This window comes from Microchirus variegatus (genome assembly GCF_963457635.1).
Source record: "Microchirus variegatus genome assembly, chromosome: 18".
NCBI classification, from domain to species: domain Eukaryota; kingdom Metazoa; phylum Chordata; class Actinopteri; order Pleuronectiformes; family Soleidae; genus Microchirus; species Microchirus variegatus.
In genome coordinates this window covers 5,422,266-5,483,213 of record NC_139819.1, presented here as the reverse complement: position 1 = coordinate 5,483,213, position 60,948 = coordinate 5,422,266, and the positions used below count along the sequence as shown (strand labels likewise).

The window sequence follows — 60,948 nt, the reverse complement described above, 5'->3', positions numbered from 1 at the left end:
AGGGCAGTGTTCTCCACAGCAGTAGTCAACAAAACCAGACAAAGAGCTCACACAGTCAGACTCATAATTGGCACACAGTAAATCATCACATTGATATTCATTAAAAAAGGAGATAATAGCAGCAGCAGGAGATCTGCAACATAATTGACCAAATAGATAATAGATAATAATAGAAACATCTATGACTAAAATGCTTTTTTTTAATCTTATAAGTCATATTTTTCTGTTCTACATTCATTAATGTTAAAATACACTTTTATTATGATATATAACCTTTAATTTTGACTGTCTTTGCTGCTCTAACACTGGAAATTACCACATTGTGGGACGAATAAAGGACACTCGTCTTATCTTGCAGTTGAAGTGTGATATTAAATGGTACGAATAACTGTAAGAAACTTAAAATTAAAGTGGATTTACACGAGGACATGAGATTAGACCGAGTTCGAGGGCAGAAGGGGATTATGTTCACCCTGAGGAGCTGAAACATTCATTTTACGTGCACGGTAAACACTGTTTTTTCTGAAATTCTGAAGCTGTGGTGGTTATACAGACTATAATTTGTATCTGCTGTATTTTTAAGACCTAATTAAGAATTGAACAAGATTAACCTCCATCCTGAAGCTGGAGGATACGGAGTCAGAAACATTAGAGTGACATTTAGAGATGTGCCTAAAAAGAGCCAATCCAGCAAATCATGACAAAAGAGAGAACATTTAAGTGTGTAGCTTATACAACACTTGTTTTTTCTCTGTTATGGTTTGAAGATCTTGCATAACATTTGTGAGAATGTCACGGCTGCAAATGGGAGGCGTACGCTCCGATGTTTGTATCCTAACTGTCAGTCACAGCCCGCGAGAATCCGATCCACGTGCTGCCGCGACGCTGCTGAGTGTGCACTCCCAACCTGGCTACGGACTGATGCTGGGTTTCCATGGTAACACAGGAATCTGCCAGACAGCACTGTTGTCTACCAGGACTACGCTCAGCTGTATGTCCCCTGAGCACATGGACTTCTTGTGTGCTTTTGTGTGTGTGAGGCTAAAGTCTGAGGTGGTGTGTGTGTGTGTTACTCCACCACCTGTGCTGAGAGACGTTGAGAAGGGTGACTCGGTGGCGGTGACACGACAGACGACTCGTCTCACACAAGACACGGGGTCTTGTAAGCATCACCCACCTCCCCGTCTGTCTCCATCTTAGCATCCTCCTCTCCACCTCCTCTCTCTCTCTCTCTCCCTTCTACCCATCCTGTAACCATAGAGACCACTGTTGCGTGAAGAGGTTTTCTGGCCGACAGACGAGGTGGAAGTCAAACGAGGATACAGGATGCATGTGTACCATCACACTGCTGTCCCCCTCCCCCCCTCCCTCCCCTGCTGAACAGTCTTTGTCAAAACTTCCCTCAGACACAGACCTGCTGTACCGTGGTCTCTCAGATGCAGAGAACAACACGACAATCAAACTATTTATATCCCTGTCATTGTTCATTTATCCTTGTCACAGCTGGATTCTCACACAAGGAGCCTTTAAAGCCAACCTGCAGCGCTATGTGTGGAGAATGCAGATAAGCCATCATCAGCACTTTGGCGTCTCCTCATGTGACCCCGTCCTAGCATCGGTGTCCCTCCTCTAAGCATCTTAACACGTCTAACATTTGGTCCAACATCACAGAACTGCGTTCCCTTCACTGTCTCTTTTGTGCAACTCCCCCCCCATGCAGCAGCAGTATTAGCATTAGCAGCAGCCCAACAGACCCATTCCTGCTCACTGACTCATAAAAAGAAACACATTTGACATTAACAGTCATCAAATAGCAGGCAATAAGAAGAAGAGCTTCAGGTCACAGAGGTGCAACAGAGGAGGGAAACATGACGGACAAGACATAATTCCAATGTGAAATCTGTCCATTTGAATCACACATTATTCTTAAATGTCACCATGTACGAAGGTTATAGCTCACTCTTTCCCAGACTTTCTAAATAGGGACCCACTTTTATCATTTCTAAGAGATTTTTATATTAACCCTTAAGAGTTCCTATAGGCACATTTTCTGCCACAAGGAACAAATTAGTCAGTTTTTTTTAAAAGGGACTCTTAAGGGTTAAACATATAGACATAAACTGTTACTCAGAGGTTGGAACAATTCTGCAAATCCAATTCCAAAAAAAACCTTCTCCCACGACCCATCTGTGGGTCTCGACTAGGGCTGCAGCTAATGGTTATTTACATAATATTTGGTCCAGAAAATGTCAGATAATGTTGTTCAGTGTTTCCCAAAACTGGAAATGATGATGATTGATGATTCACAAATGTCTTGTTTTTGTCCACGAACCAAAATGATTAGATTATAATGATTTCTTTGTCAAATGGAGCAAAAAAAACAAAACAGAAAACATTCACATTTAAGAAGCTGAAAATTCTGAACACCAATGAATAGATAGTTAGATAGAAACCCTAGTTTTGGGGAATCACTAAAAGCATTACGTCCCTGATGATTAAGTAACACATCCAGACAATAATAATCTATAATAGAGAGCACATGTTACTTTATAATAAAGGAGAGGCGATGTGGCCCATTGTAAATATTTAGTGCAGCTTCTGCTGTTTTATTTTCAGACGGAGGTTTGTGTAGCAAACAGACACAGATTAAGAGGGAAAATTCTAATCTTCATCCACCTGTACCTGATTAAATACTGATAAATTCATAGAACTAGCTTTAAAGTTAAAGAAACACACAGTTAATGTTGTTCCTAAACTCTCATTGAAGTGGGAGGATGATTAGACGCCGAGACCATGCTCTGTTCAAGGTCGTCTCCACAGAAACCAATACTGAGTATTTCTTGTCCAGTAAAGAGAGCTCATCATCGTCAAACTTTAGATTCAGATGAAACAAAGACCAGATTACTGCAAATAATCATCTACTCCCCTATATTATAGAAGTGTCAGTCACACTGTGTATAATCCAGAGACGTCTTAACTGATCTCCAACACACGACACAACCAGAAGGTCATGGTCAAAATGGTTTACGTAGCCGAGCATAAGAAAATAACATCTTTTTTTGGCAAAAACAAACAAACAAGCAAAGCACGATTGGTTGGGCACAAACATAATACTGGCACAATCATGATCACTTTGTCGAGGCAGCCGTTGTGTTCGTCCGTTTACATACAGTACCAAAGGTCTCTGAGACATTTCAGATCATAAACCAAAGCCTGGTGTTGGAATTAACAGCAAATCTCAGGATCAGACGTTAAACCCAAAAGGTTTTTGGCGCTATATCGCTCCCCATTTAAAGATGGCACGACTTAAGTCATCAGTCTATGAGATGTGTCCTTCAAGGGTGTGGTGACTGAGTCCTGATTAATGGATTCTGCTTCAGAAAAATAGGCGCATTACTGAAATCGAGTAGAGACCTTAAATAAAAAGGCAACAAAGCAAAAAAACAGCAGCTAAGAAAAGGTCACAGCTTAGCACGCAACATTTCTTATCATCCTACTGATTCTTAGTTGTGTCAGTTTCAGTCCCACAAAGTCCTTGCTGACAAGACACGAAGCTTCTACTGATATAATAGTAAAAGTAATTCAGCACCAGTGCAACTACTCGGAAATCTTTGTGCTCCAGTTTTTCGATTTTGTCTGCAAATGTCCTCTCAGTCTCCAGCAGGAGTGTCAAAAGTTACGTCAGTCTTAGCGGATAATGTGCAGGTATCTGAGGTCAGGGTACAGGAGGTTGGCTAGCAGGGACAAAAGTCGAGGTGCGTCTTTGAGACAGTGTCCCGGGTAGCGAATGAACTGGACAGCCTTATTCACGGAGTCCTCAAACTCGGCGTATTGCTTATTGCTCGGCATGGCCTCCAACATCCCTAGTGCCTGCAGTCACGGAGAAAAAAACAAAATCGGGGAAAACAATTTATTTTAAGAAGATACTACAGAAGAGAGCACAAACTAATACAAATAGTTTGCAGTTTTTGTTGCATACTTGCTGGGCTTTCGCAGAGAGCTGCAAATCACTGGTGGGTTGAAGTCGAAGCTCGGTGTCCGACGGTAACTGGACTGAGAGGAAGGCTGCCAGACTTCGTACCACCACCCTAAACCTAGATAAGACAGGTGATGTTGAGCTTGGAGGAGCAGCTTATGAGATGCATTCAAGAAACCTCGTAAATGTCGTCTACAAACATGTTACACTAACTGCTGCTGCCAGCAGCTTTAAAATTAAGACTCTATTCTGGCCTCTTTGCTGATAAAATACATGCGAGCATACCTATTAGAGACAGGAGACTTTTTTCCAAGGCCTATAGCGCCCAGCAGCCCCGAGTTTTGCCTTTCTTCTCCCAGCTGAAGCAGCCTGGTTTGCAGCTTCAGCAGATTCATGACGACTCCCGACACTTCAGTCAGACCTGCCTGCGGCTGGATCTGCTCCGCCGACAGGTACAGTGCTTTGTGCCACCAGAGAAACAGCTTGGCTTCATCACCTGGACCACTGCACAGGCAAAAACACATCACAGAACATGCAGTTGTTTGTTAGCTCACTTTGAAACGATATCAAATCCAATCTAGGGGATGAGACGATGAGTGGGGGAGGGCGAACCTGGGGAAGACCTGACCGGTCCACGTGTTGATTAGCGCCAGAGTCCTCCTCTCGTTAGCTGCTGTGAATTCAGTGTTGAGACGCTGCAGGATGAAGGCGTAGAGCGTCAGGAAGCTTCCTCCCGAGTGGCTTTCAGAGAGGAAGTCGTCCACTGTGAGCTCGGGCACTTGCAGCGACGCTAACACTGGACCCCAACCAACAGACTCCTCCTCAGCTGAGCAGAGAGAAGAGAGAGAGGCATGTGAACACCTGATATCACATTTACTATCAATGGAGAAGTCAAACAGTCTGATTCACTTCTAGGCTGGATATTTTCAACTTAAATGTTTAAGTTTGTACTTTCCCAGAACATATAGGTATCTGATTTTGCAATAAAAAGTGAAACTGGCTCTGTACAGAAGGATAATATTTGCTATAAGTGCATTATAGCCGGCACACACAATAACAATATATTCAACTGTACAGATATTGTGTAATTGTGTTATATATTTAGCTGATTCTTTGTTTCAGTAACTGATTCGTCAATTAACCTTAGGAATAGTTGGTCACGTCTGGATTTAGACCACCTGTGTCATCAAGAGAGCCTGCACAATCATTCGGGGCAGTTCCCACTCCCACAACATCAATCAAGGACAAAGAAAACCTGACAAATAGCTTTTACCCAGAGGCTATTAGACTCTTGAACAATACATTCAATGCTGCCTCCCACTCTAATTATACTTTTTCTTCTCCTACACCTTCATTACGTCTAATTTTCACTCTATATTTTTATAATTTATGCTAAATTTTCGTCTTTTGTGTAAACGGAGATTGGCAAATAAAGGATTTTATTGCAAGGGCTAAAGCACTGAGTTACTGACTTACTGTGCAAATGCTAATAAAACTCTGGTATCTATTGCATTTTCTGACTTTGAACTAATGATTAATACATCTTTCTTACATAAAACAATACTAGCCAAAGTACAGAAATATCTGCCATATGGAGACACGTAAACACTTTCCTCTTCATGCAACACTCTTTAAGGCGACAACGCTACAACCTGGCTTACCGTGGTTGAAGTACGCCGTGATGCACGCCTCCATGATGCGCGTCATGTGCCGCACCGACGCCAGACAGCGGGTGCAAGCTGTGAGAAGAGGCAGGATAGGAAAGCCCCTCCCCTTCCTGTCCAGCCAGGTAATGACGCGAGCCGCGAGCGCCTCGCCGGACGAGACGCCGACACTGTTCAGCAACGCCAGAGCGTCGCTAAAGAGGCTGCAAAATGCCATGTGCCTCTGCTCCAAACCCGTCTCTGTGAAGGAAACGGGGATAAAAAAGAATGATAATGAAGACATGTTTATTCAGGGGCTGTCGAGGCAGAACACAGCGGGGAGACAGGTGTTGAGCGGAGGACTTGCTGCACCCTGCAGACTAACCGTTTAAGCTATCGAGTCCCCCCCGCCCCCCCCACTCCCCACGGGTGGTACCTGCTGTTACAGACGAGTGCTGGATCTCACCTGGAGGGTTGAATGTGACAATACTCTCTAAAAGCGTCTCCAGCTGAGCCTCCAGGCTGCCGAGGCTGATGCCGCCGCCCTGCTCGAGATTCACCAGAGACTGCACACACCAGCACACGTACGCTCCGGCCTTCAGCGTCTCCTCCTGACAAACGGGAAAGAGATTACGTTTCAGTTTATGTGAAATAAATGCTGAGTTATCAACACTTCATTTCATCATCCACGGTCATCTAACAGAATGTTTGACATATTTTTTTTACAGCTTTTTCCACAGATGCTGCCCCATTCAGATCTGGGATTATCATTTATACCAAGTGATCTAATCTCAGGACAGCCCTGAAGCATGACTGTACAGTTCTGGGTGCATCTGCTGTGTCCACATGAGTTTGGATCAGACTCTTGTTTGTGTGTGATGGTGAGTATGTGTGTACATCCGTGTCACAGTATGTGTTGAGGAGCTGATTCAGAGCTCTACTCACGCTGCTGTAACATGAAATAAGACTTTATGCTACAATCAAAGTTAATATTGTGGTGGTGGCTTAATATTAAACAAAGTATGGGCACTAAGAACGAGTAAAATCTCTTCTGGTAATGCATCGTGAGGACAGATATCACTCATGCATGCTCAGGAATGTGGAATGTGACCGCAAACCACCTCAGAATGTGTTTTTTTGCGATTGGACTTAAGGTCTGAAGTCATGGATGTTAATATCAGGGCTGAAAGGGCCCACACGCTGTATTGTCTTACTATGTGTGGAGCTTCATTAGTGCGGCAGTGGAGTCCAGCAGCACCGCGCAGCGATTTCAGCAGCAGCTGAGGGGCAGAGTCGATGCTCAGCAGCAAAGTGGGAGGGTAGTGGGTGCTGACATATCCCAGAATGCCTTGGTATGAGGACAGGTCCAGCTGACGCCAGGGCAGAGAGGTGGACTGAACCAACAGACTGAGCAGAGGGGAGTCCTGCGGGTCGTAGGAGGAAAGATGATGAGACACAATCATCCTTTGGCGTTACTCTTTGCTTTTATAAGGCACTTTGGCTCGACTTTAGCGCTACACAAATAAATAACTCGACTCACCTGTTGAGTCAGGAGCTGATCCTCCTTTGCCAGAAACACCAGCATGTACAGCAGATACACTAGCATGGTGTGCGACTCCTTCTGAGTCCACGTCTGCGGTAAAGTGGGATACGCGGCAGAGGCAGAAGGTGTTTGTAAGGTGTGGTCACTCAGGACGCTGATCCAGTTCACTTCACACAACACTTCTCCCATGAACAGGAAGCAGCTCTTGGGACTTCCTCTCTCCACCTGAAATGACAGCAAAGCAGTGAATAGGCAAAAAAGTAATTTGAACGCAAACAGACTAATCAAATCTCTTAAATTTCAACAGGAGAGTCATATTTTGTTAATACCATCTTATTAATATAATAATAATAATCAAATAATAGCGTGGTAAGATCTATGGAAAAGTGTCAGGATCATAAGGGAGTATTAATTTAATTTTTACATGTTTACGTGCATTTTGGATTTCCACGTAAAAACACCCTGCAGTGACCAAGGCTCGAGTCCAACTGCAGTCATTTTCTGTCATCTGTTTAATGCTTGAGGGAGATGTGGCGTAATGATAAAGGTAATTATAAATAAATGCAGTGGAAACAGATTTAGTAAATAAATCACATCTGTCTCTCAGATACTAAGACCTCTCCTCCTTTATGTAAAACCACTGTGTAGTTGTAGTGCAATGACTACCCGCAGTCCGCGGGAAAGATCCATAAGGGAGTATTAATTTAAACAAATGTAAAAGCATTGCACTGATAGTAGCCTATAGTAATCCTCATTACTTTGGAAATTACATGTTACTTCTGTAATTTTACCGTCTTATGACCACACTATGATCATGGTTATTACCAGGAAATTGCATTAGAAATAAGACCATTTCCATAATACTACCTCCATGATTATTACAACACAATATGTTTAAGTTTATAAATATAGCAGATGGTTTTCCTTCCACATACCCTTTCCTACATACTTTTATACCTTTTCTGGTACTGCATGTTTTACCATTCATGCATTATATTATAATGATTTTATTTGACGTAGTATGTTACATTGGTAAATTATCTCTCTAACTTTACCTAATGTGTTAGTTTGTTAAATTGTGTCTTCTTGTTCTGTTTTACGTGTAATAAGTGTAATTACACAGTCAAATTCCTTGCATGTGCACTCATACTTGGCCAATAAAGCTGATTCGGATCTAAAGTAGCCTCTGTAGAGCCTCTTGGTTCTGGAGAGATGGACCCATGTGGCCCTAGTTTCTAGGAACATGTTGATGAGGCTCTGATTACGTAAAGCAAATCTAATATTAGAACTTGGGGCCAAGGACCCAGGTCTCACATTAACAAGCTCCCCTGAGTGCTGCATGTTTGGATCAGTGTGCAGTGCTGTGTGTGGGGGGGGGGGGGGGACCACTCGGCTAAGTGTCTTACATTGAAGAGCTGCTCCATGAGCTGAGTGTCGGGGTGAAGGCTTTTCCAGGGCAAGCTGCGCAGGTGTGTGTGGTACAGGTAGAGCAGGTACTCGGGCGTGCGGGGCGACGTGCAGCTCTCGCAATACTGCATCATACACAGCCACAGAGCTCCTCTCTGACCAGGGAGCATGCGATCTGCAACGCAGCAGCAGCAACACACACAGACACGTTAAAAATAACAACACGAGGGAAAAAAACATGCTCATGTGTGAACACTGCAGACCCCGACCTCTGAATCTGTGATGCAGCGTGTCAGTGAGCTGAGCGTACAGCCCCAACAGGCGCTCTGCGGCGCTCGCATCCGTCTCCAGCCAGGGGTAGCACTTGAGGTTTCTGAGACAAAAGAGAAGCCTTTATTATAAATATTGTTAAAATGAGCTCTTGTTTGCACTCTCTTTTTGTTGAAATCATTGTTCGTATTCGTTTGTTCGTATGCTGCGTTGTCATGTGGAGAACAACAACAAACATGTGGGACAATAAAGTAATCAAACCATTAAGTGGGTTTCCATCAGTCTGTGTTTATGTGCGTTTTGGATTTCCACGTAAAAAAACACCCCTGTAGCGAACAAGGTTCAATTCCAACTGCAGTATTTTGCTTTTTGTGCTTGAGGGAGATGTGGCGTAACGATAAAGGTAAATATAAATAAATGCAATGGAAATGGATTTTGCAAATAAAAGAGGATTTGAGATTTTGAGATCATGTCATTGAAAAGTCCCACGTACTTCTTTGTATTTCGCTGCAGTGGATCAAAGCAGCAACAAAATGCTACCATATGAATTTATTCCTCGCACTCATGATTGGTTGGCTGCCGATGACATCTATAGATGTCAATTCAAATACAACCTGATGAAAGAAGAGAGTCTACTCTTTCTTTTGGTAGTTTCGGTGTTTACATAGTCATAGAACACACTATTTTGTGGGTCTTGGAAAATCAGTCAAAATGCTGTAAAACACTTGGCGGTATGGGGCTCGCTGCGCTGAAAATGGCTGGCAGCCACTGAGTTTTAAGTGATGATGTTTCATGCATTTCTCTCACAGTTTGTACAACTACAACGTACATAACATCTGCTCTTCACCTGTACAAAAAACAATGATTCCATCTTGTGGAACACCTCTCCTCCTCTATGTAAAACTGATAGCTGTGTGGTTGTAGTGCAATGATTACCCGCCGTCTTCGCAGTCCGCGGGAAAGATCCAAGGCGTAAATAACTTCACAATCTTACAGTGGAGGTCCTGCAGAGCTGCGAGAGAGAGACATTTCTCCTTCATTACGACAACTTAAGAACGTGCACGCAAACGTGAAAACATGATTTGATAGTTTTATACCTTTTGTTATTTTGCTGCTGCCCACCGACTCTCTGGCACAGCTGCCGAGCTGGACGTTGATTAAATGATTGATCAAATGCTCCCAGAAGGAGACGACCTCACTGATGTAAGGAGTCCACGCAGAGTAGAGGCCGAAGCTGCGGAGGTCTTGTTTACCGAGACGACTCCGCAGGAAGTAATCGCTCAGCCACTCAACCGTCTCATCCACCTGTTACCGATAAAAACAACCACAGCCATGATGCATTAGTAACGAAATGTTAAAGTATCCTGATCAATATCAATATCAACAACGTGAGTAACCTGCTGGGGCGAGAGGCTGATGGGGGATCTGTAGTAAGAGGGAGAGGCTTGTGCAGCGACAGCACGACCGGAGACGTCTGTGGAGGCGAGGGTTTGTTCAGCTTTGATCTTTGTGCTGCGGGACGGAGGTAAGCAGCCCAACACTCGCAGAGTCACCTTCCAGCACTCTGGACTCAGTAACTGGTTTGAAGAGCCTGGGGAGATTCAACATGACATTAGTTTGATTTTGTTGCCTATTTAAAAATTATTTTTGGGCATTTTTAGCCTTTAATAAATATCATGAATCATAATATGGGAGATGAAATAGGAGAGAGACGAAGGCAAACACCCTACAAGCCACATTTTCCCTGATTTCTTTAGCTATTTTGTAGCTACAGTTTGTTTTTACTGTTTCTACATCACACTTTTTCTCTTTCTATTGTGTTTTAATTACAATGTTTTTAAGGTAACGTTTAATTTAAAATGCCTTTGCATTGTATTTCCTGCCTCCTTCAAGCACTTTTTTTTTTTTTTACCGTGCCTTGTGTGCGAACGGTGCTATTTAAATAAACTCGCCCTTGCCTGTTGATTGGAGGAATGACTCAGCTAACAATAACGGAATTAAATTATTTATTCCCCTCCTTTGTTGTTGGGGAGATGAGTAGGAGGGCTTGTGTGAGGAGGATGGATGTGTTTTTCTCTGAATCACAGGGATTATGAGACGATTTTCAGAGCCTTCCCTGCTCATGAGCGCTTTAACAAGGCAACACGTGACACGAAAAGACAATAGAGATGTGCTTTTCAATGTGACAGCAATGTCCCTGCAAGTATTTTTCTTTTGTAGCCTGATGTCTTCTAACTTCTAATTATGTGGTTGAGACATGAATCCAAAGTGCACACTTACTGGTCATGAGCAGACGCAGGCAGTCACTGTAGTGATCGGGGAAGTGGTGGCGCAGCAGCCACGTCCAGTGTTTGGCAAACAGGTGAAAAGGTATGAGAAGCTCAGGCTCCGGGTCTCGGCCGCAGACACAGAGAGCGCCGTGGATCAACTCCAGCAAACGAGTTCTCTCCGAAAACACAGGGTGGGATTCGGTCAGCCACAGCGGCAAGTCAAACTGCAGAGGGGAGACGGTGTTAGAGGACTGTGACAGCAACAACATGTTATATATTTAACTTCTTAAAAACCGACCTTCGTGAGCAGCATGAAGACGACGTCGGCGCTGTCGAAGTGCAGTGACGTCACCACGTCCTGGTAGAGGAAGACGAGCTGTTTGGGCGCAGCGTTGGGAGTGAAGAACGGGGAAATGAGAGGGCAAAGACGCCGCTGCTCCAGGATGGTCTTCAGGAGACGGCCACACTCCTCTGGATTGTGCTGGATAAACACCTGGATACACATTTAAATTGATTAAGAGCAGGTTTTATTATCAGTTCTGTCTTTTTCACATCTGTGAGTTCTCTTTCTGATCCTGTCCGTTTGGTAAAGTTAATTTAGGAGTGGTCTATAGTGATGCAACCAAAGATTCTCTTCTTCTTTAGCTGTTGTCATCCGTGATGGTACATTACTGCCCCCTACTGAGTGAACAGTGACATCACAGTCGCCTCCTAACTGTACCAACAGTTAAAAATGAAACCCTGCAGATACTGTTTGTAAATCTATAATTCTATATCAATAAGACAAGGGTTTTCCCACAGTTTCGTCATATTGTCTGTGTTCAGCTCCTAGAGACACAGTTTAAGTGGTCGATAAGTGCATTGGTGCTCACAAGTATAATGTTTGATTCCTTGCAGGTTAACTTTGTTGTTTTGTTAATTAAAACACTTAACATTAATGATGTTAACAGTGTATTGGGGTGTGCGCATACACACCTGTCCCAGTATCTCGACACACGAGGAGAGATACTGCCGTGTTGGCGGATGCCGCAGTGTGTCCTCGCACACAAAGGAGACCACCTGGTAAAAGGCTGACACGCCAACATGCTGCACTGCAGGAGATTTCTGCACCTTGTACATATTCACCAGGGCCCTGAGCACAATAAAAACGTGGTTCATGCTGCAGTTAAAAAAAAATTAATTTTAATCGAAAAATGCAAAAATCTATGTATACTAACGTGATAAAGTTCTCCGTGTGGACTGCAGCCTGGGCCAGGCTCTGAGGTGGAGGGGCCATAGCGTCTGTTTGGAGTTTCTTGACGTCTCGGCGCAGCGACGTTATCTGAGTCTGAATGGCCTCCTGTCTCTGGACACGCTCACACTACATGGTTATAAACAGACACACACATGGATTAACAAACCATGGCAAATACCTCACTGTTATATCTCACAATTTGAAATATCTGCAGTTTTTAGGGAACGTACGGTGACAGTGATGTTTGCCGGTCCCTGACACGGCTGTCCTCCCTTCCCTTTACACTCCAGGGCCATGGTGACCTGCTCTGACCGGTTCTTATACAGCAGAGGAAGGCTCTCCAGCAGTTCCTGCTCCATCGCAACCTGCTGGGCTTCACGTGCCACTGCAATCCTGGCAACAAAGCAACGTGTTTCGGTATCAGTATTTAATCTACAAAGCTGCACATATGCAGTACACTTCGTTTCTGGGGTAATCTGTGTATACTAATGTGCTTAAAAACATTTATCACATGACCGTTCACATACGCTGGGCATGCACATACTAGTATAAACAGGACGTTGATTGATTCTCTTCTAAAAAGCAAGATAAAAAGCAATAACAAGGATTTCTGTTATTAGACTGATTGATAACTGACCTTTACAGCCGATTGTCAAGTCATGGCTGATAAGAATGAATCAGGAAATATATTTAACTGAATTGGCAAAGTTCTGTGTTTGCCTGTTTGTACTAAAACACAGCCCCAGTTTTTAAACTTCTCCAATTTTGGTACTTTAGCGTGGATGTAGAGCATGTACCTGGCCTGGTCTTGCAGAACGCAGAGGTCCTGCTGCAGCAGCTCAGCAGCAGCTTTAGAGTCAGTGAAGCAGCCGGGGAGAATCTCATCCACGGGCGCCTTGAGCTGCTGCAGCTCTGGAGCTGCACGGGGAACGGGATGCTTCTGCAGGTTGGACAGGATGCGCTCCTTTGCTGCACACAGAGAACAATGTCAAATAACTAAAAACTAAATAAAAAATATATATGGCAGTGATAAAAACAAGTGAGATATCATCAATACTGTAATATAATTCTTGCAAAAAGCGTTCTTTTGGTTCAAAAATTTGAATTTTGTACCATTATTCGGGCTGGTGCAGTCAATAAAGCCAGGATTCTGGGCCTGCAGGAAGGTTGGCTCACTCTTCACCTTCTCCCACAGAGCCAAAACCTCCCTCTCGTCATACTGCAGACGCTCCTGGTCCACAAACTCGAGCCACAGTTCCTACAACATCATAACAGACATGACAATGAAAGAAAAATATCCTGTAACACACGAGAGCTCTGACTTATCTGCAGTAACAGATAAATGGTCTATATTTATATAGCACTTTTCTACACAAAGCTCCTTTACACTACCGTTTTGCCATTCACCCACCCACCTGATGCCGCTGCATGACCTGTGCCAGTCTGTGTGGTTCGTACTGTGGAGGAAGAGAGGGAAGATACACTTCCTGCTTCTGCAGCGTCTCATCATCCAACCACAAAGCAAACACACCAAACAACCTGTAAACAAACAATCCAATGAGACTTGGGATCCCAGCAAAAACCTACAGTATGTCTGATACCATCTGCCAAACAGTAACAAATGATGTTTTAATCACACCAGAGACTAACCTGACCAGCTCCGTGTGTAGCTGTGGAGACGTGAGGTACGAGGGACAGGGATTATCAGGAGTTTCATCACTGCGACCGTCTGATGAGGGCGTTTGTGGAGGGGGCACCCTGAGGGCCTGGCTGGCAGCGTGGTGGAAGTCGGACACTTCCTGGATTCTAAGCCTCAGATCTCCGAGTAAAGCTGCCTGAGATGAAGCCTGGAAGAACCTGCGCCCGATACAACCGCCGGCAGCAAGTCTGGAGGAAAACATAATGTAAACGTGATATTTGGGTTCTGCATATTTCAAGATCTCGCTAGGCTGGGAATAGTGACAGCTGTGTGTGTGCATCATACCCATACTCTGGCCCCGGCTGTCTGAGGTAAAGCTGTAGGAACTTCTGCCAGACCAGAGGAAGGAGCGGGTGGTCAGGGGGCGTGGCTACAGCCTGACACGCCCAGCGGTACACCTGTAACCGCTGCAGGGACGGAGCTACTGGCAACTTTATCCTCTGCTGCGCCTTCTGGCTCAGACACAGACACAGATACAGCGTTAACAGTCTTTAGTCAACATTTAGGAGAATGAATAGATAGATAAATAAATAAATAAATAAATAGATAGACAGACAGATGACACGATAAGATTGTATGTCACAATAATTTAAGGAATATCTTGTTATAACACAAAATTTCAGATTCATTCATATTTTTCTGGCAGCAATACGCTTCTGTACTTTATAACAACAAAACGTGATCAAGAAATGTATAATTATGTTTGTTTGTACACCTTTAAAGCTTGTTCTGGGGAGACATTGGGCTCTGACAGGAGCTCCAGTTCAACGCAGCGTCTCAGCTGAGAATCTTCCTCAACCAAACCCTCCATGTTCAGCACCAGCCAAGCAAACCAAACCTACACACAAAAACACACACAGAGAAAGAAAACACAGAGTCTATCAAGATTGAGTGCTTTACTGATAACAGCAGAAAGACTTGCACATACTCTGGGGTGCTTACCTCTACACTCAGCGATTGACCCTCGATAAAGGAGGGCGTGGCATTCCCAGCAATCCAGCCAAAGAGAGAGGTGAGCAGACCCCGATCACCATGGTAACCCAAGGCATCCTGCATGGTATGAAAATGGAGAAAATCATTACATTAGTGGTGTCACTGTAACCTTTCTCAACCGTTCTCAAGCAATTATGAGAAAAAGGTTTGACAAGTAACCAGATGCTATGAAATCAAAGCTTAATTTAGGTTCCAGTTTAAATTCGAGTTTCCCTCAAAACCTTCCTCTTTCTATACTGAGTCACACATTGAATATTCCTTCCTTATGGCAATTTACAGCCAAACTCTGAAACCGACGAGGTTCCTGAAATGTTAATCTTACCTTATGCAGCTGGTAGAGGAGTTTCTGCACACATTCCTCCTGGTGGTGAGTGAACGCAGCACAGCACAATTGATCCATGAGGAACAGGACCGTTTTGTCTCTGTACCACAGGTTCTGCTGCGTCAGAATTCCCACCCAAAACTCGAGCACTGCTGCAGCTCCGACGCGACCGGGCTGCGAACTCTCCACCACGTGGCTCTGAGGAATAAAATATGTACAGATGATGATGATAAGGATGTCGGAAAAGTGACATAAACCTAATGTACATCACTAGTTCAAATTGCAAATAAAGCCCACGAGAGTATTGTTTATTTTGCCAACACCGACGTCTTATGAACATTGAGATTTCTTCCATATCTAAATATCTAAATAATAAGTCACCATCCATCCAAACATTACACAATTATGAAGTCATAATCAAAGCTCCTCAGTGACAAACCTGTATAACGCTGTTCAGCAGTCGGACATTGTCCCCGTACGTGGTTCCTGTGAGGAGCGGAGCTACCCGATGAGTGACCTGCTGCGTCACACCCTGAGGACACACGCTGTCGTACTGCAAGAACAGCTGCACGCAACTGACAAACCTGGACAGTAGAGACAAAAATAATGAATATTTAAGTGTTGGACATACAGTAGCAGTAGTAGGTTTTAAAGGCTGTGGGTGAACGATGCATCATTTCTTACTGAGAGTTATTGAGCAGGTAGAAGCTGAGAGGGTAAGTGGGCGGCAGTATGTTGTCCAGCAGATGCACGGCAGCTTTCAAGTGACGAGACTGAATCAGACTCTTCAACAAAACAACTCCGTCGGTACAGAAGTTTTCCAGGCTAAACAAACACAGAGATGACATTAATTTGACTGACAAAACAAGCACATGACGTGGGAATGAATACTCAGCTTGGACATGAAAGTACAAACCTGTGTCCTACTGATGTCATGGCAATGGAGAGGTAGCATCCGATTGGGATGCCTGCTTTTACAGCCCTGAGGACAGAGTGCATGCTGGGAGTGTGTGTGAGCTCCGGAGGTGGGTTGGACGCAGGAACCGACCAGGCTCCTTTAGGGTTTTGACTGTTACTGTGGAGCTTCAGCCTTAACAACAGCTGCCACGCCCACTGACTGAAAGATGCTTCCGGAGACACGCCCAGACGAAGCACACTGGCAAGGTACGACACCTGAGGTGAGGAAACAGGGAGTTGACTTTGTTGAAAGCAGCCATAGAGAGTCAGATTGTTTGTGTGTGGTTAAACGGGGCAGATGTGTGTCACCTGTTTGATTCCCTCTGATATGAGGCCACTGTACGGTTTGTCAGTTAGATACTTCTGGTAAGCCTCGGCCACCAGCAGAGCAACTTCACTGTGGAGAGATGAAGGCAGCGCCAGGGAGCCGTCCTGCAAGAGCGAACACATTTAGTCTTTTCATTACAAACTCATCACTGCACATCCAATGCTCCAATGGTTACCTGTGAATAGCCCCAGTTCAGCCCCTCCAGGATGACACAGGCCAGCCGGTTCTCCACGGCAGACAGAGGGTTTTGGAGCAGCCAGGCTCCGATCACACAGATTTCCTCTGGTCGTGGCAGCCACAGACTCAGAGGGAGCTCTTTACACAGGTATAGAGCCATCTAACATACACACACAAAAACACAGGTCAGTTTTACATCTACCAAATGACGTAGCCTTCTTCTAGCAGTTAAAATCACAATACTTACCATTCCTACAGTCTGTATCGTCTCTCTCAGTTTTTCCAGGAGCACAGAAATAACATAGGGATGGGCTGTTGCTATGGCAGCCAGCAACTCCCTCCCCACCTTAGAGTATATTTCTCTGGTCGACATGCTCACATAAGACACCTGACGTGGAGTAAAGGAAAAGATGTCAAAGAAGACGTGGGTAGTAAATGTCTTCTAAAAAAAAAGGGGATCAATGAGATGCAGTGTTAGTTGTGTATAATACTTTTTCCTCCAGTCTTCTGGGTTTAGTTGATTTCATCTGCTTTGTTTAAAATCCACATCACACTTTTATCAACCCTCCCTACCTGGTAAATCAGCAGAGTTATAGTCGTGACGAAAACAGGGTCAGTGTGCTGAGTCGGCGTCGCCATGTGTGCCAGCGCAGTGAGGAGGGAGATGCCGTCGGAGCTGTTCACCTCACACAGCCATTGTTCAAATCGCACCTGGTGCTCTGGGTCTGTGAGAGAGAGAGACAACATTATTGTCTTAAATTGGTTTTAAAACCTGTTAATATTTCAATATGAGCATGACATCGTTAGCTTAGCATTGCAAAGATAGTAGATTGAATTTACTGGTACCTCTGAGAGACTGAATGCAGGACTGAGTGTCTCTTGCAGCGCTGAGTGTTTCTACTCCTGCCGTGTCTGCGCTCTGCATAACATACAGGACTTTCCACAGCATACAGCTCGACAATGTCCCATAAGGCATCTCGGACATGAACAACCAAATACCCAACCTGTGAAGAGAGGAGAAGAAGGAGAGAAAATAAAATACCCAAGTACATGAAGCAAATCACCTCCAGTTGAGATGGAAACCTGAAGCCAAGGATTAAAGTTGCCTCACCGCTTGTTTCTGAGCACATGTAAAACAGCTCTGAGGAAGAGATGATCGTACTCCAGCTGCAGTTTGTCCAACGGCAGAGTGTGCACATGAGAGCTGGACCCACCAGCACTGGTCACTGTAACATACTGAGCCCAGTGATCACTCACATAACACACGGTCATTCTGAGGGACAGAAAATGACATATATTAACGCATTTTTCTGATTTTAATAGCGTTGTAACCTGGCTTGTGAAGTGTGTGTAATCGAGGACCGACCGTATGATGTGTCCTATTCGTTTGACCAGTTGTCTGTATCGCGCTCTGTTGTAGGTTTGCAGGCCAAGGGCGAGAATTTCAATGAGAGACGACGCGAAAGCAAACAAACGCATCATCTTCTGACTGGAGTAGGCCTGAGGCTCATACACACCTGGACACAGAGCAGTGTGTCAGTTCATACTATGAATGATTCAAATCAACAGACAGATGGATGAGCAGACAGACAGACGGACTGTCTTACCCTGCTTACTCATGCCCAGCATGTGCGAATAGAGCTGCTGGAAGGGGAACTGGTTGAGTAAGGAGATCAGATCCTCCTCACAGAGGAGCAGCCAGCTGCTCTCTGGGTCTTCATCCTAAACACAGAGAACAGCAGGTTAAGTTAAAGTTAAGTTAAAATGCAAAGTGGAAGCTCCATCTTTTCAGATGAAATAACAATGACCAAACCTGCTGTTTGTTTCTTCAAAACAAAGTGGTTCCTAAGCAACAAGTTAGTGATGGCAGCGGCCGTGGGTTTAAACCAGCACACTGATATTTAAATGATAATTAGTGGCTTAACTGTGTCTCAGCAGATTAGAACAAAGACTAGAACATTCTGTTTCAAAATGTACAAAAAGGGCATCATCATTGTCATCATCATCTTTTTTTTTTTTTTATTTAAGATATTGTGTGAAGCTGGAAAACACAATTTTCAATTTTTCAGTTTAGTTATTTTCTTACATCTTATAACTGTATACAGCTTAATTTTTTCTACATTTTACCCTTTTGTGTCAAACTGATTATGGAAGTTTTGTAACTTAACTCAAAGGGACTCATGGTCTACTACACTTACCTCCTCTCCACCTTCATCCACGAGGGTCCAGTTTCCAGACTCGGGTCCAGAACCTGAAGAGCTTTGGTTATCACTTGGCTTCATATGGCCCAGAAACTCTGCACGATGTCTGAGTAAAGACAGAGAGGCCACTAGTTAGAGATGTGGGGTTGTGAGAATCTGGATTGACAATTAAAACCACACACTGCAGTGGAAAGACAGTAGGTTAAAATTGGCTCCTTTACACACCTGGTAGGTGACATCAGGATTGCCAGAGCTTGCATGAAGTGCTGCACTCCACAGGTGCTTCCTAAAACTTGAATCTGCAACATTTAGAAGAAAACTTCAGCCATTTTTATACCACAGATAAAACATCATCAAACATTTTTTAATATTGTGTCCATAATTAACCTGAAGGAAAGGTGCAGACCACTTTCCAACCCCTGCAGGGCAACAGAGGAGATGGCACAGCAAGTACAGATGTTCTCCTGACCCTCCGACATGTAGCAGGACAGCCACCTGGAGATTGGACAACTTAACAAAATACCTCAACCAAAGGAAGAGTTAAAATGTACTTTGTGTATATATATATACCAATCTTTCCAGCCAGTGATGGATGTCTGTTTGGAACTGTGTGTCATCGAGGACTCTGCGTGTGAAGCTGAACAGGACGCTGATGGCTTCCTTCAGTGGTTGGAGAGAACAAGGCTGCTTTTGGCTGCCGGACCAATCTGAAAAGGAGAAGGAAACAAAACAGTGTACTGTGTGCACAAGGACGTGTTTGGAACACGCGATGAGTTTTGGCTACAGCTTTCTCTTACCTTTCAGTAGACGATGCAGGTACGACTCGACCTGCAGTCGTGACAACAGAGCGGTGTATGCATGAAGCGCCACCTTTTGATGGAGCAGCTCACTGCGGGCTTCAAAGAGCCTCCTCAGCTCAGCGAGCACACTCTGACTGAAATCTGCCTGCTGGAAGCGATGGTAACCACACACTTTGGACTGGTCTGCACACACACCCTGTGGTGAGTGACATGATGTCAAAGGTGGTATCATTACGATTGGAGCGGTATAATTATAGTTCTGGATCCAAACACTCACCTGAAGCGTGAGCTGTTCGTCTCTGAAGCTCCAGAGGCGGTTCTGTGTGCTCTTGCAGTCAGAGGATTGTGTGTGTAGCTGCGTGTGCGACTGCGTGAGCTGTCTGCGGCAGCGCCAGTAATTCTGCAGCAGCTCAGTCAGCTCGTGGTTCTCTTGCCGGGCCAGAGCGCAGAACTGAACGGCATGCATTTCGACACCTTCTAACCAGGCTCGCAAACCTCCGCCCGGCTCCCAGACGCTCAGCTGCTCCAGGCAGAACGGCTGCAAAGGGGAAAGTGTGAGGTAATTGCGGTTATATACTGTATCTAACACTCTAATGCATCCTGAGTTATGAAATCCTCATGGTTTCACTGATGTTGATACAATGTCAGAGGTAAAAAAACGCATTTTTATACTTCTGGCTTCTGAATGAAAGGTTACTTTTCATCTTAGTGGATGACCTTGTTTGAAATGCTGTATAAAACTTTATAAAAACCAATGTAATCAAAGCCATTCTGTCTTTTTCCCTACAAATGTATAAATCTGTGTCATCTCTGTGTGTATGAGAGCGGTGTACCTGTATTTCTGGAGCCGTCATGGGTATCTCTGGATAGAGTTTGCTCCTGGAAAGTTCAGCTACACACTCCAGAGGCTGCAAACTCGGGGGAGAAGACTCCTGCTCAGGAAGCGCCAACACCGCAGGACCTTTTGCACTACTTTTTATAGTTTGCATGGCGAGCTGTATCACAGGACCCTCCTCCAGTGCAGGGAGAGACGGGTAGAGCGCAGGGGCACTCGGGACATTTGGGATCTCAAACTGAGTTGAAGTGCAAGACTGATTCCACGATTGTGTCTCTTTTTCCACCTCAGTGCTGAGTGGTGCAGCTTTAAGTTCAGTCCCCTGATCTGCCACTGTGTCATCGTCCTCTTGCACCAGATGCTTTGTACCCTGCGACGTCTCTGTTGACACACTGAGAGTCGATTGTGAAGTCTTGCTCGACACAGATGAGGATAAAGTCTGTGATGATGATGATGATGAAGTCTTCTGTTTCTCAGAGGACAGGTCTGACAGCTGTGCAGGGGTCTGAGGGGGCTGAGCATGGTCCTGTTGCTCCTCCTCTGGCTCCTGATAGGGCAGACTGAGGGGGATGTCAGTGAAGCCAGAAGCAGAGGCGTCATCGCTGACTGCTGAGGGAGCTGTGGCTCGTTTTTCTTCCACTGCCTGCTTCTGTTTTCTTGCCGACTGAAAAGATTAGACAATAAACACAAATGAAAACTACAGAAAGGCTGTTAATTTCCCCAAGTGTCAACACATTCTCCAATCTCACAATTTTAGCAAATTGTTCAAAACTAAAAACACAATTTTATTTATTATAACACATTATTAGTAAGTTAGTAACAAGTGAGTACTGTACAGATTTGAAAGACTAATATATCGACTGGATATCCATGTTCTTTATTAGACTATTCTTGAAGGAACTCGTTATTCACCTGAGACTTTCCGACGGTTTTGGCCTTGGTCCTCTTTGGTCTTACGGCCTCCATCTTCACCGCTTACCCCAGCTGTTTCCCCCCTTAGCTCAGATCACACACAGTGGACCGAGGTGTTTCCTATAGGAAACAATCAACTGGCTACGTACAGCCCTCATTTGTGTTGTAGCTAAATTGAGGCTGAACAAATTGGGGAATACATCTAATTCCGAGAGGTATTATTATGACTGTTGTTTGCAACGTCAGTATTTAATATTCACAATTTAACCAATTCGGAAAGTTAAGGAGCATTATTACCATGTTACACCATCAAAACATCAAAGGACCACTGTTTATAATTAAGTGACATCTAGGATTACAGTTGCCTATTGCAACCAACTGTGTCCAGTTACACACTTTTTGTGATTTTTAGGTAGTAAATAAATAAATTAAAGCACAATTTTGAACGTGAATTTCTCTTGAAATTCTACTCATAGGACCTTCAACAACAAACAATAAAACAAAGAACGATAATTTGTCAATTTCACTGCTTCAAAAGTAGGATTTCGACTTAAAAACAGATTCATTATTCGGCCCAACTATAAAAACAAACAACCACCATGAGCTATGACATAAGTCTTTGCTGCGATAAGCAGAGGAAGCTGGCTGTGCTGTCGAGATACTGCCAGTGCTCGTGGACTAAACACTCGTGGACAGCCCGTAAAAAAAGAGTCGCTGACAGGAGACAGAGAGACAACAGCTAGCCTGAATGTCAGCGTCAACGAAGGGTCCACATTCACGAAAAACGAACGCAGCCTCTGCGCATCAAAACACAACACTGAAGACGCCCAGCCAAAGCTAAGCTAAGCTAACGCGAAGCTATTAATGTATTACGTTGCTTGTTTTTCCCCCCCTCCCAGAGAAATACATCCAGCGGCGGCTCTACGCTGTTTCCGGGCTAATTCCCCATGTTGTCAGCGTCAGATTTGAACAGTCAGAGGCGAGTGACACGCAGCGTGAAGCCTCTCCGCTGCTCAGCTGTCGTTTGTTATGTTTGTTGTTCCAGGAACTCCGCTATCGCAGTCTGTGGTCACGTGACTACTCCTCCTCTCTACGGGAAGCGCGAGAGGACAAACTGTACAGTGTTGTTGAATAGAGGAGATATTTCGAAATGTTCAGTTAATGGTTAACGAACAAATCCTTTTGTTTGATTTTGTTGTTGTTGTTTTTAAGAATTACTGAATTTATGAGCAGAACTTTAGTGAGACATTTAGAACAGTAAGTGTTTCATAACTCATTAGGTATCCCGGTAAATTCCACATCCTTTTCGGGATTTTAACATCTTTTTTCTTTATTTTCTTTTTCCCAAATATGATTCTTCTCCTCATTCACTTGCTGTTTGTTTACATTCGCGAAGCCATTAACATGGCCGCCACGTCCCAGAATGCAACGCGGTGCCCGAGCCCTATTAAAATGATTAAGTTAAGATTCAAGTTATGGCTAAATGTGATTTGGAGACTATTTAACAAATTAGTTTATAGAACTATTTAGAGGAAAATGGGATATTTCTTGCTCAAAGGTCAGTATTTAATATTATTATTATTTAAGTTGTGAAAACAACAAAGTAAATATTTGTTAATCGCCTTAAAAATAGAAGTAAAGTAAGAACCAGGGTAAAAAAAAACCATCAACAACAAAAACAACAAAAAGAGTGCGTTTAAGTTTTGATTGGCGGATTGCACCTTTAACGCATCGAGTTTGCGTTTCCATGGAAACGAGAGGGAGGGACGACGCGTGCTCGCGCGCACAGAAAGTTTCAGGACGAACTTCAATGAACGAAAGAGAAGGAAAAGTTTGGAAAGTTAATGGAATAATAACAACCTGAAAGAGTCATGAGTGTGTCTGTGATGAGCAGCGAGCAGCAGCTTTCACGGTGAGTTACAGAGGAGCAGAGATAATAATCAGCGTGTGATCGAGTCATCAGGGCTAATAATAACTCTGCTGTGTGTGTGTGTGTGTGTGTGTGTTCTTGTACTTGTGGCATACTGAGGACCAGTGAGGGTTTTAACCAACAAAGTGAGGTCATTTTTACGGAGTGAGGACATTTTGGCAGGTCCTCGCTTTGTTTTGTCAAATTTTGGACCAAATTTTTTTTTTTACGATTTTTTCAAATTTTGGGTCTAATTTCTTTTTTTCAAATTTTGGGTCAATTTTTTTTTTCAAATTTTTGGTCAAATTTTTTTTCAAATGTTGGGTCAATTTTTTTTTTTTTTAATTTTAGGTCAAATTTCTTTTTCAGATTTGGGTCAAATTTATTTTTCTAATTTTAGACCAAAAATTTTGGGTCAAATTTTTTTTATTCAATTTTTGGACCAGAAATTTTGGGTCAACTTTTTTTTTTCAAATTTTGGTATGATGTTTTTGTAAAATTTGGGACCAAAAAAAAAAAAATCGAAAACATTTTCCAGCCCTTTTTGCTCTGGGGCTCCACCTGCAGACATTTTATGGTACTGCAACCAGTAGTTCTTTATAGATGTCATTCATGAAGTAGATATTTGTAATTGTGTTGATTTATAAAGTGGAAATGCTGGTCCTCAATGTGCAGCAAGTACAAGAATGTGTGTGTGTGTGTGTGTGTGTGTGTGTCCAGCTCTGTGCTGACAGAAGCACTTGAGAAAAGTGCTGCGATCTTTGAAGTACGGAGGAAACATCAGGAGGATGAAGGACTGAGAGCAGATTTGCAGAAGCGTGAACTGGTACTGAACAAAAAAAATATATTAAAAATATTTTAAATTCTCATGTAAGGAATTTCACAGATTCTCCTCGTCCCACTAACTAAATATACTTTTTTTTATCAGGCAACGCCTGACTCATAATAATGATAATAATACAGTTTCAATGACCTCCTGCTTTAGGGAAACACATACAGTGGGGCCCTGGGCTTCATTAATACACATACAATTCACAGTATTCATGCTTTATATTCTGTGATCAAACATTAAAAATACCACTTCATCTGTGTGTTTTTGTTGTTTCATTTTAGAAGTTGGACAGTTTGCACAAGTGCATGGAGGAGCTGCACAAGGACCAGGAGGAAGCACAGCAGTTACACTTGACCTTTGACACGTTTCTCAAGGTACCGTACGTCGACTAAATCACCACATTTTCTCACACGGCCAAACTGACCGTAAAAAAAAAAAAAAACAACGTCCATGCGAGTCCAGGATGAAGACGCTGCCAAATCTGTGGCAAAAGCAGAGAGGGAGAGGAACGAGGTGGTGAAGAAGAGCGGGCAGATCCAGAGGTTACAGGAGGACAAGGTGGAACTGACACGCGGGAAACACAAGCTGCGTCATCAGCTGCAGAAACACACCTTGTACCAGCACATCATGGAGCAGGTGGTGAAAATGACCAAGGTAGGACATAGGCACCATCTAAACTATGTGTGCAGGGCCGGCCCAAGCCTTCATGGGGTCATGATTGTGTTACTTGCATCATCACCAAAGTCAGCCTGGCATGTTTTCATCCTTAAATGGTAGCAAAAATCAGAAGAACGGTCTTCTGTTGATTTTCACTTAGTATTCAAAATGGCACAACACCTTGAATACGGTGTCAGCCCTGATAAGAAGTAAAAAGTGCAACGTTTAGAGCTACAAAAAAATATAATAGAATAATCACATTTTATTATCATTAAAGGTGCCATATGTAAGAATGTGGCCAAAAACGGTTACTACATTCAAATTCAAAATCTTTTAGGTTTAGTTTTGTGACGTAACTGGCAACCCGTGGTTACTCTGCAGCTGAGACTCTACTGACTGCAATGATTGGTAGACGGCGGTAGGTGGCGCCACATGCCAAAACATGATTTCAAAACATAAACATGATTTGCAGTCTGCAAGATATTTTTTTAATGCAAATATTTTGTCTGTACTGTTGTTGTTGGTGAGTTCAGTTTGTTATATGAACATTATTCCTGAGTCTCTGTGACATATTAGGAGGATTTTATGGCCAGTTGCTTTAGATTTATTACTTAATGCACCTTTAAATATCAAAGTAAAAATAAAAACACAACTTAAAAAGTCAAATAACATAGTAAAACTGCACAATTAAGTGCAAATGCACAGAAGACAGTAATGAACGAAATAAACAAATATTTAAATCAGAAATAAAGCGATGGAACTTTAACAAGATTACAAAGAAGAAGAAAATGTGTTAATAACTATGTGAAAACTATGTAAAATGTAAAAAAAAAATAATAATTATGAAATGCTCTAGGGGGGCCCCTGATGGTCATGGGGCCCTAAGCAGGCGCTTAGTTCGCTTATGCCTTGGGCCGGCACTGTATGTGTGTGTGTCACCAGTTCAAAGACGCAGAGCTGCTCGCAGATCATCTGGAGAGTCAGCTCCACCTGAGGGAGCAGCTCTGTCAGAGGGAGAGAGAAGCCCAGGAGCAGGTGGACCAGCAGAGGAAAGAGGCGGCGACGCTGGACGACCAGCACGACCTGATGCTGCTGCAGAAGAACAATCGGCTGTCCCAGCTCCAGACCAGACTGGAGGAGACGCGCTCTGAGGCTCTAACCTGGGTAAACCCAACACGTGATCCAGAGTCAACAGAGTCAAACCCCAACATGTATGAAAATCACTTGTTCCACTTCTCATACAGGAAAGGAAGTGGAACCACATCCAGGAAACCGCCGCAAAGAAAACCCTCCTCCTGGGACAGATAAAGATGGCGACGCTCAACCTTTACGAAATGACAAGCGACACGTTAGAAGCAGAAGAAGGTGACAATGTGAACGACACGGAGAAGCAGCTGTACAAGGTACGCGTTCTCACAAAGAGACGGATCATAGAAAAATAATCAGCGTTTTTTTAAACCGTGTTTTATTCTCTCCGTCAGATCAAGATGTTCATCCAGGACTACAAGGACATCGTACAACAGACACAAAGAGTGACGGACAAGAAGCAGAGGCAAAAAGTGCCTTCCACGCCTCATAAAGAGACATAATCTGTTCATTTTTTAACTTTATTGAACTGGCATTGTTAATATTTCACTTCATGGTAACATTTAAAGTTTGTTTTGAAGTAAAACTCTGTGAGTTAAAGGTGCATTATGTAATAAATCTAAAGCAACTGGCCATAAAATCCTCCTAATATGTCACAGAGACTCAGGAATAATGTTCATATAACAAACTGAACTCACCAACAACAACAGTACAGACAAAATATTTGCATTAAAAAAAAATATTTTGCAGACTGCAAATCATGTTTGTTTTGAAATCATGTTTTGGCATGTGGCGCCACCTACCGCCGTCTACCAATCATTGCAGTCAGTAGAGTCTCAGCTGCCGCGCAACCACGGGTTGCCAGTTACGTCAAAAAACGAAACCTAAAAGACCTCTGTCTTTTGAATTTGAATGTAGTAACTGTTTTTGGCCACATTCTTACATATGGCACCTTTAAGACAATGAACTTCACTGAAGAATGACACGTTGAACCTTCTTTGCTTTTGTCAAATGGCATATTTATAGTGTTAGTAGTGAATCAGCAGTTTGTTCTGCTTCCACGTTTAACTTTTATGACTAAATGAACGCACAAACACAGACATACAATGAAAAAACATGTAAAAATACAGAAATGAATCAATAAATGTCGGAATAAAGTATATAAAAAATGCAAAACCAAGCTGTGTTTGTCATGTCTCAGTACCTTTGTAGTTCATTTTTAAATTCTCATACCGCTTCAGTCTTCGTGTCCATACGTGTGCTGTGAGCAGGGTGAAGGATTGTTGGAGGCCGTGTGTTTGCCAGACGTTTCAAAGTCCGTTTGCTTTGTGTTTTTACGAAGCGTCGGCGAAGGGGTGCAGGGCGGTGTCATCCGCACCTCTGTTTTCTGGATTGTGTGTAAAGGAAGCTGCGCGTGCTTGTGCGACCGAGGGCGACTCTGCATCTCGCAGCTCACGGCCTCGGGCGCGCGCACGTACGCCTGACTCAGAGCCAGGGACAGGATCTCCGTCTTCTCCTTACGGTATCGCAGCTCCACGCCCTGACGCCGGGCCAGCACCAGCTCCCTCTGAGCCACCCGCAGCTCCTCGCCGATCTGACCCGGCGACCTCTGCTCGCGCACGAGCCAATCCAGAGCCATGCTGCTGCGCATGCACTCGTCCAGGCCTCGCTGAGAGTAGTAGGCGATTACGCTCTGCGACGGAAAACAAAGGCAATGAGCAAGTGTCGCTTTGTGGAGGCGGAGAAACTGAGACTGAAGCACTTTCTTGAGGATATTGATTTACAGTGTATTTATCACAATAATGAGGAAAAAGTGGCACGAGGACATTTTGTTAAAGGTCCAATGTGTAAAATTATGGTGAAATTGGGAGAAACCAAAGATAGAATAATAACACTACCGTTCAAACGTTTGGAGTCACTTAGAAATGTCCTTATTTTTTAAGGAAAAGCTCTTTTTTTTTCAATGAATATAACAGTAAATGAATCAGAAATACATTCTATACATTGTTAATGTGGTAAAAGACAATCTAGCTGCAAACGTCTGGTTTTTAATGGAATATGTACATGTATAGTGGATAGAGGCCCATTTCCAGTGTTCTAATGGTACATTGTGTTTGCTCATCGCGTTAGAAGGCTATTGGATGAATTGAAAACCCTTGTGCAATGATGTTATATTGAATAAAAATCATTATTTCAAATCTTGTCAATGTCTTGACTATATTTTCTATTCATTTTGCAACTCTTTTGATGAATAAAAGCGTGACTTATAATGGAAAACACAACATAAATCGTATAGGTGAACCCAAACTTTTGAACGGTATTGTATACTCTTATGTTTTAGTACACAATGACTTGATTGTATATTACAGATTGAGCCTTTTATATTTGGAACCAGGTCAGGTTTATTTTAATAATATAACATAATAGATCCATTTTAATTAGCTCAATATTTCCTCAGATGGTGTTTGGAATAAAAAGTTGAAGAGAAACCACTGCTCTGTACATTTGTTGTTTACTATGAGTAATGTATGTTCTATGTTCTGGCTTGCTGGTCTGTATATTTAAATTAAGGGGTTTTGTAAACACAACTGGGCCGGGCATATTTTCTCTGCATGACACAATAATAAAAAAAATAATCAAAGAATGAATCAAATCCCGTACCTTTCGAGAATACTTTTTCTTCCTCAGCGCTTTCAGCGTCCCGTTCCAGTGCAACAGCTGGAAAACTGTCATCATCTCCTGCACAACGGGGGGTCGAAAAAAAGCAGAAGAAAGCGGGTGAGAATGCGGGCGTCACAAAGGTCACGACTCGTAAGAACAAACCCATGAACCTGAGTTTTGTGTACACACACGCCTGACAACGATAACACATTATGTGGCTATTACACGAACGCACGTCTAAACTGCGGATGATTGGTTTGAGAGGATAATGTAAACCTCCGCACGCCAGGCCTGGTTCATCCTGAGTTACAGAACGCTAAAGAACAGCTGCTATACGTTAAAGAGTCTGCGACATTAGTGCTAAACACGGAGTCTGCGCTTTCGCTGAAATTGATCTAACAAGTCGCAGACGGAAAAATGTGACACGTCTGGGGGTTGAAGTCCAGACACTGCTCGCTCTCTGTTTCCAGCTGCCTCGTGCTGTTGTTTGTGATCGTGGTTCCAACTAAACTGTTTTCCACTTCCTGCACCTGTCACAGCTGTTTACAAAAGGTGTGACATTTTTTCGGTGTCAGTGAATTTGCACATGTGCAGGTGTGTTACTTGGACGCGTTCCACCTTTTACGAGTGCTACTTAAGAGGGATAATGAACCCATTTCCCCTTAACTAATAACCCTCTGTCTGCAGACAGATGCTTATTTACACAAAGGGCAGAAAAAGATTAAGTGTTTCATAGCAGCAGTGTGAGATGGGATAGGGGATAATAAGGCAAAATGTGACATAGTGAGTGAGCGAGGGTGAAACAATAACAGTGTGTGCTGCTGGAATGACCACCCAGTGAGTTTGTGTTATGTTTGGCTTAATGACGCTTCAATTTTGGGGTAAAACACTACTATAAATAGTGCATCCCTACCTCAAAGAAGTCCTTCACAAAGCCTGCTACTTTTTTTTAAAAATATAATACACTACAGTTCAAAGGTTTGGGGTCACCTATACAATTTTTTGGTCTTTTCCGTTAAAAGTCACACTTTTATTCATCAAAAGAGTTGCAAAATGAATAGAAAATCAAACTTTGCTTTGGTTAAAGAACCAGCAAAAGTGTTTTCAGCTGTGCTAACATCATTGCACAAGGGTTTTCTAATCATCCAATAGCCTTCTAACGTGATTACCAAACACAATGTACCATTAGAACACTGGAGAGATGGTTGCTGGAAATGGGCCTCTATACACCTATGTACACATTCCATTAAAAACCAGACGTTTGCAGCTAGAATAGTCTTTTACCACATGAACAATGTATAGAGTGTATAAAGTGCTTTTCCATCGAAACTAAGGCCATTTCTAAGTGACCCCAAACGGTAGCGTCTAAGCTGTCATTTTACCTGGAACTCCAGCATCGTCCTTCCTATGTAGGAGTGGAGGAGGAAGCTGTAGGTTCCTATACTGGTGCTTGAATCACAGGCGTCCTCTAGAGAGACCTTTACAGAGAGGCAACAGTAGTAGGTCAAATACAGTGTTTTCCCTGAATTTCAGAGTAATAATAATAATAATAACAGTGTATGTGGTCACACGGCCTCACGCTCACAGCGCTGTCTGCGGTCGCCTGCTGCAAACTCTGAGCGATGAACTGCGGGTCGATGCGTCGACACGGCAGCTCGTTCACGAGGGAGTTCATCAGAGCGACGCGCGCGGCGTCCCGCCGAGCTTCCGCCTGAGTTTCGCACACCTGAGCATATAAAACACAGGAGGATACGATGTGTAGAAGTGCAGAATGGCAGAGAAATGGTTTCGAAAAGTCACTTTAAAGAGGACATTTCAAGGTCTGCTGACATTAAGTTGATTTTACACTTCACTACAGCTAATCATGGGATCAGAACTGAAATCACATTGAGATGTGGATATTAGAGGCATTCACAGATAACCAATCACATGCCTGCTCTGAGCGGGGGGGAGGGGGGGGGCTGCCATCTGGTTCACAATGAGCCCTTTTGAGAGGCATCATGGGATTGAAATGGAACGACATCAATTTAAGACTAATTTAAAAGTGTGTGAGAGACGCTGAACCTTTGATGTAAAACAACTTCTGGACAAATTTAAATGTTTTTTTTTTCTCAGCACCATCACCATGATTTCTATAATTAAAGAATGAAATGGAACATTGAAAAAAAAGGAAGGGCACATAAATAATAATAAAAAAACACCATTGAAGTTGTGAGAATACAAAAAAAATACAAAAAAAATGAATCAATTGATGAAAATGTGTAAAGCAAAACCAAAGATTATCACAAGATTATCTAAGAGATTATCTAACCATAATATATTTCTACCCATTTCTCATCTAATCCAACTGAGAAATAATAAATAAATAAATGAATGACCAGTTTGTTAAACACATTTTGCTGTTATTTACATGTTATAGGGATTATTTCTTTATATAATCAACCTAATTAATCTACTTGTTATGGCAATAAAATACAGACAAATGGTATCAAATGTCAAATGCATCGCTGTTTTCCAATAATGACACCATTAAATGCTCTTATCAGTCCGTTTTTACAGAAAAACAAATAAATGAGAATAATATTCACATGAAAAAGATTAAATCAGACAACTTGTTTTCATTCAAACCGATTAATTGTTTGAATTATTTTGGGAATTGATTCATAATCCATTAATTGTTGCATCCCTGGTTTCAGTTGTGTATTTCATGCATCAAAACATCACACTTTAACTTTTGGCCTCCTGCGTGTGCTCACACCATGTTGCTGATATGATCAACAGCACATTAAAGATAATGTTCTATAAGCTATACAGGGCTGTATAATTCCACAATCCACCTTACACACCTTATAGTTACCAAAGCAGCTTCCTCCTGGGAGCGTGACATAGCAGACGTAGGGAGGACCAGGGGACGGAGCAGATTCGTACAGCAGTAAACTCTCCGCGTGGACCGCTCCGACAGAACCGTCCGATTCACTGAAGGAGTCACTCGACGGACTCTTCTGCTTCTGCTCCCAGAAGTTGTGCAGCATGGCCACAATGTTCACTGCACACAGACGAGAGGAGATGTTACAGCAGGCAAGTGTTTATTTTAGCAGCATTTGGAAAAAGGAAAGGGAAACACCCTTCTTTAAATAATACAATTCTGCACATTTTCTTGCCCCGTATTGGGTTTCAAACATTTCCTGCGTCCAGCACTTTTTTAACTACATAGTTGCAGGGAAAACTTGGAACAAAATTGTGAGAAAACAGTCGATTTTCACGCATCTTAGTGCGATTTTGATGAAATTAACATTACACGTGTTATTTTTCAGTTACTTACAGTCGTTGGGGATGCTGTCAGACTCGATCTGCGACAAACACGACATGATGCTCTCCTCGACGTTCACCCTATTCATCCTCTACGTCCATGGCGTCCTGAAACACAGTCCGTACGCTCTCGCTGGTCCAGCAGACATCAGTGGCCACCGTCGTCGAAATAAGCTCAGAAATCTGAATCTCCTTCACTGCACTCCCTCGGCCTTCTCCTCTGCATGTGAACATCTCAACAGGATCTCTTTTGAAGGAGACCACCTTTGTCACCCTCACTGCCAATTAGCTCAGAGGGGGCCCCCCACTCTTTCTCCACACACACACATACACACACAGAGGTGCAGAGCAGGAATGCTGAGCCCCTCCCTCCAGGCCTTTGCAGCTGGCTAATCCCTGAATAGCTGAAGACCTGGAGTAAGTTGGCAAACTGAACCACATGTACCACCGTAAGGAACATGAAAATAATTAACTGTTCACTGAGACGTCCACTATCTAAGTATGTGCCTTTTTTTTTTGTCTCTGACATTACCCAACATGTAGTGTCTAAAATTTGAGGGGTGGGGTGATGGTGGGACATTTTTGACTTCACACACACACCAAGTCCAGGGTCTGAGCTCCATTCATCCTCTTCAATATGAAAGGCCATTGTTCCCAGTCTGAATTCATTCACTCTCTCTCTCAAAAGCCTCTTACACATAAGTGAACCAAATACAGACAAAAAAACCCCAAACGAGGTTTCTTTAGCGACCAAGTTCTCCACTCACTCACTCATCTTTTACACGTCGTCTCCCGCGCTTTATCGCCACTGAAAGAGCGAGCGAATGGGGCATACATCGGCTTTTCATGGGAAACGTATTGGGTTGTGCTGTTGTTGTTGAGCGTTTAGGTTCCCACATGCCTGTCCGTCTCTGCTGTTTTGACTGGCCCATGATGGGAGGGTGAGGGTAACTCGCTATTCAAGCCACTATAATAGTTGAAAGGAAGTTTTTGCATCAATGGAAGCTCTTCCCCGAAACCGTCTGCTCTGGATCTTAAAGCTGCAGTGAGTACGCTTTGGTGGTTGATGCTGTTTTTCTGCCCGTTTAGTTTTCACGTACAGAAAACATAATTCGTTCATCTGAGGTTCTGCAATAATATAAGACCTGACCGGGGGAGCTTTTGTCTGTATACAGCGGTAGAGCAAGAACAAGAGGCATTCATCTTGTCAAATTGCTGTGGGTGTTTTGTGTTTTCGGTTACTCAATACCTTTTTTTGTTTCTTGCTTTACTATTTCCACGTTGTTGTTGTTCCGACAACCAACCACTTCCTGTGTGCAGTGAGGGAATGTCGCCGGGCCGGCACAAGACCTTAACGCAGCTATACCGAGAAACAAAGAGAGAGAGTCACGTGGAGCTGATAAGACTTAATCAGCAATGTGTGAACTCATTACACATTATGTGCACATTTAAAAAGTTACACACTATGACTGAAAATGAAACCAGAATGAAAATGAACTAATATGTTTCTGGCTATGGATAAAAAAAACAAAGCTCAGCAGTAAAATATACTATAAATGGTTTAATGATCAACCACACTGTTTCATTATATTGACATGTGTAAAGAACAGTAGTTCAAATAGAAAAAAGGAAAGGCTACTGGACAAAAACAGAAAAGATCTCTCTGTTTTCACTTCTGTGTGTTCTCAGTTTTGTCTCCTTTTTTTTTTAGCTTTTGCCAAAGTCTTTTTTCCATCGATCATCACGTGGAACCATATGACGTGCAGATTAACCAAACAAAAAGCACGCTGACGTGAATTCCTTTCCGTCCATCATCCACTGGAGTCCGGTGTTTATCCCCAGAAAGAGTCAGTCTCCAAACTAGACTTGATGTTACTTTGGTTCTCCCGTCTGGCTTTGGTCACCAGGTTGGCCTCTCCCTTCTGCAGACGTCTCCTCTGCGCTGCCTTCTGCTGTTTGGTGAGCTGCCGCCGAATCTTCTGGCGAACAACCTCCTGCAGCACAAACAACAAAAACAACAGATGAATGTACTCATTATCACAACATAAACATGTTTGCCTCTGCTACAGCTTGTGGTGAAATGTCCAAATAGTTAAACACTGACTGGTTGTTTATTGCCTACTGTACTGTGTTATGATCTGAGGTTGCTTCAGGTCACCTGAGAACATAAATACACTGACGGACCAGGTTTTTCAGACATATTCAAAGATTACAGTGTCAGGATTCATTGAGCTCAAATTGATGTTTCAGGGAGCACAATATGAAGAATATGAACTTCTCTTTTGAAGCCTGTAGACTGTGATTTTATCAGTCCCGTGTTGAGGTTTTGCAAATGGAAGCTCCTGCAATCAGGCTCCTAGATAATACCCGTCAATCACACTGGTGTCTATTCACATGCATCATATATTTCCTTCAAATGGGAACATCATTTACACAACTTACTACTACGCGACATTATCTTCTATTGAAGAAGACGTGAAACTAGCAATAAAGTGTCTGGTTTGTTATTCAAAATATTCAGTCTGAGACTATACAGCCTCTGGTCAACATTAAGAATCTGAGGAATGTGCTGATGAAGACGTATCACAGCAGTCCAATCATAGAGACAAGCTCTTGGCTAAATATACTGCATTAAAATAAACGTGAGCTTAGTGAAGCAAAAATTCAGGAGTCTGAGTTGCTTTTGGCTAGGCAGTGTATGTTCACAGGTCAAACCAGTCAGTGTTTGTATTTTTTTTAGAAGTACTATACTGTAACTGTATTATACACTTGAGTGCAGACAGGTGTGTGTGTTTAACTCACCGGGGGAATAGTCGAGCAGCTCCCCGTGCTGCCCATTGTGGCCTCACTGTCCGTCCTCCTCCTCCTGTGTTCGGCCATGTGCAGTAGACTGTCTGAGTCTCTGCAGGGGAGGAGAAACACCAGGGGTGACTATTACTATAGAATAATGCCATATCATTTTACCAAAACAACAAAACAAGCTGTGAATCTATGGTGATGACTCATTTTGAGGATGATTTTGAAGTTTAGAAAAGACCAATTGACATTTTACCCATTAACTGGATGATACAGCTAAATGATTAACATAAAAATCAAATCTAAAATCTAAAAACATAATCTTATCAAAAGGGTTTTACCTGAAAGGTTTGAACTCTTTGTTGGCAGCAGAAAGGTCTGACAGATCTGGACACTCGTCCTCCGCTTCCTTCAGCTCTTCCGCCAAGTCATTTTCTGCATTTAGATCACTGATTACAACAGGAGCCGTTTCAGTCTCTTTTTGTTGTTTTGTGTTTTCACTCTCTTCTTCCTCCTTCTCCTCCTGCTGCTCTTCCTCCTCCTCCTCTGGTCCATCTGCATGCACGTCACTGAGTTGCAGACCCTCTAGTTCCTGCATTGCATGTTTATATTCGTCCATGTCCACACTCTCCTCTTCCCCTTCTATTTCTTCATCTGTTGTCCCTTCATCTTCGCCATCCTCTTCATCATCCTCGTCTTCCTCTTCCTCTTCCTCTGGTCCTGCTGGGTGAAGCAATGCACTGTCTCTCTCCATGTCTTTGGTGAAGCCGCTCGCTGACACCTCAACGTCTAGAGAAGACGACCGCCTTTAGGAACAAACATGAGACGACGACATAAGACTTCAAAGACTTGTTAATTCTAATTCTAATCCTATTGAATTGTTTGTTTGACAGGCGTCAAACTTGGCAAGAAACTTGGTAGAAATGCGACAGATATAATCATTAAAAGAGCCTTTTTTGTATGCATGCTTGTTTGTGCGTCACTGCGAATGAAAATAGAAGTTACCTGACGTCTTTGAAGGTCGGAAAGAGCTCGCTCTCGTAATTGTACCGTTTGGCGAAGAAATCTCTGATACATTTCACGTCACGGTCGAAATACCTGAAACAAAAGGTGGAGAAGTGTTCAATATTTACACCTTTTGTTGGTTTTAAAAACACTACTTTAACCACTGATTTTCAACTTTGTGATAAAACTACACACCATTCAGCATTAACATGAGACGTGGAAACCATCTGAGGGAAATCAATCATAGTGATGTGATCCTGGTCATCCAACATGAGGTTAAACTCGTTGAAGTCTCCGTGAATTAGGCCGTGATTGGCCAGTTTAACAATGAGCTCCATGAACTCACTGTACAGAGCGTCTGGATCCTGTAGATTATGAACCTGACACCTGGAAGAAACACACACATAACACAAACATCACTATTCGGGTCAGAGTGCAGTACGTGATATTTTAAAGCAGGAGTGTTGTTCACATACAGAGGAAATCCATTGATGAGCTCCATCACGACAGCATGTCTGTTGTAGTCCACAGGTTTGGGAACAGGGAAGCCTCGATCATACAACGCCTGAAACATGAGGAGGCAACTCAAAAAATGCACCACACAAGAAAGAACCATTATGATTAATTGACATCCTTTCTCTGATAAGTCACATTACCTTCATGTAGGCGTACTCCTTCATGGCAGAGAGCCGAGAGAGGTAGAGCCAGGACATGTTCTTCCTGTGTTGGTGGTAATCTCGCTTGTTCTTGAGGTTCCTGAAGGACGTACGACCCAGTCTGTGAAGCTTCATTGCGTACTGCTCCCCACTTGGACCTGCCACTATATATATGTCTGCAGAACAAGAGCAAACGAACAGTTGATTATAAGGCAATTACATAAATATTTTCTACTTATTGATGTTGTTTTCTCACCTGACTCTTTACCCACTCCCATCTGGTTTCCGACTGAAACGACCACTTCTCTGGCACACAAAGTCTTCAACGCAAGGTAGTCATATCCGCCGTTGTTCAGCCTGTAGCCCTGCACAGCTGAAATCAACAGATACATCAGGAAAATCTACCTATCATCATCTCTGTCATCAATGGATTGGTGCTGTGTGTTTCCTTACTCTTTGAGCGCTCATAGGCTACGAGCTTGTGCTTGCAAAGTTCTCTGAGAATCTTATTACAGCCGCCGTGTCGGAGGCTCGCGATGGACGAGATGAGACTCACTGGAACCACCTCGTGGTTCTTCATCCCCATCTCAACCTGAACAGAAGAACAGAACAGCATATGAACATGATGACATTCACTCCTGCTTGCTTGATAACACTAGAAATTACAGTACAGTAACAATAAGACAATAGTATGGTAATAAAGTTTAAATACGGGCATAATATTATGGCAACATCATCTTATTTCAAATGCAAATGCAGGAAATAAGATGATATTATTACCAAACTATTATAGTCTCTAATTATAACATGCTACCATATTGCTAATGCACTGTAATGTCAAGTGCTCTGATTTATTGACATGAGATGAGACATGATCTGGTTAAGATAATAGCATGACAATATTGCAAAGCAGCATTTTAAAACAATATTATGAGCCCCTTTCATGGCAGACATGTTGATGGTCACCAGTGTAAATAATAAAAAATAATTATAGCTTCTATTGAGCTTCCTCAATTACGTCAAATGTTGCTGACATACTTTAAACATAAAAAAAGATACACACGGACAATGACGACATTAATAGAGTAGTTTTAATATTATAGTTGAACGGTGAATGTCACGTTACAACAGAGTCTCACCCTCAAGTACATGACGAAGTTAGCCTAGCACATGCTAACTCAGCTTCCACCTCGAATATCGCGTTACTTACCGCCGTGAGGACTCGGAAATCGTCCCGAGACAAATATCTCAACACCACGACGTTGAGCTTCCCCATGTTTGAGCTGCGGTCACACGCACACGTTTAAAACTTTACAGGCTGACGTTTCTGACGTTAGCTTTAGCTAGACCGTGCACATTTTCTGTAAACACACGTGTGAGGCGGAAGTGCAACGAAGCTACGGAAGGGACGTCACGGGAACGTCTTACGTCCTCTCGACGTGCCCTGCCTATACGTTGGATATGTGTGTGTGTGTGAAAATTAGTCTTTATCCTATTTATTTTACAGCTTTATATCGATCTATGTTATAATGTACTTTGAACATAAGAAGTATGATATTTATTTTCTTTTTCAGGTATCTATTTATTTAAAAAAAAATTTTTTTTTATTTTTTTTTATTTACTTGATTTTTGTTTTTCCAAAATTTCAAAACAATATGTTGTGTTTGAATGTTGTTAAGTGTTATTCACTGTAAATAAAGAGTGTGTTTGATGGTTGGTTGTTGTGTTGTTATAATTCCTTGGTGCCTTGTAGTCATGATAGATCACTGCTGTGAATCCAGGACAAAATGTCTGTGGACTTTCCCCACAGCGACGATAAAGGACACCGACCTGTGTCATAAAATGAGAGAAATAGATCTACAATGATGCTACAGGAAACACTGAATCATCCCAGTGAGACTAATTTCTGAGGCTGCAGTTAAAGTTAGAGGTAAGTTGGGAATTGTGCTTTGGTCAGGGTTAAAGTTAGACATCAACGGGTTTTGAGACCTAAAAGCAGGTCTTAACCCCCAATAATTCGCATTTAATGTGACATAATTAGTCCTACTTCAAAAACATTTATTTTTATACACAGTTTTTAAACAACCTGCATCCATTTAACCAGCCTCTCCAGTCTGAATTCTGTTCTCCAGCCTGTGACTGACAGGACACACAGTTCTGCAGCTCCACTGGAGAACTGTGTTGACTCAGTCAAATTCCTGCACTGGTTTATTTAACATCGTGCGGTTCAGCAAATGCCTGTGTCCAGAGAGCGAGCCCGGGGAACACGCTGTGTGAGCACATACACCTATGTGTTCAAATTAAGCAGAGGTGTTTGACTAGATTATATTACTGCAGGACAGAATTGGATCCTTTATTAGTAATTGGTTTACTTCAAAGCATTAAACAACGAGGAAATTAGCTTATGCTTCTGCCTGTTACACCTAGTGTCACAAGGTATAAACTGGTGGTTCTCAAACCTTTTATACCACCTGAGAATATATGAAGCTCTTGGAGTAACACCATTATCACCAACGTTAAAATACAGTGGTGTAAATAGGTCGAGCAAAGTCAGCTACAGACTTTTCACAGGAGGCAGAATTATTCCCAAATAAGATAATTTGCTCTTTCATCATCCTCCTCTTTATCACACATACTTCACACACCACTATAGTGACATTACCACACCATAATATAATATAATATAATATAATATAATATAATACAATACAATAATATAATATAATATAATAAAATATAATATATTGGAATGGAATGCAACGTAATGTAATGTAATATAATGTAATGTAATGTAATGTAATGTAATGTAATGTAATGTGATGTAATATAATATATTGTAATGTAATGTAATGCAATGCAATGTAATAGAATGTACTGCAATGCAATGTAATATAATGTAATGTAATGTAATGTAATGCAATGCAATGCAATGTATTGTGATGTAATGTAATGTAATGTAATGCAATGCAATGCAATGCATTGTAATGTAATGTAATATATTGTAATCTAATCTAATATAATATAATATCATATAATACACTGTGTGATATAATAGTGAAATATTACACTTTACAACAATACAATGCTTTATAATACAACAGCTCCACAAAACTATGGGTGATACAACACCTTAGTCCCACTGTTCAGGCAACAAAACTCACCCTTGTGTAATTCACCATGTAGCTGCTAGATGGCACTGTGACACTAGTACCTGACTGAAGCTGCAGGCTTCTTTTTCTTTTTTCTTTTTTTTTTTTGTCTTATACAACTGTTGTTGTAAAAAACCCTGGTGATAGAAATCGGTCATGTTTGTGCACCTGGTATTTTGTTAGTGTTGTTAGGGTGATAATAAAAAAAAACCCTTAGTGTTTCTAACAGGACTGGGACTTCAATAACACGACACTCCTCTACATTGTTCTGCGGTGTTGTGACTTAATTTGCTTGTATTCGTTGTTCCACTGTGTTTCTCTGTGCCACATAAATGCCACAGATGGTGTTTTGGTTCAAATGTTTGAGTGAATAAAAATTATAATAAAGAAGTTACTTTTTCCACCAAATACATGCAGGTACAACAAACTAAATATCTGGAGCAGATGAAAAGATAGCTTTTAAAAAAAAAGAAATCAGATTTTTAAAACGCTTTTCTTATTGAACGGTCCCTGTGTCGTCGAATGGAAGCATGTGATCGACTGTGACATGATTGGACACGAGCAATAACAGAGCGACTCTGACCGTGATTGGATTATCGTATCGTCCCATAACTCAATTTCTCCACGGAATTCTCCGTAATATGTTGCTGCTATTATAGGACGAGGGGACTTATTTGTTATTTGTGTAAAGTAAGAGTGGCGAACAGTTGTGGACATTGTCTCTGATTGATTGCGCTGATATAGAGTTAATGTGCTTCTCACTGATAAAACATGTGGTTTCGTCCTCCTCCTCCTCCTCTGTCCTTCTCTCACCCTCGTCCACAGATGGAAAGTCTCGAGGCAGAAGTTGTTGTTGTTGTTGTTTGTTTTTCTGTTAAACAGCCAAAGACACTGTGTTTCATTGAGTCTGTAGAGTTGCACATTACAGAGTGACCGATGGTGGTGTGTTCAGTCCAGTTCATCCAGGAGGGAGAGAGTGTGTGTGGACCCGCCTGTGTGTGTGTGTGTGTGGAATAATCTGGAACGTGGCGGAACGGTTCATTCCTGTGCACACACACAGACACACACAGACACACACAGACACACACACAGACACACACAGAGTGTGATAGTGTCTTCTTTCCAGATGTGTGAAGAGGAACTTCAACACACTTTTCCTGGCCTCCTGCTATTCGAAAAGTCCAGTATTCTGGAAGGGTTCATCGGCAGAAAATGGAACATACATAAGTACAAATACTAAACGTGGGGTTTAGTGTCTTGCTCAAGGGCACATACATAGACTAGCAGAGCCAGGAATTGAACCCACAACCTTCCAATTGAACAACAACTCGCCCTACCACCGTGGCTCAACCCTAAAACTTAACCCTTTAAGGTACGCACCAAGAAAAAAGCAAAGGAAAAATTATTTCTTTGCATTTTTTTTATTATTTTATTTGATTTACTTATGACAATAACAACAATATATATATATATATTTTTTTTTAATTAGACCCTACAGTATTTCAGTTACAGGCCTCTACCAAACGGTTGAGATGTCTGTTCATAATAAACCTGGTTTGCATAATTCATAAAGTACAACATTCAGAGCAAGTGACATTATTTTAGTGTTAGTGAGTTCAGTTTGATGCATTTTTCAATGAGATATAGTGGCTTAAAGTGTGGTCGACCAAATGGTTGAGTAGCACCTTAAAGGGTTAAGGACATTTTATATCCCAAAACTACTTTTGATACTTAAATACAGTAAATGCCATGTACTTTTAAGACTTTTACTTCAACCAACGTGGTAAGATACTTGTACTTCTACTCAAGTATCTCCTTAATAAGGTACTTTATACAACATTTCTTGCAAGGAGTTATTCTACCAGTGCACCTGCTCTCATAATCTCGTGCATGTTTCCATAGTTATCGTCCACTTCGTTGTCTCGTTTGACCATGAGAAAAGTGAACCACCGACTGGATTAGAACGTGTTGTGGTGCAGGGTTAGCATTAGGCACAGTCACCAAGTATGGTCCATGCAAACTCAAACTGGAGGTGTAAAGTAGACCGGCCATAAGAGCAGCCATCTTGTGTCCCCAAGTCTTTTCATTTCTACATTTTGAACTGTATTTATAGGAAGCTCATCAGCTGATAGACAACGGGGTTATCCTTTCTGGTACGCGAAGGCCACCGTAGTTTACAGAGGATGGTCACATCGAATGCACCTTTAAACTGGACGTTTAATCTTATTATTATTCCTCATCTCTTTTTCTTTACCTCCGTCTTAGTCTCTAATTCATGGGATTAAAAGGCGGCTACAGTGTTCTGAGACTGTTTGGCTCCTGTGAGCCCAGCTCTTCGGATTGTATTGTTTAAAAATCCCCGATGACCCCCGTGCACTTTTGTGCGAGTAATAGTGGAGTGAATATACTCTAGTGGAGCTACGGTGAATGTGGATCCTTTGATTAGGAATTAATAAGCCCTCACCCCTGCTCACCCTTCCTCACCCCCGTTAGTGTCAGATTAAAGTGAGAGCTGCGATAGGTCAGAGTGATGAAAGCACCTTTGGAGCTCATGGTTGAAAGTGAAGCGATCTCTACATTTGACGACGTACACGTTTGTACATCAAAGATGCTGCACACCCATCTCCCCCCCCCTCCCCCAACACCACTGTTATTTTAATTCATGGAGAAAAACAGAATTTACTTCTGTTTCAATAATGTATGAGAGTCTGAAAAGTGATACACTGACCTACATTCTGATATTTTTGAACACAAAAGCCTCATTGTTTATGTCTACATTTAACATAATATATATAAGTAATATTTTCTTCTATATAAATCATCTTCTATACCGCTTTATCCTCCACATGAGGACACACAGGACAAAAGGCGGGGTCACAGAGACAAGTAACTATTCAATAATATGTCAGAATTACTATTATGTGATATTATATATTTAAAGGTGCATTATGTAATACATCTAAAGCAACAGGCCATAAAATCCTCCTAATATGTCACAGAGACTCAGGAATAATGTTCATATAAAATCATGTTTATGTTTTGAAATCATGTTTCGGCATGTGGCGCCACCTACCGCCGTCTACCAACCATTGCAGTCAGTAGAGCCTCAGCTGCCGAGCAACCACGGGTTTGCCAGTTACGTCAGAAAACGAAACCTAAAAGACCTCGGTGTTTTGAATTTGAGTGTAGTAACCGTTTTTGGCCACATTCTTACATATGGCACCTTTAATTTTCATTTGGGGCGGGTGCAAACTAGGGCTGAACCATTTTGATGAAAATTATTCTAATTTTCATTAAAAAAACACGTTTAAAATGACGATAATTGTGCAGACAAAGATATTCTTTTCAGCCTGTAGTATAAGATTAGTATAGATCAAGACAATAATACATTAAAATGTATTAAAATACTGTGCCTACTGGGATTTGAGAATTGCAATACAGGGTTGTATTGCAATTTCGATAAAATTTCAATGAATTGTTCAGCCCTAGAACAAACTGTGTCCATTATTCAGTAATCTGGTGATCATGCACCTGCAGTGTTTTCCACCTGGGTCTGCAGTAATTAAAGGTCACTCTTGTCCATGTTTTATCTCCTTTAAATGGTTGATTTTTGTCATTAAAAAACAAAATGTTGCCTTGTTGAATTTCTATTTGTGCACACATGAGTGAATCACAACCATTAGGTCACGGAGAAGGTGCGTGCTCCACAAATAGACATGAACAATTGAGTGTTAAAAAAAAAACACCCACACATGCTGGGCCGTTAAATTGCTTTCTTGTCAGCGTTAAGCTTCGCGAGGGAGAATGCCAAATTGAGGCAGGAATCGGAGAAGCTTAAGTAAGTCTCCAGCAACAAGCGTGGGCTTTGTTCCTACGGTATCATCGCAGCGCCTTCATCCAGGTGCTGTGTGTTTGGAAACATCAAACTTGATTAGATTAGAGCACAGAGAGAGGAGATCTACTTACTCTGCTGCAAAGTCTGCTAAACAATCATCTGCTCTCAGGTGCAAGTACAAGCAGCAGGAAAATGAGGGATCTGGGGAGAAATATGAGGAGGGGAAGCACAGTCTGCTCTGTCTGAGCCCGGCTGATACATCTCAACACACACACACACACACATGCACTCTGGTGGAAGGACACTTCTCTCAGGAATTAGTTTGAGACCTTAAGCAGTGATTTATGGACATTTGGGGTTTTAAAATCTGGATTTTACAGATGTTTTTTGCAGGACACGACTGAACACATTAAAATAATCATAATAAACGGGTTATTAGATATTCACCAAGAAAGAGCATTGAAATATTATACTCAAGTACTTAAGATTATACTTGAGTACAAGTAAAAGTACTGGTCTAAAAATGTACATCATTCACCTGTCCTCAACATTCACCTGTCCTCAACATTCTCCTGTCCTCATCATTCACCTGTCCTCATCATTTAGGTGTCCTCAACATTCACCTGTCTTCAACATTCACCTTACCGCAACATTCACCTTTCCTCAACATTCACCTGTCCTCATCATTCACCTATCTTCAACATTCACCTGTCCTCATCGTTCACTTGTCCTCATCATTCACCTGTCCTCATCGTTCACCTGTCCTCATCATCGTTCACCTGTCCTCATCGTTCACCTGTCCTCATCGTTCACCTGTCCTCATCATCGTTCACCTGTCCTCATCATTCACCTGTCCTCTACTTTCACCTGTCCACATTATTCACCTGTCCTCAACATTCACCTGTCCTCATTATTTACATCTCTTCAACATTCACCTGTCCTCATCATTCACCTGTCATCATTGTTCACCTGTCCTCATAACTCTCCTGTCCTCAACATTCACCTGTCCTCATTATTCACCTGTCCTCATAACTCACCTGTCTTCAACATTCACCTGATTTAAAACGTATTGAAGTACAGTCCTTCCAAAAATAACATACTGAAGTAAAACTTTTAAAAGGACTTTAAAAAGTACACAAAAAACCTACACAATTACAATAACGTGAGTAAATGCAATTCATTAATTTCCACCTCTGATATTCACATATCGCATCTTAAATACGATTTCATACATTCAAAGCCTGTAGCTGCGCGTTGACTCTGTTGTTTATCGAATATCTGTGATGAAAGTTAGTGTTGTGTGTGCACTTTTACCATTTATATGGGCGTGTTTGTGTCTAAGCACACATTAGGCGACGCATCACTCAACTGTCTCTCCATCCGTGTGTTGCTGGGTGAAGTCTGACCTCAGGGCTTTTTTGCTGCCAATGGCGCAGAGGTTTTCAGTTGCAGGTCGGTTAAGTTTAGGCAAAAAAAAAAAAATCCCCCCCAAAATCAACAACATTGTTGTTTCTAAGAGTAGGCCTTTAAAGGACAACCGGTTGCGTTGTGCTGCAGCGTCAGGGAGGGAGGCAGGGAGGTTGTCACTGCACAGGAATAACAAAGGACTGGCAGTGCAGGTTTGCACTGACACAGTAAAAAAACAAAAAAAACTGTTGGCACCCAGTGTTATTGTTTTAGACTCCTGTTTGCGGTGCAACTCCAAGTTCTCTAATTGATTTGTCACTCACGCTGCATGAGTAACATCATTGGATTGGCTTGAACATTTCTCAGCTTTTGCTGCACACGAGCAGTGAAGCAGTAGAGCCATAGTGCAGTTAGACAGGTGACGCTTGATGTTGCGCAAGTGTTTCTAGTGGCAAGAAAGATAAGTTGCATGTTTATCAAAATATTAAAACTACTTATTTCCAGTTATGTAGTGATGATAAATAAGGAATGGATGTAATCGCAGAAATAGGAAGCCTAAACTTAATAGACACTGGTTTTAAAGGTGCCATATGTAACAATGTGGCCCAAAAACGGTACTATGTTCAAATTCAAAACACCGAGGTCTTTTAGTTTTTTTTTTTTTTGATGTAAATGGCAACCCGTGGTTGCTCGGCAGCTGAGACTCTACTGACTGCAACGATTGGTGGACGGCGGTAGGTGGCGCCACATGCCAAAACATGATTTCAAAACATAAACATGATTTGCAGTCTGCAAAATATTTGTTTTTAATGCAAATATTTTTGTCTGTACTGTTGTTGTTGGTGAGTTCAGTTTGTTATATGAACATTATTCCTGAGTCTCTGTGACACATTAGGAGGATTTTATGGCCAGTTGCTTTAGATTCATTACATAATGCACCTTTAAACACTGACATTTTCATGACTTCAGGAGGTCGTATTGAGATGTAAACCATGGTTAAAGTTGAGGTTAGAGTTTGATATTAGATTGTCTGTAGATTTGGGAACAGGCCGTTGAAAACACTCAAAAAGTGTCGCTCACTGCCTTTTTATTCCCCCCTTCTTGTTTATATGTTTGCAGCGGTGATGCATCAGTGTGTGAGGACAGTAAAGTGCAATGGACCACTTTTCCCCAGTCACCCACTCAAAGCAGCACGGGTTGCCAGACCCAGCAGAGCAATAACCTACAAAAAGATGATATTTAATTAGTGTTTTTTAATGAAAATGGCAGTCATTTTATTTGCAAAAACAAATTACATGAGAGCAATTTCTGTCAAAAAAAAGGGGGAGATGATACATATTGATGCACATTTTAAAGTGGTTTTCAGAGAAATCCTTAACCATTTGTAGTGGGTATATTAAGTTGGTATTAAGTGGTTTTGTTTAGTGATAAGAATAGTTTCACAAAATGGCAGAAGCTCATTTATTAAGTTTAGGGCTAATTTGTGTTTAGGGTTTTTTTCGGATTAGTCTGTCCGAAATAAACGGAAGTGAATGCAGCTTCCTGACTAGAATAGCTGCACAAACATATGTGTGTGTGTGTGTACATGTGCATCCAGGCGTACACATGTGAGTATGAGTGATGTAACACTGGACCCAGCGAGATAATAACATGCCACAGTGACAGAGAACGCTGCTAAATAACAACAGTCCTCAGATGATCCCCTCCATCTCACACACACACACACACACACACACACACACACACACACACACACACACACACACACACACACACACACACACACACACACACACACACACACACACACACGAGTGTACTGTAGCTGTTTGTCAGGCCCCTGTAATGGGATCACTGAGGGATAGGTCCCCGCATCAGTCACAGTAACCATGTGTACAAATGTGCACTCCAAACACAAAGGTACAAACCACCCGTACAGACGCACTCACATCATCTAAAGAGGCAGAACGTGGCCGTGTGTATCACTGCAACAGGAAAAAGCTGCTCTTTATCAGACCATCAGATATCAGCCACAGCTCTGCGTCTGTGTCTGTGTCTGTGTGTGCACAAGTCTGCGCGCGTGTGTGTGTGTGTGTGAACGCGTGCATACGTAAGTGTATCTGCGCGTCTATTTTAATAGCATTAACTCCTGCAAGCGTGAAATGAGACAGTCTCCCACTATCTGCCTTTAAGAGCAAGGCTCAGAGAGCAGAGTGGATGAAATGAGCAGATGGATGATGATGCAGGCTTCCAGTCAGACGAGCCGCCTGTTTGCTCTTATAGAAAACGTGCAGGTCAGGTGAACTCACATTACCCACTACACACTTTTTCTGTATTAGCTGTTAACCCTCATGGGTTCTCGGCGTCATTTTACAACTCTTCTATCATCTTTTATGATTCACGTTTGCAAAATCTTGTGGTACACGGACAATACTGCATATTTAGTGTTATTTTTATTGTTAAAAATACAGTGTGTTGTGTTTAATAGCAGTTTTATGGAAGGTACATTTATATAAACTGTGCTTAGACTAAGGTTAAGGTAGGGTTTGATATTAGATTGTCCGTAAGTTTTCGGAAAATGTCGGTGAAAACACTCAAAAAGTGTCACTTGTAAAGTAAAGTGTAACACTCAAAGCAGCCTGGGTTTGCCAGACCAACAATTTTACTATATTTAATTTGCGTTTTTCATGAAAACAACAGTCATCTCTACTATATTTTTTGCAAAAACAAATGACATGAGAGCAATTTCTGTCAAAAAACAGAGTTGATATGTATCGATGCAAGTTTTAAGTGGTTAAAAAATACCAACACACAGAATATTTGCTGATAACACAGTGACATATTTCATATATCTTGTGGTACATTAAAAGTACTGCATATTTAGTGTTATTTTGTGGAAAAAATAGTTTTAGGGAAGGTACATTTTTTGCACTCAAGGTCTAGAGTGTTATTTTTTTATAGTTTGCATGAGGGTCAAGGAAAATGTGGGTTAAATCATTTCATACTGCTAAGTAATGTCTCTTTAAGCTCTTTTTATGCAGACACAGTCTTATTACAACTAGAGTACATATAAGTTTAGATTGCTACAAGGAAGTGATGGAATAGAAGACCTTCTGGGTGTCCTCACAGAAAGATTGACTTCCTCATTAATGACTTACTTACTTCATAAAAACCCTGAACATGATGTATAATCCTAAATACATCAAAATCTTACGGACTTTTTCAAAGAAATACATTCTCTCTTTATGTGCAGTTGAACACAAGCTGCTGTGCTGTGAGCGAAGTGAATCGACACACCCACCCTCCCTCACACACACACACACACACACACACACACACACAAACGTCCGAGACTGTGCATCACGGCAATCACGCCGCAAAGGATGCTGGGTAATTTGGTTAAAGATGTCAGGAGCGTAAATCAACCCCAATCAGCCGCGCTCTCCCATTGGCCGGCCCTTTTCGACCTCCGGCGCGACTTCATTGGTCATTGGAGTCCGGCCGGCTGTCTCTGGATGTCTCCCACTGTCCTGCAGTTGCTCACGTGCAGGTAGGAACATTGCAGGCTTTGGTGTTTTAGTAAAAAATAAAATACGAGGTTGTACCTTACTTTTGGGTGCATTGTGATTTTTCTCCCTTTTTGTTTTACATGTACTAACCCTAATCCCTAAGCCCTAAGCCCAACCTAAATTATTTAAAGGTGAAGTAAGTAGTTTATAGTGCCATCTAGAGGAGAGGCTGAAATTTACAACAAAGAACTGCTCCTCTGCTCACCCCCTCCCTTCCCCTGAGCGCTACGGTATCCTCAGCCGGTCAAGTGTCGTCCTCGCTGTCTTTCTCCGTGTCAGCAGATGAGGTTCGTGAGGCGAGGGAGAGGGGGGCGGGACTTCCGCTACAAGTAAAGCGACGATTGATTTGTTCTCTCGCGTTTGTCCTTACAGGCTCCGGTAGAAACATGGCGTCTCGCTGCTAACAGTGGCTATGCGACCGCGGCCCGTGACCGTGTTATTTTACATGACTTTTTGAAACACTACGAAAATGAAACAAAAACTATTATACAGCGACTAGACAATGCAGGAGCACATAATATGTATAAAAAAGTGGATTTTGGGTTATATAAAGCCATAAATACTACACAGTGTCCCTTTAAATCTACTACAATTAAAAAATAATAATAATGGCGACAACATTGTCACAGGTTTGAATCCTGTTTAGATCAACCAACAGAAAATCCCATCTACATCCTTTTTTTTTATCACCTGAACCACCTGTTGGTTTAGAGTTTACCTGCATCTCTCTGTGTGAGTGAACTCTCGGCTTCCTACCACAGTCTAAAGACAATGCAGATTAGGATTGAGATTAACCAGAGACTCTAAATTTAGGCATGAATGTGTGTTGGGGTTATAACCCTCTTTTACCCTCTCCTTCAGCCCTAAACGGGATAAAATGGTAGATGATAAATGACAGAACAGTATATCAAAAATATCTTCACTTTCCTGCCTCCAGTTTGTGTCTGCATTTAGCTCCTGAGCTCCTTCAACCAACCCCAAACTTTCCCCCCAGTCGTCGTTGCCAAGCTGACAAATGGAGCGCTGCCAAACTCTTGAGGTGAAATCGGAGGTAAAACAGAAATCATGTGTTTTACATAAACTTCCAAGGTCTCTCCCCGTCAAGGCGGTGGATGCTCGCATGAAAAATATTTGACTGGAAAAAAAGTGGAAACAATAATATTCTTCATGTGTTGTTTTGGCACAGAAGCCAGGAAAGCGGAAAAAAAAGTGCAAATACAAAAGCAAGGCTAAAGGCGAGTTGATACACCTGAACTCATAACTGGTTTTTCATAATGCAAGTTCTGATTTATCCCGAGATATGTGTGACAGTAGCCAGAGGGGGTTTCTTCTGCCTGAGAGTGTCTTGCTTGCTGTGGCTTCACATTTTAAAAAATGTACTGTGCAGAGAGGGAAAGGAACAGCCTACGCTTGTAAAGTGAGACGGCAGCGAATTTAAGATTAAGAAACGATCCCAACTTCTCTGAAACATGAAGGAGTTGGAAAGAATGTAACCCCGGTTCTCTGAAACACCAGTGAGGTAGAATGTTAAAGAAAAAACTCTTGTTAATGCATGTTAAAAGTCTGATTATAGTCAGACTAAGACAATACTTGGGTTTTCTGAGAGCAAAATCAAAACTAGTCTTAGTCTTAGACTAACATACCTGGATAATTCCATTCCAAGAGATGACTTCCATGCTTAGGCAGCTGAAGGAACTAAAATATTCCATCTCACTGTTCGCTGTTTGTTTGTCTGCGATGTAAAAAGGTCAACAGGAAGCTGATCCAATAGCACTAGCTTATAGAAAGATACAGCGCCACCTATGGAGGCGGAGTCAGGCAGTCAATAAATTGAATTTCTGAGCTCAACGAAGCTGTGCATATAGGACATAGGAAGCGATTTGTTTTATGCCAAGATAGACAAGAGGAAACAAGAACATTGCGCTAGTAAAGCGAGATGTAAGATGTAACTGAAAACTACGAAGATACTGCCCATAGAAACTGGGTGATTCTTTAGTTTAATGAGATAAATAGTTCTTGGCATTAGCGAACTAAGCCACTGCTTAGGGCCCCTTGACCACTAGAGGGCCCCCAAGAGCAATTAACTATAATAAAAAAAATAATTTGGATTGCTGTAGTTTATTTCGAATTTTTCTCGCCGTTTTTACCAAAGCTTTTTCACAGTTTTTACATAGTTGTCAGATTTGATTATTTAACTCTATATTTTATTTATAAACCATTTTTATTACCTTATTCCGGGTGCCTCTGTTGATTTACATTATTATTACATAAGTATTTGTTTAATATTTATTTGTTTATTTTATTTAATGCTGTGTTTTTTTACGTATAAAAGTCAAATTTTTGTTTTACAGGAGTGTATTTTTAATCCCCCCCCCCCCCCCCCCCAAAAGATTGTGTACATTTTTAGATTTTCAGACCTTAATATTTTAAATAAAAACCGTTTGGTTTTATGTGTTGATTCTCTGTGTCGCCAGTAGGGGGAGTTGCTGATTTTGCCAAATATTAAAAGAAAGATTTTCTGAAAATTTGCAAATCTGGTGTCTGCTTCCATGCAACAAAATACAGAATACAGAATACCTTTAATATAGTGAGTGTGTGAATGATCAATAATCACTATTATTGGCAGTAACAGAGGGCCCCCGAAATCAAATTTTGCTTTGGGCCCCATGGAGGCTTGGGCCGGCCCTGCCGCTCTGTGTCAGCTGAGATTGACGACCCTCATGTGGAGGATAAAGCAGTCGACGATGAGTGAGTGAGTTCTTGGTCTGATAGCATTTACTCGACAGCGAGCTCGTTCTCAGATGAAAGACACAACAGGCTTAGATCAAACAGAAGCGGAATAATAACATCAAGGAGAATTAAAATGGCCAAAAGCTATGCATCGCAGCTTCAGCGGTGGTATAAATATTATTGTGACTCGTTACCCGGCGTGAACCCGACACTCGACAAGCGAAGTGTGACGCGGCGACGTCATCGTGGAAACGGCTTGTTTTTCCTTATTTGTCGTGGATGCCAGGTCTGGTTTTGCAAAAATCATCAAAAGTTCAAACAACAAACTCCCCAAACGGCGTTAATGTTCTTAATGATGACGCATACATTAACTGGCCATATGCTGCGTACTGTAAAACACAGATGGTGGAGAAAGTTTTCCTCCTTCCTTCACAGTAGTTTTACTTCGGTGTGTGTGTGTGTGTGTTCTGTAATGGAATGGTGTGAGCTTTCTCTGTCTCTCACACACACACACACACACACACACACACACACACACACACACACACACACACACACACACACACATTCTTGTACTTGCTGCATACTGAGGACCAGCATTTCCACTTTATAAATCAACACAATTACAAATATCTACTTCATGAATGACATCTACAAAGAACTACTGGTTGCAGTACCATAAAATGTCTGCAGGTGGAGCCCCAGAGCAAAAAGGGCTGGAAAACTGTTTCGATTTTTTTTTTTAATTTTTGGTCAAATTTTTTACAAAAACATCATACTTATACTATGTCGACCAAAATGTAAAAAAAAAATTGGACCAAATATTTTTGTTCCAAAATTTAAAAAAAAAAAAAAAAAAGGAAATTTTGACCCAAAATTTGAAAAAAAAAATTGGTCAAAAATTTGACAAAAAAAATTTGGTCCAAAATTTGACAAAAAAATTTTGGTCCAAAATGTTACCCAAAATTTTTGGTCCAAAATTTTTCCCAAAGATTACATTTAGATTTTTTTTTTTTGACAAATTGAGTATAGCATGTTATAGCAACCTAAGGAAGTGATTTCAATGAAAACAAAGTGAGGACCGTCCAAAATGTCCTCACTCTGTAAAAATGACCTCACTTTGTTGGTTAAAAACCCTCACTGGTCCTCAGTATGCCGCAAGTACAAGAGCACACACACACACACACACACACACACATATATAGTGCGACTTTGATTTTTCTCTCATCTGCACTACAGGGTAGTCTCCACGAAAAATCTTCAAATAATACCTGGATAAGACTCTGGACACTCGCGCTGCAGATCCGAGCACTAATGATTACTTGTTAAGCACACATGCACACACACACACACACACACACACACACACACACACACACACACACACACACACACACACACACACACACACACACACACACACACACACACACACACACACACACACACACACACACAGGCCTGAGCCCAGACCTAATGAATCTGTGAACACTGTGCACATCTCAGTCGTCTTTTTTCATTTGCTCTCTCTCTTCTTTTTCTCTCTCTCCCCCCCTCAGGCGAAGACCTTCATCACGCTGCCGACCACTGATTGGCACGATACGCAGCATTAATAAAGACGAAATGTGGCCAATGCAGAGAACACGTACACACACACACACACAGATACACACAGACACACACGTACACACAAGTAGAAATATGTATGACATTCCTGTGTCTGCTGAGAATGAGAGATGAGAGCTGTGGCCGGTTACAGTCAGTGGAGGTGATGGACAGCGAAAGAGCATACAAATGAACACAGCCACCCACGGGGAGAGAAAAAATTAAATAAAATCACCCACCCCACCGTGACTGCTCTGTACACAGGGACTGCTCTGTGAGAGACTGCGGTTCTCGGTAAATATTCCTGGTATGTGTGTGTGTGTGTGTGTTTCGTGGAGTCCCAGAAACGCTTCAAGGAAACAAATTTGTTGCCTCTTTAGGAGCCGTTCCTCGCACCGAAAAAACAAACTCGTCAGGGATTAGTAGTCGTCCCGGAAACCGTAATCCCTGGTCCAACATTTCTGAAGGACGGGTTAAGTTTAAGATGACGGATAAAGCATTTTTGACCCCTCTTCATACAGATAAAATGAATCTGGAGCCGCAAAATTTCACCCATAAAATGAAGATAACATCACATAGCATTAAACACAAACTGGGGAAAGTTGTGTACATCCACTCTTAGAAATAAGGGTTCCAAAAGGGTTCTTCTACAAGGGCTGAGGTTCTACCTGGAACCATTTGCTTCTGAAAAACCCTTTCCCCGAAGAAAGGCTTTTTTCAAGGGTTCTTGGTAACACTAATGGTTCCAGTAAGAACCATTTTGATCCAGAGAACCCTTTAAAACCCCTTTCCTGAATAAAGGGTTTTAAAAGGGCTCTTGGTGGAACCTTTATAAAAAGGTTCCACCTGGAGCCAAAAAGGGTTCTCCTATGAGGACATGCCCGAAGAACCTTATATGGTTCTACTTAGCACTTTTATTTCTAAGAGTGTCCAATAACCATGGCTTGTGAAAGTTAAGACCATTTTTCCATGTATGTTTGTATCTATTTTGTCCTATTTCATCATTTAAATTTGTAATAATACATTTTTAAGATATATTATATTACTATATAATATACATTGGTTTTTGAAACTAAATAAAACTATGTTAAAAAAAAAATATATAATATATATATATATTATATCCCATGTAATAATATAGAGTATATACAAAATAATGGTAGTTTGTTGCATGAAGAATTACAATTACAAGTGTGTGGACATGAATGAAATTTAAAGTAACCCACTTTGAAACAGAATAAAATAAAGCACTATTTGAATATCAAGTAGTCGAGGTTAGGTCTGTTTTCAATATCACACTTGAGGTGGACATTGGGTGTGATATACAAAATATGAAAACACTTAATTATTGCCTTGATCTCTAAATAAGAGGAAGAAGAAAATGAAAATAAACTAAAAAATAAACTTTTTTTTTTAGCCACTGTAGAAGGGCTGAAGAGCCACAGGTTGCAGACCCTTGGTTCGGCTGTCCTTTAAAGAATAGATGTGAATAACTGTGTGTGTGTGTGTGTGTGTGTGTGTGTGTGTGTGTGTGTGTGTGTGTGTGTGTGTGTGTGTGTGTGTGTGTGTGTGTGTGTGTCCTGTCCAGGTGGATGTATTCTAGGTCAGGCAGTTCGTCAGAGCTGAGACCAGATCGATGTGCCTCTAATCTAAAGCACTATGATGTGATTGATTACCTCATATTCTGGAGGCCCATACGTACAGAGATCTACGCTCTGTGTGATGGACACACACACACACACACACACACACACTGTGGTCGGTTCACCCAAGCAAAAGAATCGGTTGGGATGAAATAAAATAATAGCAGATTGGTTTTACTGGTCACACGACTGGAGCGTCCATCGCAGCGAGGGTCAGAAAAGATGATGAGAGCAGATAATGTTCATCGATGCCATCATTCATGGGCGAGACGTCAATATGAGCGTGTCTGGAATTAGTTTTTTTTTATTATCGGCAGCATCGACCGCGATGTACTTTCTTTTCTTTTTTTCCGTCTGTCTGAGCACGCGATGACGGCACGGCGCGTTAATGTACTGTAAAAAGTGAGATTATAATCATTATTAAATAAGATGTTTTGCTCTCATAAAGGCTGCAGGTGTGTGTGTGTCAACTGAAGTCCATCCAACACCAGAGGATAATTGGCTTTGGCAGAGTTTGTTCCCCGATTTCTGACAATCAGATTCAGGCTGGTATGAACAGATTGTCTGGCCAAATGATCCTGTGGTATGAACAGACACCATTTTAACCCTTTAACACCTAAGCCTCAAAATGTCTTATTTTAACCATACAATGGCCAGAATATTGTCCAGTGAGTAAGTATTTTTGCCCATTTTTCCAGAATGTCTTTCAATATCTGGCAGTTATTTACAATTTACTACATGACAAAATGGTGTATTAACAATTTAAAAATGAAGAAAACTGTAGTTATACACAAACACCATGTTAAATATACATATTTAAAGGTGCCATATGTAAGAATGTGGCCAAAAACTGTTACTACATTCAAATTTAAAAATACCGAGGTCTTTTAGGTTTCGTTTTCTGACGTAACTGGCAACCCGTGGTTGCTCGGCAGCTGAGACTCTACCGACTGCAATGATTGGTAGACGGCGGTAGGTGGCGCCACATGCCAAAACATGATTTCAAAACATAAACATGATTTGCAGTCTGCAAAATATTTGTTTTTAATGCAAATATTTTGTCTGTACTGTTGTTGTTGGTGAGTTCAGTTTGTTATATGAACATTATTCCTGAGTCTCTGTGACATATTAGGAGGATTTTATGGCCAGTTGCTTTAGATTTATTACATAATGCACCTTTAAAGTAAAGTAAAGCAAGAGGAATTACCGTAATAACCGCATTGGCTTTGATGTGCAACTTCTCAGCTTTCAGAAACCGCTGGAATTTTTTTCCGATCGCAACCGAGCAAAGAAGGAAAAGACATTCCGAAGTCACGTTAAATCACGCGTGTTTTTGTGAGATCCCAAATCCCTGGAACCTCCTCCCTGAAATCGTTTGATTTGAACACCAAGTGTGTGTGCTCCTGGGTCCTGACCGAATCGTCTAATCCGTGCTTCGTCGGGATTAAAAACATCGAAAATCAGTTTCAAACTTTGTTATGTCTGCTGGTTTTCCACATATTTTTTAAAATCAAGTCAGATTCTACAAATCCTCCAGTGTGGGTCAGACTTTAAAGCAGAGCATCACTGGCCCCCACAGCGATGTAAGGTGTTTGAATAATTTCCCATGTTTGAAACGTTAATGACACCTGTAGGCTGTGAATCTGCTTGTAAATAAATGAAAACGAGATAGCGACGTGTGTAACGTAATTGTGTGTGTGTGCGTGTTCTTGTATCCGTTGCCTTTTTAGGACCTTCTCTGGCACAAACACTGTAGTCCTGATGGAGACCAGAACCTGGTAGAACCTCAAATTTTCTGAGGAACTGGTTAAGTTCAGGCCTAATATTTGAATTGCGGTGAGGTTACGATGTTTAGATTAGGCCTCTTTAAATGAACGGAAAGTCAACGCGAGTCCTCAAAAGGATAGCTGCACAAACCTTTGTCTGTGTGTGTGTGTGTGTGCGTATTTAAATACGCTATCTTCTCCTCATTGACATGCATTGCTTTGTGTCTGCCTGCAGGGCTGCGTTACACCGTTCTCTTCCCTGAACAAACGTTCTACTTAAAATAGGGGCATCATTTTGGGGTAAACAGATTTTTTTTTTTTTTTTTAAATGCTCCACCCGACAAACTTTAAACATTCTATGAACGTCTCTTGTTCATTCAAATCCAGAAAATGTCCAAACCACCAAATTACAGAAGACAGCGCTTTAAAAACAGAGATGTGAGTGAAGGGTACAGGCATCTTTTTTGAAAAGCGAGAACTTGTTAGAATATCGATGGTTTATTTTTAAACGTCAAGTTCGCTAAAAGAGAACGACACTGACGATCGCTCTGGTGCTTCTTTAAAAAAAAAAACACGCACAGACTTAGTCCACCGCTGGGCTTCACTCAACACGTTCATTCCAAATCCGCTTTACTGTAAACACGCAGGTAAATGAGCAGCATGTCATCTTTAATTTGCTGTCTTTGTTTGCCTGTTTGGTGAGTGATGTTTTTTTGCGGTTGAGCTCGGTGATTGGAAATGACAGAAAATGAAAATTGCTTACCTCCCTGGTGCACGACACTGATGTTTTTGTACAATAATGGCCATCAATAAAATGCTTTTTCAGCTCGGTATGAGGCGTTACCTGACCCTCATCGAGAGAGAGAACTATTCTATGATGAAATACAGCTTTACCCCTGAGTTTTAAAGTGAAGTGTTGGTCTACTGCTGCATTGTTTGGTAAGTTTATGTCACTTGGGTAAAGGACTGAACTATACTTCCAAAGTGATGAAATAGCACGTTCTGTCTTACAGGCGGAGGAGGCAATGGATCAACAAAAGGAAGACTCTGTGTAAAGGTGAAAGGAAGAGGAGAGAGTGTTTCTGAGATATTGTATTATACGCACATTTTCTGGCAAAAAAATATGTCCTTGAGTCTCTGCGAGACAGTCGTGTTTTCAGTGACAGTGGTTCCTCAGAGTGGGTTTCTGCACCGGGGGCCAAGTCAGAGGAGCGCACGGCAAAGGTACCTCAGTTATTCCTTTATTATAACATAATATTGTGTAGATGGGGCTACACACTCACTAACTCACTACACACTCACCTTCCAGTGTCTATATCCACATAACCATAGGGTTAGCCGTAACCCTAACCCTAACCCTAACCCTAGGGTTAGCCGTAACCCTAACCCTATACATACATAATTGCATTTTACTGAATAACTGAAGGCTACATGTCAATGAATGTGGGGAAAAAGGAGTGTCATTGTTTTGCCTCTGGGGAAAATGTTACATTATATATGTATGCTGTGTCCTTCGTCTGCAAATGGGCTGTCAAGCAATACTATCAGACCTGACTGCATAGCTGTTGAATCCGTCCGTATTAACATGAAACAAATCACCTCCTCGTCCTGCATGTGTGCAGCACGGAAATGTCGTTGTGTAGCTGACGGGCTTAATCGGCTTTGCGTGGCTTCGTGTGTCTATGGTTTGAATGTAATGGACATTTGTCGATATTTAAATTTCGGGTTGCCAAATTCTTCCGCTTTGACCAAAATCTGGCAAAACCTGCACTCTTGCTTCCCCATTCCCCTCGGATGGAGCTGTAACTGTGAACCACCCACAGCCTCGTGTTCATGCCATCTTCATTAATACTAATATTGATATTAATATTAATACCAGTTGATGTTGCGGTTAAAGTAACCATCTGCCTCTCTGCTATTACAGTTCCTGCTATGTTCTACATTTTACAATTCTGTATTTTATACGTTTCCAGTCTTTTTAAAACGTGATGTCAGAGTTTCCCTGACTCGAGGGTCTAAGGATAGAGGGTGTCACTTGCTGTACAGACTGTGGTGTTGGGCTATGATCTCAAAGACAAAGTGTCACAAGAATCCAAACTCGGGTTGGAATCACAGGCGCTGACGTGGACCGTGGACCGTGGACGCCTCCTGGCCTCAGCACACACGTATCACGTTTGCCCTCGTAGCTGTGCCATCCTGCTCCCTCTCAGCCTCACAGGACGACACTCGTCACACACAAACACACAACAGAGCTCTGATAAGGCCACTCTGCCGGGCCTTATCAGAGCTACTCTCACTCGCCAAATGTGTTAACCACTCCCTGTCTGCCCCCCCTTCAACTCTCTCCATCTGTGATTCCCATTTTGCTGCCGTTTGAAGCGACCTCTTTGGCGTTTTATCTGACTCCCGTTCCTCCACCACCCCATCCGTCTCTCTGCTTCCACTGCACCATGGGAGGAAGAGGATATCCCTTCATGTTGTGCCCACTCTCTAAAGTCCGCGTGTGTGTGCGAGAGGGTGAGCGTTTGAAAACACCATTTCCACCGGAGCAGGTGTTCTTCCGTCTGTGCCGATCTCAGTTAACTTTTTTTCCGCACACACATTACAGGAGCACGTACGCACGTACGGCACGACATCGTCAACCCCGAATGGAGAAAATGGGAACACAAAGGGGAAATAATAGAATGGGTTAATGATTGTGTTTTTTTGTGACAGGACAAAAGAAGAGGGGGCAACCTGAATTAAACACGTGTGATTTGTATGAAGACGGGTACATTAGGACCCGAAGCGAGAGACGTGCAGGAATAGAAATGCAGATAAAGATATGCGCGCAGTTGCACGCAGCGTTTGATGCATGTGTGTGTGTGCGTGTGTGTGGAGTCTCAGGAGAACCACAGGAGCCTACAGTTCAATCACACCATTTAAATGGGTCCGCAGGAGGCAGCTGAGCCTCTCAGCCGCCTGGATGGATGAACAGATTCAATGCATATTTTTCTCAATGGGCGTATGGCTGAGTGAGTGAGTGCCACATGTATGTCCAGATTGATAGTCAGGTAACAAACGACAGGAGCGGAGATAGAGATGTCATCCTGTGGATGGATTTAACACACACTGTTCATTTAAAGCAGCAGGAGGCAATTTCACAGGGGGAATAAAAAAAGAGATTATTGTTGAGTATTGGCGTTTGTATAATCTCTCTATATCTCTGATTTATTGTGCGCGGAAAGATTATTCATGGAATTATTGATTAATAAAGCTACACAATAGTAGATACACGATGATTGATGTTCAATCCAATGCTTTAAATAAACTGTCCTTTATGCACCGCTTTGGCGCTGAGAGATTATGACTGCACTAAAAAAAAGGCTAGAGTGACTTTTTCGTCTGCTATTTCATGTGTCTGTATCTGTTCAGTCATGCCGCTCGTGTTCTTTGTCGCCCAGCTCTTGCTTTAGTTAAAAACAAACGCTCCTCTTTTTCCCCCTCCGACCACAACTTCAAATAAAAAAAGATCTGTTTCAGAGCAGCAGGTACGAACAGGTTAGATGGAGAGATTGACTCCAGTGAGACGTTCGTTGGCAAACAGACCGACATTAGAGGTGGTAATAAATGCGTCATATTGAGACACATATGACCCTCTCACACTCACACCAAATTGCGTCCAATTTGTTGTGTGTTTGCATGTTTTTGTACGATGGGAGGAAACAGGAGAACCCGGAGAACACCCACACGAGGTCACCGGGTCACAAACTCGGGTCTTTTTGCTGCAAAGGCAGGAAAGTTGCAGGCACCAACAAACACGGCGACCATTAAAAGGGGTTATTTTTTGGTGCTTGATTCACAAAAAAGACGGATTGTGTGGTGGTGAAATTCAAGGACGCCGAGGCTACGTTTACACTAGCTGGATACGGATATTTTCTTCCCTCCGTTTTTCTTTGTGCACACATCATCGTTTTCAAAAAAGTTTCCATTTATGTTAACCCCGCGTAAATAAGCTGTCGAGAGCCGTCATAACTACGCCGAGCCTGCGGGCGGCTGTGTAGGAAGAAGGAGAAAGCCGTACGAGCCAATCAGAATCCTCATCGACAACAACACAGACTGACCTCTCACCCTCGATGTATGGATGTACAGCAGCGATGATCGCAACATCCTAAAGTTCTCACGCCACTCCTCCGGGGACAATAACCTCATTCTCGAAGTTCTCCCACCTGACAGCAGTCCGCCCAGGTCGGACCCAAAACGGGCGATGCTGACGGTGACGCGTTGTCTGCTCCCCTACGTCATATAGGAGCTGTATTTGCAAATGCAAACATGTAAAAATCATCATAACCAAATGTAAAAAGGTCGCATTTTTAGAGCGTAGATCGCCTAAAACTCTGTTTTTCTCCGTTTACATGCAAACGCGAAAACTGACTTTTTTCAAAATCTCCACTTTTGCCGGAGTTTATTATAAAAAATCGTTTTCAGAGGCGAAATCGCCGTCTGTGTATAAATGAAAGGCACAAACTCATGGGAAAGTCTCAGTTTTTAAAAAAAATACCCATGCACCTGGCACTCACTCTTTGTTTTCTGTCTGCAGGGATAAGCCAACACGCTCTGGCAGCCGGGTTTTCAAATGCCCGTATAAACTCTTCATCTTTGTCGTTTTCTTGACAAATTGGATTATTGACTCTTGCCCAATACTGCCCCCCCCAGGGATTTCCAGCGGCATTGCTCCGTTTTGTGTGTGTCGCCGTCTCCGAGTAAAAGCGCGACGTCTTATTTAT

General features: G+C 42.1%; 4 protein-coding genes across 4 annotated transcripts; 1 reads left to right on the top strand and 3 right to left on the bottom strand.

Annotated features, from left to right (window-relative positions):
- Positions 1-2,596: 2,596 nt before the first annotated feature.
- Positions 2,597-22,506, bottom strand: epg5 (ectopic P-granules autophagy protein 5 homolog (C. elegans)). The gene is made up of 45 exons (XM_083905206.1): positions 21,568-22,506; positions 20,654-21,319; positions 20,098-20,358; positions 19,818-20,016; positions 19,591-19,727; positions 19,408-19,515; positions 19,246-19,319; positions 19,018-19,126; positions 18,427-18,541; positions 18,186-18,336; positions 17,931-18,092; positions 17,666-17,823; positions 17,393-17,544; positions 17,067-17,207; positions 16,818-16,979; positions 16,624-16,746; positions 16,274-16,530; positions 16,042-16,182; positions 15,797-15,941; positions 15,358-15,555; positions 14,985-15,092; positions 14,758-14,880; positions 14,328-14,494; positions 13,994-14,230; positions 13,759-13,882; positions 13,457-13,601; positions 13,141-13,312; positions 12,574-12,736; positions 12,327-12,469; positions 12,085-12,241; positions 11,408-11,602; positions 11,120-11,333; positions 10,237-10,430; positions 9,937-10,144; positions 9,776-9,851; positions 8,839-8,942; positions 8,569-8,744; positions 7,160-7,387; positions 6,834-7,043; positions 6,086-6,230; positions 5,638-5,880; positions 4,589-4,802; positions 4,262-4,480; positions 3,980-4,094; positions 2,597-3,870 (listed from the first exon to the last, which is right to left on the bottom strand). The coding sequence occupies exons 1-45, from the start codon at positions 21,619-21,621 to the stop codon at positions 3,688-3,690; spliced, it is 7,776 nt and encodes a 2,591-aa protein (XP_083761332.1). The 5' UTR covers positions 21,622-22,506; the 3' UTR covers positions 2,597-3,687.
- A 2,101-nt stretch (positions 22,507-24,607) lies between these two features.
- Positions 24,608-26,655, top strand: cfap73 (cilia and flagella associated protein 73). The gene is made up of 5 exons (XM_083904477.1): positions 24,608-24,682; positions 24,771-24,962; positions 25,908-26,129; positions 26,210-26,368; positions 26,447-26,655. The coding sequence occupies exons 1-5, from the start codon at positions 24,614-24,616 to the stop codon at positions 26,552-26,554; spliced, it is 750 nt and encodes a 249-aa protein (XP_083760603.1). The 5' UTR covers positions 24,608-24,613; the 3' UTR covers positions 26,555-26,655.
- Positions 26,656-27,288: 633 nt separating this feature from the next.
- LOC310940191 (protein limb expression 1-like) lies at positions 27,289-32,110 on the bottom strand (the record flags this gene model as incomplete). The annotated part of the gene is made up of 6 exons (XM_083905122.1): positions 27,289-27,744; positions 28,713-28,790; positions 30,095-30,190; positions 30,292-30,438; positions 31,559-31,758; positions 32,035-32,110. 6 exons carry the CDS (start codon positions 32,108-32,110, stop codon positions 27,289-27,291), a joined length of 1,053 nt encoding a protein of 350 aa, XP_083761248.1.
- A 1,473-nt stretch (positions 32,111-33,583) lies between these two features.
- On the bottom strand, positions 33,584-37,848 carry riok2 (RIO kinase 2 (yeast)). Its single transcript, XM_083905240.1, has 10 exons — positions 37,689-37,848; positions 36,932-37,070; positions 36,735-36,851; positions 36,479-36,654; positions 36,299-36,387; positions 36,018-36,209; positions 35,823-35,915; positions 35,159-35,623; positions 34,824-34,923; positions 33,584-34,015 (listed from the first exon to the last, which is right to left on the bottom strand). The coding sequence occupies exons 1-10, from the start codon at positions 37,752-37,754 to the stop codon at positions 33,854-33,856; spliced, it is 1,599 nt and encodes a 532-aa protein (XP_083761366.1). The 5' UTR covers positions 37,755-37,848; the 3' UTR covers positions 33,584-33,853.
- Positions 37,849-60,948: the final 23,100 nt, after the last annotated feature.

Excerpts from the sequence above, each read along its gene's own strand:
- epg5 (XM_083905206.1), bottom strand. The coding sequence starts at position 21,621 with ATGGAGGCCGTAAGACCAAAGAGGACCAAGGCCAAAACCGTCGGAAAG. Across the intron at positions 18,542-19,017 it reads TGGATGAAGGTGGAGAGGAG|GATGAAGACCCAGAGAGCAG; the intron begins GTAAGTGTAGTA and ends CTCTGTGTTTAG. Across the intron at positions 18,337-18,426 it reads GCTGGGCATGAGTAAGCAGG|GTGTGTATGAGCCTCAGGCC; the intron begins GTAAGACAGTCC and ends CTCTGTGTCCAG.
- cfap73 (XM_083904477.1), top strand. The coding sequence starts at position 24,614 with ATGGAGGAGCTGCACAAGGACCAGGAGGAAGCACAGCAGTTACACTTG. Across the intron at positions 24,683-24,770 it reads CCTTTGACACGTTTCTCAAG|GATGAAGACGCTGCCAAATC; the intron begins GTACCGTACGTC and ends ATGCGAGTCCAG. Across the intron at positions 26,130-26,209 it reads GCTCTGAGGCTCTAACCTGG|GAAAGGAAGTGGAACCACAT; the intron begins GTAAACCCAACA and ends CTTCTCATACAG.
- riok2 (XM_083905240.1), bottom strand. The coding sequence starts at position 37,754 with ATGGGGAAGCTCAACGTCGTGGTGTTGAGATATTTGTCTCGGGACGAT. Across the intron at positions 36,655-36,734 it reads GGGAGTGGGTAAAGAGTCAG|ACATATATATAGTGGCAGGT; the intron begins GTGAGAAAACAA and ends CTTGTTCTGCAG. Across the intron at positions 36,388-36,478 it reads AGGAGTACGCCTACATGAAG|GCGTTGTATGATCGAGGCTT; the intron begins GTAATGTGACTT and ends CTCATGTTTCAG.